The sequence below is a fragment of the Chenopodium album genome, chromosome 10 (genome assembly GCF_948465745.1).
Source record: "Chenopodium album chromosome 10, dcCheAlbu1.1, whole genome shotgun sequence".
NCBI lineage: Eukaryota > Viridiplantae > Streptophyta > Magnoliopsida > Caryophyllales > Amaranthaceae > Chenopodium > Chenopodium album.
Window position 1 is genome coordinate 12,902,869 of NC_137843.1, and position 72,089 is coordinate 12,974,957.

The window sequence follows — 72,089 nt, forward strand, 5'->3', positions numbered from 1 at the left end:
ACGTGTTCTTCAATGGAGGTTCCGCCAATGTTATACATATCATCAAACAAATTATACATATCCTCAAACAAGTTATACATATCCTCCATCAAATAATTTATATCCTCCAATCATTTATACATATCATCTACTAGCTGGGTAATATCCTCTATTGGCTGGTTGATATCCTCTATTGGCTGGTTGATATCCTCTATTGGCTATATGATATTATGGCTGAATGACATTCTCTATTGGCTATATGATATCATTTATGATTGTGTCTATGATATCCTTTATTGGATGGATGATATTCTTTATTGGTTGGATGATATCCTCTACTGGCTGGATGATATACTCTATCGGCTATACGAAATCATGGTTGGATGATATCCTCTATTGGCTATATGATATCATTTATGATTGTGTCTATGATATTCTTTATTGGTTGGATAATATCCTCTATTGGGTATATGATATCATAGCTGGATGATATCCTCTATTGGATATATGATATTATCCAGCCATCATATCATATAGACATAATATCATATAGCCAATAAAGGATATCATCTAACTAATAAAGGATATCATCCTACCAGTTGAAGATATCATCCAGCCAATCAGGGGCGGAGCCAAAAAAATTTTATGAAGGGGGCCAAACTTAATAAACTTCAATTCTCCCGGTTTTTTTTTCGTTGCACGTACCATGAGTGATTTTACGTTTATTATTACATTTTTTGCTATTAATATATTTAATCATACTTTTATAAAAATTATAAAAAGTTAACATTTGAAAATACGTAGTAAAAAAATTAAAAAAATAAAAGTTAAAAAGTGTAGGGAGTAGGTATTGATCTTGGGGGGAGAGTAGATCTTATTACCATAAGACCAGCTGAGCAAAGAACATCAATCATATTGCTTTGCAAAATTTAATAGATATTCTATACCAAGGGGGAGGCCATAGCCCACCCCAACCCCCCTTGGTTCCGCCACTGCAGCCAATAGAGGGTATAATCTAGCCAATATAGGATATCAAAAATCTGCTGGATTGACAAAATATTTCGTTAGTCCGGACTGACGCAATATCTTCTCTTTTTAATTAAATCAATAAAATTTTATCAAAATGTGCTTTATAAATATTGATTTATATATAAAAAAATGTCATATTAAATGGGATATTTTATTAATTTATTTACATAAAACAACTTTTATTTGTCTTGATGATAACATAAGCTTCCTTTATATATAATTTTAAATACAGAGCAAATAATTTAATTGTCATATCTATAATACTCTGATTGTCTCAAAATAAATAACACAATCAAACTTTATACACATATCAAGGTAATAGCTTGACCATATTTTTGTACAATTGAATATTAACGATTAGTATAAATTATAAGTTATATTATGAAATTTTATATTTAATACCTATCTAACAACATATTTATGATAAAATATGTTTATTTTTTAAAATAATTTTAATAAAAAATTATAGTCAAAGTTAATATATAAATAGTGAAAAAAGTCCAAAGTGTGTTATTTTAGGATAAATAGAGTTCAAAGAAACCTTCTAAATGAGATAATTTGTTAATTAAATACCCCCTCCGTATATTAGTTGCTACATTTCTCTAGACATGGGGTTTAGGAGGAATAGTAAACATAAAATATTCCTTTAAGACATATAATAATAATAAAAAAAAGAGGTAATACTCCCTTCGTCCCTTATTTACATGCCTACTTTTTACACCGGAATTAAGGAACTTTGAGATTCCTTAAACCCTTGATTGAGAAGTACAAATATGCATGTGAAGTTAGAGAAAGATGGAGAAAAAAAAAGGTAGTTGGTAAGTATTGAAGAGATGGAGAGAGATTGTGTTGGGATAATGATGTCAAAAGTACAGTAAGAAAAAGGATGTCAACTCATCAAAAAGAGGGAATGTTATAAAAAAAAATACATTCTTTAAATAGAAATAGGCATGTAATTTTGAAATCCCCAAAAAGGAAAGTAGGCATATAAATAAGGGACGGAAGGAGTATTATTTTATGATGGAATTGAGGTTGATTGAAGTATAATAAATCTTAAAATAAAAAGCAAAAATGGTATAAGTGGGGTGGAGAAAGAATATGCTACATACTATTTACAACAAATATTTTCTTTCCTTTTTAAGTTGTCATTTCTTTTTATCTCTCCTTTGTCACCTGTTTTCACATTGTTCTCTTTTCATTTTACACTAACAAATAAATTTTGCATAAAAGACCATGCAACCTTCCAAAATGGCAAAGAATATATAACAGAGATGATTTTAATGTATTCTTATGACTTTTGACTAGCACAATTTATTAATATGGACGGATGAGATTATTTGGCTTTTGATTTATTTTTATTTAGTAATTTAATTAAATTGATTTTTTAATTATTTTAAATATATTTTCATCTTCTATATATATATATAAATGAAAAAACAAACAATTTCAGCCATCCATTTTAAAAAATTGTGGTAGTCAAAATAAGACTACATTAGTTTATCTTGTCGGATTATCCATGTTGCTCCAAAACTACCGTGTTTACTCCACCATGTGGATGTCACATGTAATGAATCAATTTCTTCCACTTCAACAATCGGAGTATATAACCAAGCAACTTACTAACTTAGCTTATTCATGTATCCCAAAAACACAAAGTAACACCCAAAATATAATAAACTTCCTTCCAAATTGATAAATAATGGGTGACAAACCACAAAGGCTTCACGTAGTCCTCTTTCCGCTTTTGGCTGCTGGCCATATGATCCCAACCTTAGACATCGCGAAGTTGTTTGCAACCAACAATGTCAAAACTACCATCATCACAACCCCTCTCAACGCACCAATTTTTACTAAAGCACTTGAATCGACGACCTACAAAACTTCCGTCAATCTTCCAATGATCGATGTTGAAATCGTACCATTTCCATCTAAGGAAAGTGGTATTCCGGAGGGAATTGAAAACAGTGACAAAATATCATGTAATGAATTGTCTATCAAATTTTTCAAGGCGACCCAGTTGCTTATTAAAACACGGACGGAGTATTGATAGAGTATAAAAACCATCAGCTTAAGTTTTTGGTTGAGTTGGTTCTCTAACATGGTATCAAAGCCAATGTGACACAAAGGTCACAGGTTCGTATCCTATCCACCACTCCTTTCAAAGTGGAATATAAGCACATTGTAAGAGGAGGGTCTATTCTGCATCCACACTTAAAGCCCAATGAGCTCTCGCTTGAGAGGACGTTATAGAGTATAAAACATATTATTCCTCGGCTTCAACCATCAGTTTAAGATTTTAGTTAAGTTGGTCTTCTAACAAGTATATCCTTATGAAATATAGTGGTGGAACCAAAAATTTTAATAAGGGGGGCCAAGCGTAATAAATGTAGTTATATGTCTTGTATCAAAATAGTATGGAGTATATAGAAATATTAAAAAAGAATGAGACAAAAAAAAATGTTAGGGAGAAGGTTCGAACTTTGAGCTAGAAAAAAATCTTTATATTTTCACCCAAGAGCAACTCATCTATATTACAACTAACATAAATTAATACACCATTTATTAGAAAAATAAAATCAAGGGGGGGGGGGGGGGGGGGGCCAAGGCCCACCCCAGCCCCCCTGGTCCACCCCTGATGAAATATGCACTCTGTCCTAGATTAATTAACATTATCAAACTTAGGGCCTGTTCGCTTCAGCTTAATTTCAGTTCAGCTCCAATCAGTTCAGTTCAGCTCCAATTAGTTCAGTTTAGTTCAGCTTCTAATTTCCTTCTCTCATAAAATATTCATTTCAGCTCTATTTAGTTCAGTTCACTTCAGTTCAGCTCCAATCAGTTCAGTTTATTTCAGTAAATGTGAACAGACCCTTAGTCTACGTGTCAACGTATTAATATTATATTAAAATACATAATTAAACATTAATAACAAAAATTGATACAATTAAATGTTATATATACCTACTTAATAGCATATTTAAATATTTAATGATAAAATTCTATCACGTTATTGAAAATTATGGTCGAAATTAGTATATGAATACTGATAAAGGGATAATGTGTCATTTTTTTATTTTTATTTTTTTGGGAAAGGATGCTAAGCGAGCCGGATTAGCATAAAATTAATCGAAGTCAAGCTCCACCAAGGCATGTCACTTCTTTTGTGATAAAGAGTGCACATTTTTTTCTGTATATATAGTGTAAAAACTTTTGTATACATTCGATGTATAGTAAGGTAACTTTTGTTGAATTTAGGATAATTTTTATCCATAAATCTTTAATAACATTTATTTATATTAGGATAACTTATATATAATGGGTAACTTTTGATCATTATAATAAATGTTTGTGCATACAGTGTCCATGTAATACTCCGACCCCAAACAAATTAGGGATGGGCCTAATATCACGAAATGCGCATTAAGAGCCAACAACTGTCCTCACAGACCAACACGAGTTCTTATGGCGCATTTCGTCCTTACTCATGCACCCCGGGAAAACTTCCCGGAAGGTCACCTATCCCAAGACTACTCCTAGCCGAGCACGCTTAACTGTGGAGTATTTGACCATATGAGCTCCCTAAAATGAAGATGCATCTTGTTGATATGAGTAGCATATCAAATCTTTTTAAAGCAATTATAAGGGGTATTATAGTCCAATTTTAAAAGCTTATTCAATACACCCATTTTTTGGTGGTGATTAAAGGGCGGGCCAGCCCGGATAGAGGATAATTAGAATAATTATCCCTTTTAATGATACTAGGGTAGCCTACGCGCGCGATGCGCGCGGATGGCTTGTTGTTACATTAGGCTCTTTTGGCTTGCGTTTACACTCCACACATAAGTAATGGATTGGTAATGGAACTTTTCACTATATGTCTTCGGTTATAATGTGAATATATAAAGTGAGACATATCATCTTATTAATGTTATACATTACGAAATGAGTGGAAGAATCCTTTTGGCACATTAGAACAGAAGCATCACTGCTTCACAAGTAAAGCTTAAACTTAGCAGACTTTTTTTTAAAAAACAAACCTAGCAGGCTTTAGATAAACAATTTATAAATAAGAACTTCTTCACTTGAGGAGCATATAATTTGTTTTTTGTGCTCTTGTGTATTAATTGCTTTTGTATCTCATGAGCAATACTATGTTTCTAATTGTAGCATTGTGAAATACGGCAATAGTTATTATGTGTAATGCTACTACAAAAACACTTGAAGATGTGAACTGTAAGTTAAACTAATATCATAACCATAATAGGCTATTTAATTGTATTGACAAAAGAGTAAAAAAGTGATATGAGTCTTTTCAAAAGCAACTATTACAACTGATGGCTCATAAGCAAAGTTTAGTGTTGCTAGTATACGCAATGCATGGGTATCAAAAGCTAATCAAAAAGTACAGTCCGTGCAAATGTTCTTGTAAGAAGCCACATCGTGTAAGTATTCATGTTAGTGCAATAGCATAGCTTGTTAAAAGGAAATGGCTTTCAAAAGAGCCCAGATTCTATTTAGGTTAGTTGTTGGTGCAATCTAGAAAAACATGGGCTTAGTCGCTAACTTGGTTGCTATTGCTTCAAATTCCAATCAATCTCCCTGTCCAGTAATACAGCGAATGTGTTAAGGGAAAAGACAATGGAGTTAATCAAAGAAGCTACTACTATTAGACATTTAGTTCAGGCAACTTTAGCAAGCTTTAGAGTAAATAAGCAAGCGCATATAGTTTAGAATATGACATATATAGAAAATAGATAGTATGTCAAAACTACCTACAACTCTCAAGTATACGTTCATATAGAGATTGTAGTAGGTAACTCTAGATGGGTGTAGAAAATGCTAAATGTGACCACTATTATTTTCAGATTATCTTTATTTTCCTAAGATTAATTATCTAGTTAATGATTTGCATAAGTTTGGGTTAGGTAATTTTATAATAATAAAAAAAAGTTTTCTTATGAAAAGTTATATAAGTGGTTTAGTCAATATATTGTGTAAGGAATAATTATTTTTGTATTATTTCTGCAAAGAAATAACGGAAGTTAGAATACAAATGATGCTAATTCTATTTTCATAGGATAATAAACCAAAAATAAAAATAATACTAATGCATATTGCTTACCTGACTCTTCTTGGTGGGATACTTGTATTTCAGCATTTGGGTACCAAAAAAAAAAATCATACCCATTTCATAAAAATCAAATATTTTAAACTTTATTATTCCATTTAATTTCTCATTAATTGAGTAGATGTTTCAAATTCATCCATCTAATGGTCTAAGGGTGTTTTGTGAAAAACCAAAAATGAAAATCCCTAATAAAATTACAAAATAAGGTAAAGGTAAACAAACATTTTGAAGGTCATAAACGTCCGTGCACTATTCATAAGTGTAATTTTCCACTTTTTATAAGGTAGGGATGTATGGTTGATTGGTTGATCATTATATAGGGAGGTAAATGACCATGGGCCATGTTTAAGATTTCTTGGGATTTGGGCACCGGTCTGGAAGTTATTAAACCCTATACCCAAGTCTAAGGAAATCTACCTACACCCCGCTCCCCCCCCCCCCCTCCCTCATGGGCCTCATCCACACTCTCCCAGACCCAAGTGACCCAAATGCTTCCTACCCGAAACCACATAATTTTTTTAAAAAAAAATACATTCACAATCACCACCATTTTTTCTCTCTTTCATTTTTTCTTTTCCAGGCTAAATTCGTATTAGGAAATAAAATTTTTGATTTCGATCAATTTTTTTTAAAACAAATTTTTTTATCATGTGTAAATAGGAGGCAATTGCAACATATTAATTTTTTTGGTGTGTTATTAGATAAGAATATTGTTGGATAAAAAATTGAAAACAAAGTTCAATTCCTGCAATTTTCTAATGATTTGATCTATTTCGTATGGCTGTAGAAAGATAAATTCAGTTCATAATAGTGAAAGTTCTTTTTTACGAATGTTCATTTTCAATTTGCTAAATGTTCATATATATATTAACTAGTACAAAGTCACATGTTAATCAATGGTTAATATATAAATGTTCATTTGTATATTAGTACATGGGCATTCACATATTAATGTTCATTATATTTTCTTTTTTATAGTTTAGATTGGTATATTATTTTATGAATGTTTATTTTTATATAGGTAAATGTTCAATCACATAATGATATACGACCAGTTACACATTAACATACGATTATTAGAATTTTTATAAAAGTTTATATTTATGTCATTTTCTTCTAATTTATACTATAGATCGATCTAATAGGAAATTTTAGTAAGAGTTTGTGATTACTTATAATTTTCATGGAAGTGATTCTTTTTACAATTACAATTGAATTATACTAATTTATCGTGTTATTATTTTATTAATCTGTTTGCCTAAAAATAAAAAGTTGAGTACAATTGTCTAGATTTTGATAAGTAAATGGTCAATTATTGCTAGATATTCATTCTCTTTCAGAAAACATATTCAGTATTGGTATATGTTTTGATCGCTCATCTACTTATAGATGTACATTCCCATTTAGTTAGATCTTCATTTCAACATCAATATATATTCATTCACATATCATTAAATGATTATTCAATTTAATTTTAATATATTTATATGTTCATTCATACTTTTAAAAAAATGTTAATTCATATATTGAAAGATATTCACTTGGATTATTGTTTATTTTCACATTAAAAAATAATGTTCATTTCAATAAGTTTGAAATTCAATGTATGTTCAATCTCATATGAATATATGGCAATCACTTAATGATAGCTTCACAATTTTACTTACATATATATTTCATGTTCATCAATCATTCCATTATATACTTATATATGTTCATTCACAATTATTGGAATTTTAATAAGTGTTCATATATTTTGTCATCTACTTCAAGAATTTCGTGTTCATTTCAATTTTAATTTTAATGCATGTCTTTTCTCATATATATATGGTCAATCACATATTGATAGCTTCAAGAGTTTACTCACATACATATTTCATGTTCATCGATCGTTATCTTTCATGACCATTTTCAAACTAATATATGTGCATTTATATATTAATAAATGTTCATTTTCTTATTGAATTATGTAAATAAGTTCATTTATGTATTAGTAGTTGTTCATTTTCATAATAATAGATGGTCATTTCCACAATAATACATGTTCATTTATATACTGATAGATATTCATTTCCATATTGATCATATCAATTGTTATACTCATCCATGTTCAAATTCATATGAAAATTGGTTCATTTCAACACTTATTATGATCTTGCTCAAATCTAATACATTACGTAATTTATGTGTTGTTGTCTATTAGTTAAATAAAGGAATCGTAGATATGGTGAGCTACCAGACAATAACAAGGAAAAAAAGAAGACGACAAAAATAAGAAAATCAAGAAGGCATGGAGTCGCCAAGCAACATGAATCAATAACACGAGCTTAAAATTTTTGAATTTGCATTGAGAAGTTTATTGTATTTGATAGTATATGTGTGGAATTGTATTGCATATTTTAATATTCATTTTCATGTTAATAAATATCCATTTTTATCATCATTTCATTTTAATAGATGTACATTGTAATAATATTGATGAAATAAGATATTAATTTATTTTATTGTCAAATTAAAAAGATGTTTGTTTAAGTTTTAATACTTTTAATTGTCATCATATTAAAAAATGTATAATTAAATTTGAATATTTATTCATTTTCATACATAAAGATGTTCATTTTGTAAGACCTATATGTTCACTTTCAAATAATTATATGTTCACTTATAAACGTCCATTTTCATTTTAATAGATATTTATTATGAAGTACGATATTCACACACACACTTTGTGGAGACTAAATCACCTATTATATCATGAATTAGTTATTTTTTAATAAAATTCATTCTATTATGTAATAATAAACTTTTATGTGTATAAAAATGAATGTTAAAATAATACATATTCATACTTATATATGTTCATTTGCAATTTTTTTTTTTTTTTTTTTTTTTTTTGAAATAAGCTCATTAGACTATTATTGAATATTCTATAGCATATATTATTACTTTTATGTTACTAATTTTTAGATACAGGTTCAATAAATTTTTTGAAGTTTCTTTGTTTTGTTGTTCAACTAATTAATTTGCAAATGACACGTTAATCGTAATAGGTGAATTTTAATGCTCTATAATTAGATGTTCAGCTATAAATAATTAGGCAAAAGCTAATGAGCACCCCCGGGGCGTTAGATAAGAGAATTAAAAGTGGAAATATTAGAGTAAAATTAACATTAATTACACCGAATGACGCGTGATTTTGTCATGCATTCCTAACTTAATACCATTTAAACCAATATAATTATTTCTTATCTAACGCCCGGGGCGCTCGTTAGCAAGATCCAAATAATTATATATTTATTTACAACCATTAAAAAAATATGTTCATTTATAAAATAGTATATGTTCTATTATAGTGTATAAAAGTTTTTCAACATTTTCTCTTGTTCAATTTTGAGCCCCATTGCTATCTCAAATTACCCCATTGTTATCTCAAATTAGCTCAAGCCGTCGTGCTTCCTATTATTGATCCATGGTGGTGGTGGTGGTGGTGGTGGTGGAGGAGGAGGAGTAGTATCATCTCCTTTATTTTATGTTGCTTCATATAATGGAAGCCATCCTCCTCTGTCGGCCAATACGTCGTTCACCATTATGATCACAACTATTGCAATAATCACGACTGTCGCAAAAATCAATAATAATCAATTATATTGAACATAATAACAATCATATAAAATACAAAAACAATAACCTACATTGTTAATAACGACACAGATAACAAATTCAGTCGAATAGGAAAAATAAAAGTATAACTAAATTCAAATCAATTGAATAAAAAATTTGCAATCAAATCTAAAAACACACATACAAATATCAACTAGATAGAAGAAATTGCAATTAAACCAGGAATTAAACTAAATAAAATTCATAATAATCAAAATAAAAATAGAACAATAAGAAATTATAAAAATAAATAAATAAATAAAAAAGAAAACAGAGTACTATGTATATATACATAGCTTGAAAAGAAAGCAAACAAAAAAGAATATATTACAAAAAAAAGAAAAAAAAAAACAAATAATTGATAGAATTATAAGGGGGAGTGTGGGGAGAATTGCGTGGATTTGAATATAATGTAACGACATCGTGTAAGGGGGGTGTAGGGAGAGGTGGCTAGTCTTGGGTGTAGGGAAAAATTTGCACCGGTCTGATGGTCTCTAAAGAGCCACATTCGGCACATTGCAGGGTTTTCCACAAATTAAAGGGTATTTTAGTAGTTTTACTATTTACTAGAATTGGCCCATTAAGGGGGGCCTCCTTCCTTTCCTTTCGCATATCTTCTCGACCCGGACGGCCCAAATAATTTGTAACTCGTGACTTTATCCGTCACTACTATTCTATCACGTCTTGTAGCAATCATATAGAGTAATTAGCAATATTTCTTTCGTAAGTTTAATCTTTTTTAGTAGAGCAAACTCGACGTCACAAAACCAGGAATAGATCGGTTGACACATTTTTTTTTGGGATGATTATTCTATCAAAAACCCTTATGACAATGTTTTATTATACATATAAGTTACAAATATTAAATAGCCAAAATAAAATTTGTAAATAGTGTTAACATTTTAAATGTGTAGCTAAAACAGCATGGAGGAAATATATGGTACGTAGTATATACTACGTGTATAATGAATGTACAAAGTGACCATTAAATGAACATATATTCAATTATACAATAATAAAGAACATACAAATAATGACGTGAGGAATGGCCTACAATAATGCACTAGATCAAAAAAATTTCCACTTCAAAGTAATTGTACTTAAGCAGTTAAGCACGCTACTTAAGATTGTACAAAAATATTTTATAAACACATAGTAACACCCATATTAAACCTTTGCTTACTGTATAACGAATTCCCTTGATTAATAATACAATGGATGCCGAACCACAAAGGCTTCAATTTATGCTGTCCTATTTCTGCTTATGACTCCTGGCCATATGATCCCAACCTTAAAATATCATTGATAAATAAAGAGAGAGAGATGGCGTAACAACGAAGCTTAATTTTGCAAAGGAGTCGTGCGAGCTTCTTATAGTGAGGACAGAGTCAAGCCGTTGAAGATGGTGGTCGGGGTAGATCTGACTTGCCAAAGGAGGAAGATGATTAAAGAAAGAAGAGATAATTGAATTGAATGAATGGAGTTTGGGAGGTGAATTAAAAATGGGTAAAAATCATTAGCAAAATTAAGGTCTTGTTCACTTCGCTTTATTTTTGCTAAACTGAAATTATTGTAACTAAATTGAAATTATTTTTATTAAATTGAAATTATTTTTGCAGAACATAAATTAATTTTACGGAAGTCAAATTATTTTTGCTGATTCTCTATTATATTTTTTCTTTAAATTTATTGATTTTTAAGATGAAGTAAACAGGGCCTAACTGAGCTAAAGTGAAATGAACTGAACTGATTGAAGCTGAATTGAACTGAACTGAAGTGAATAGAGCTAAAATGAATATTTTATGAGATAAGGAAATTACAAGCTGAACTGAACTGAACTGATTGGAGCTGAACTGAACTGAACTAATCGAATTAAAATTAAGCTGAAGTGAACAGACCCTAAGTTATGTTAATAATGTAATAACTTTATTATTTTACTTATCATACAAACTTTCCAAGATTATCTAGAATTGCTAGGAAACACCCAACTTCCTACTGTCCTTTGTTAAGGGTTCAATCACGTACTAAATCTAAACCACATATAAAATTAAGTAGAGTGCTATTTTTTTGGAGAGACATGCGTATGTAAGCATATATTTGAATTTGCGTAACATTCTTTGTTCCATTTCGTATATAGCTCTTTAATATAAACTAACTAACCAGCATAATATACACAATCCCAAGTTCAATTTAATAAAAATGTTTCCCAATGAACCCCAAAGTCTTCATGTAGTCTTCTTTCCACTTATGGCCGCAGGGCATATGATCCCAAACTTAGACATGGCCAAAATTTTCGCAACACATCATGTCAAAACTACCATAGTCACAACACCTCTTAATGCACCAACCTTCACTAAACCACTAAAAAGTTACAAGAATGTCGGTCCTCCAATCGACATTGAAATCATTCCATTTTATTCTAAGGAAGCTTGCCTTCCCGAGGGAGTCGAAAACTATGAGCATTGCACTTCTGATGAAATGACAATAAGGTTTTTGAAGGCCACCGAGATGCTACAAGAATCACTAGAGAAACTCATAGAGAAATACAAGCCTAATTGCCTAGTTGCTGATAAGCTCTTGCCTTTCTCTACTGATGTAGCAGCCAAATTTAATATACCAAGGTTTGTATTTCATGGCACTAGCTACATTGCACAATGTGTGATGCATGCCCTTGGTAAGTATGAGCCTTATAAACAAGTTTTGTCTGATGAGGAGGAATTCGTCGTTCCTCACTTTCCTCATGAAATAAAACTTACAAAATCTCAATTACCTACATTTTTGAGAGGGCTTGGAGAAAAGCACGTCAATGATGAATGGATGAAGATATTCGGCCGTGCTACGGAGGCTGAGGAGAAGAGCTATGGAGTCATTATGAATAGTTTTTATGAGCTTGAGCCTGATTATGCAGATTATTATAGAAAGGTTATGGGTAGGAGGGCATGGCATATAGGTCCCGTTTCACTATGTAACCACGAAAAAGAAGCTAAGTTCCAAAGGGGGAAGGATTCTTCAATTGATGAGCATGAGTGTCTCAAATGGCTTGATTCAAAGAAGCCTAAGTCGGTTGTTTATGTTAGCTTTGGTAGCTTAGCTAAAGTCTCAACCTTGCAACTCCAGCAGATCGCGATGGGCCTAGAAGCATCTGAGCAAGATTTTATATGGGTTGTGATGAGGAAAAACAATGTGGATGGTGAGAATGAGAAAAATGAGTGGTTATCATATGAATTTGAAAAGAGGATGGAAGGAAAAGGACTAGTTATTAGGGGATGGGCACCGCAAGTGCTAATTTTGAATCATGAAGCGATAGGAGCATTTGTGACTCATTGTGGGTGGAATTCAATCTTAGAAGGCATATCATGCGGGGTTTCTATGGTAACTTGGCCAGTATTCGCCGAACAATTTATGAATGAAAAATTGGTGACAGAGATACTGAAGACCGGGATTGGTGTGGGAGTTAAGCAATGGAACATAATAGTGGAGGGGAACATGAAATGGGAAGATATAAAGGAAGCTATAAGAAAAGTTATGGTGGGTGAAGAGGCTTTGGAGATGAGAAATAGGGCAAAGCAGTTGAAAGAATTGGCAACAACGGCTGTTGAAGTTGGTGGGTCGTCATATAATAACTTGCAATCCTTGTTACATGAATTGCGCTCTAACAATGCCTAAATATATTCACATGTACGTACTAAGAATTAGGGTTTACAAGATATACATCTTTGCTTCCGTTACCCAATCACAATCCTAATTAACAACTTCCCTTGTTAGATTGGGACGATCCAAAAATGTCCAAATGTTGAACTCAAAACTATCTTTAATATGTTTATGTAAGATGTTTATGTGTGTTGGATATTTAGCGTATTTATCTCTAATTTAAAATTTGGTGCTCTGCCTATGTTGTACTCCATCATTTATTTTATTGGTTTCTAATGCTTCAAAGTGTCGGCATGTTTCTTATTTCTTACTCTAGGACTTTTTTGCTTTCAATAATTTGAAGGTAATGTATGACTCGTAAAGTTGACAATGTGTCAAAAAAAAAAATGAAATAAAAATTGGGTGACAACTTATTGGTTATTGGTATGGCTTTATATAAAGTTTACATCATCAACAGGAGATCTAAAGTAATGTCATACAATAACACCTAAGGCAAAAGCCACCATTAATGTCTGTGATTAATTGTCACATACTCACGACAATAAAAGTATAATCAATCAATATTATCGCCATGTATCACTTTCTTTTTCTTATTTAGTCACGTCATTAAATTGCCACACAAGACATTACTTTGCATGTACATGTTAATATGTGTACAATAAATTGTATGATAAATTAATTGTAGTATAGTATTGATTGTATAATAAATCAATTAAATCAGTTGTTACAAAAAAAAAAAAATTAAATAAATAAATAAAAAATAAAAAAAAAAAATTAATTTTCATCACCCAAATTAAGTTTTGTAACCATTGTATTTATTTTGGGCTCAATTAAAAGACGAATAATTACGATGTTTTTAGATTGCTTTGACGCATTTAATTTGTAGCCAATATTATTTAATATGATTTATGAATTGAAAGTGTTCCTATCGAAGATAAATATTTTTCAAATGCGAAAAAGTATTATACAATTAAAAAAATATATTTATGTGATATCCACAATCTTCCATATCAATAAATAAATAAATATATAATTTATAAAATAAAAAAAAATTAAAATAAAAAAAAAATAAAAAAATAAAAAATAAAAAAAAATGTAACTTTTTATTAAACCCTAAAAAGTATAAAAGACACAAGTTTTTACAAAAAAAATATTTATAGAGAATTTTCAGTTCGTGCACTTGAGTCGAACTTGGTGAGGTTGGGTCTAATTGAGTTTATTTCAAAGTTCAATCAATTAATCTACAATTTTAGATACTTCACTTTAGATATAATTAATTAGCTATAATTATGCAAAAGATATAGTCTTACAATTGTTTAGATGTTTAAAATACTCGTTTGGACAACAACCCTACCAAACAACACTCATATTTCCATCCATTGGATATCCAAGTGGTCTCACTTATTAGGCTTCTTTCGGTCTCCTTACTACTGTAATTTTACTTATTTCAAATCTAATAAATTTATATGTCTGAAGTAGTTTAGGATTATTAATTAATTCATCTAAGATAATTTAAAGCTAAGGGTAACATTACAAGTTCAAGGACTATTCTTCCATCTTAATTTCACTCATTTCTTTTCTAAGAAATTCTAAAGACCTGAAGGATAATAAATTTAAATAGTAGAAATTCAGGTCAAGTTAGTGCAGTACTAATAGATATAAACAATACAAGTCGGAAAATGATTTAGGCAACTGTAATAGAAATTCAAGTCAAGTTAGTGTAGTACTAGTAAGCTCAAATGCCGTAAATAATGTTTAGGATTAATATCTCCATACAAGATAATTTCAAGGACTAATAATAATATAATATAAGTTTAAAGACTAAAAAAATTATCTATCCCGCCTTAGTTTAATTCGTTTCAATTCGAAAGAGTTCAAGGCTAATTTAATAAATTTAAATAAGATATATGCAAGTCAAAATTAGATATTTAGGATTAGTAAATGTTTATAAGTTCATTTAAGATAATACTAAATCTATATACACGTAATGTGTACTTTAAATTTCTAAAATTATATACAACAGTACACAAACTAGCATTTTTAAAAGTAAAAACAATTAAGGGCAGTTTAGGTATTTAGGTTGCTAGGACTCCATTACCCCACTCCATGGATTATATAAATAGGATATGTGAAATTCGGGTGAAAATAACACGAGTCGTTCAATTTCTTTTCCCCTACATATATAAGACTCATTATGACAGTAAGTTTCCAAGATTTTCAAGCTAGGAATTAGTGGGCGGGGCGGCCCGCTAAGCTCGCCCAACCCGGCCCACAAAAATGACGGGCTTGGACAACATTTTTTTAAAATAATGGATATTTGGGCGGGCTAGGCCCGACCCGTTAATATAAATGGACGGGTACGAACAAGAAAATATGAACCATGGGCTAGCCCGCCCGGTCCGTTTATAATAATAATAATACTCCGTAATAATAATTTTAATTTTATTTAGTTAGTTAATTATGACATACTTTGTGTATTTTTAGAAAATAAATAAAAAGAGCTATATTGAACTATAAATTTTTATTAGTTTTAATTATTTATTTTATTTTTATAATTTTATCATTAACACTTATTAAATAAGTTTTTTCTTTCATATATTTATAACATATGTCATAATTTCAACCTTCTATTCAATTTCTATTACTATTTGTGTTCAAAAAATTTTAAGACAACTCTACCAAAATAATTTTAGCACCAGTAAATAATAAAAAGATTAATTAGTGTTATAAAAAATAAAACAAAAATTTAAGACCTGTTAGCCCGCATGCAAGCCTGGCCCGTTTAATAAGCAAGCATGGACAAAGTATCAAGCCCGCATAAAAGGGTTTGGATTTACTACATAAAACCCGTTGGACAAAAAAAAGCATAAGTCCGACCCGCTACCCGCCCAAGCCCGCAAATGATCACCTCTCAATGCAACACCAACTCGTGGTTCAATTTTTATCCTAAAACCATATATTAAAATATGAGCATCCAAATATGAGCATACAAACAAATATGCTGACTTATGGAGTGACATACGCATAAGAATGTATACGTACATGCTTATTGCTTTCTAATTATGACCGTAAGTTTCCAATATTATCAAGAATTGCTAGGAAATACCAACTCGTAGTTCTATCTTTACTCTAAACCATATATTTAAAGCAGAGTATGCATCCAAATATGAGCTTGCAAACAAATATGCTGACTTTTAGTCTGAGTACGTACAAGCTTTCTTCCGTTTTATATATAGCTTTATAACATACTCGTATTGACATAGTCTAAGCATTAACAACTTAATCCCTAGCTTTAAATTAAGTAAAAATGGTTGCTGAAGAATCACAAAGGCTTCATATAGTCCTCTTTCCACTTATGGCCGCTGGCCATATGATCCCAATATTAGACATGGCGAAAATTTTCGCAACGCACCACGTCAAAGCTACCATAGTCACAACTCCTTATAATGCACCAACCTTTACAAAACCACTAGAAAGTTATAAGAATGTTGGTCCTCCAATCGACGTTGAAATCATCACATTTGATTCTAAAGAAGCAGGCCTTTCTGAGGGAGTGGAAAACTTTGAGCAATTCACTTCAGATGAAATGGCTTTGAAGTTTATAAAGTCCACCTATGTGCTACAAGAATCACTAGAGAAAGTAATAGAGAAACACAAGCCTAATTGCCTAGTTGCTGATATGCTCTTGCCTTTCGCTACTGATGTAGCAGCCAAATTTAACATACCAAGGTTAGTATTTCATGGCACTAGTTACTTTTCACAATGTTTGATGCATGCAATATTTAAGTATGAGCCTCACAAACAAGTTTTGTCCGATGAGGAGGAATTCGTCGTCCCCCACTTTCCTCATGAGATAAAATTTACACCATCTCAATTACATCCATCCATGAGAAGGATAGGAGATAAGCAGATCAATGATGAAACGATGAAGATACTAGGTCTTGCTAAGGATGCTGAGGAGAGGAGCTATGGGTTTATTATAAATAGCTTCTATGAGCTAGAGCCTGATTACGCCGAGTATTATAAAAAGGTAATGGGTAGGAGGGCATGGCATATAGGTCCTGTTTCACTATGCAACCACGGAAAAGAAGCTAAGTTCCAAAGGGGGAAGGATTCTTCTATTAGTGAGCATGAGTGCCTCGAGTGGCTCAATACAAAGAAGCCTAGGTCAGTTGTTTATATTAGCTATGGTAGCTTAGTAGAAGCCTCAACCTTGCAACTCGAAGAGATTGCAATGGGCCTAGAAGCTTCTAACCAAGATTTTATCTGGGTGGTGAGGACGAACAATAAGGTGAATGGTGATGAGGAGGAGAAAAATGAGTGTTTACTACATGAATTTGAAGAGAGGATGGAAGGAAAAGGACTAATAATAAGGGGATGGGCACCTCAAATGCTAATTTTGGACCACGAAGCTATAGGAGCATTCGTGACACATTGTGGGTGGAATTCGACTTTAGAAGGCATATCATGTGGAGTACCTATGGTAACTTGGCCGGTATTTGCCGAACAATTTTGTAATGAAAAATACGTCACATCGATATTAAACACCGGGGTTGGTGTGGGTGCTAAGCAACATAACAGAGTGATGGAGGGGAATGTGAAACGTGAAGATATAAAGGAGGCTATAAGAAAAGTTATGCTTGGTGAAGAGGCTTTAGAGATGAGAAATAGGGCAAAGAAGTTGAAAGAATTGGCAAAAATTGCTTTTGAAGTTGGTGGGTCATCATATTATAACATGCAATCCTTAATTCATGAATTGAGCTCCTATAATGCCTAATTATAATCACAAGCACCTAGTATAATTAAATTGCTAAAATCTATACATCTGTGCTTTTGCTATTTACTCACAATATTAATTAACAATTTCGTTGTTTAAACAACTATAAATCTTTGTAAGATGTTAATTTATTACATTGTGGCCTGGGTTGGATATTGTGATATATAGTAAGAATTTGATCTTGGTTGCTTGTCTATGATTTATTGTTTCGAAGTTTTTATTTGGTTTGGTTGGTAAGAATGAAGATCCCTACAGGGCCAAAACCCTCACAGTTCAACTCGGCCCGAGTAAGTGGACTGGACAATTTGGGAGAGTGGGAAAAAGTTAAGAAAATCCCACTACCCCAAATTGTCACTGGTGGGAATTGAACCTCCAAATTCATGATTGGAAGGTACTTTCCTTTTTAGTAGACCAAACTTGGATTAGTACTTTAAAGTGTTGGTATGTAATGTTGTTAAAGTAGTATACTCGTAATATTCTCAAACAACACATGTTTATGAAAGAGCTATACATTTTATAAGTGATTATTACTCTTACAATGGAAGTTCCAAAGAATTTGCAAGATAGATTTTCTCTTTTACTAACGTCTAACGGGTGTAGCCCAAGCCCAAGCCAAAATAAGTATTTTGATCAACATGTTTTGATACAGTAAAAAAAAATATAGCCAAAAATCACATGTTTTTGAATTTGAAGAGAACAGCTAGGTGACATGTATTCTGATTTTTTACAAGGACTTTTTGCTGTCTATATTTTGATAAAGTCAACGCCATGAATCAGTAAGTACGTATAAGATAAACCATAAGTTCTACGAGTGATCACTTGTTCTGAACTTGGTTATGGTATGGTTTTGTACAAGTTAACAAGAAAATGGTGTGTATAAAATCACATTTAATGATTTTAGAGAGTGAAGAATCTTAGAATCGGTTCTCACCTTCGTCCTTGTGGCTCTCTAAAAAAAAAAAAAAACATTTAATGATTTTAATCTTCCTATTCAGTTTAAAGTTCTAAAATGGAACTTGAAATTAATCAATTGAATACCTGCTGCTCTGCTCTGCGGCACATGAAAATGTTACATACTAATACACCGAAAGAAAACCAAGGAAAATAGAAGATTTAACGTAATTTCTTAGACATACCTAAGTTACAAGTTATATATGTTGATCCTAAGTCATAGGGTCTTCATTTTTCCTTGTTTCTTTTCATTTCTATTTATTCATTTAAAATTAACGTTTTTTATAAGAAAATTTTGCAAAAAAAACACCCTTTTTTTTTTTTGCTATGACATACCTTAATCAAAATTCTTTTTGCAATGACACACCTTAATCAATTTTTTTTTTTTTTTTTTTTGTGCAATGACACACCTTTGGCTGGAAAAGAGGGTTTGACCCTAGCTATTTTCCGACGTTGACTGACCGTGCAAGGCACGTGACCTCTTAAAACCACTCTCCAACTACGCCAACCACCAGAACGCCGCCGAAACCTCATTATCCACCCCACCGAAATCGCCTTACCCATCCCACTGCCACCGAAACCACTCTCTTTGGTGGCGTTCTGGTGGGTGGCGTCACATGCCTTGCACGTGGTCAGGTCAACGTCAGAAACAGGGTTAAACCCTTTTTTCCGGTCAAAGGTGTGGCATTGTAAAAAAATTTTGATTAAGGTGTGTTATTGCAAAAAAAAAAAAAAATAAATAAATAAATAAATTTGTAAGGTAGTGTCTTGCAAAAAATCGCTTATAGGTAGAATTTTGTTTTTTTTTTTTTTTTTTTAAACAATATATAGTACTCTGTATGTGAGAAGAGAATTGAAAAGTGAAAACCGTGCTCTCATAATAAGTATGCCAAAATCAATTTTCCAATCAATTATTGGTTTGACAAAAATCAATTTCAAAATAAGCGCATTATAATTTCATTAAAGTTTTCGTATAATATAAGTGTAAATAAGTATAAGGTGAAAAGGACATAATTTTGTTTTTCATTTATTAATATTATGAAGTATTCTACATTTTTACCTAACCTAAACTCATCAATCGTCTACTTTTAGCTACGCAAATTTTACACAATTTCCACGTTGAAATCATTCGAGTGACAATGGTGTTTGGTGCTTGAAGATTTCCCACTACCATAACATTCCTAGATTATGTAGAAGTGCTCAACTTTATACTGTCCTTTTTCCAATAATCTAAACAATAAATTCAAAGCAGAGTGCCGATTTTTGGGGTAACATAATCTTTCTTCCCTTTGATAAATAGCTCTATAAGTATAAGTTAAGTAAACAACAAAATCCGTTGCATAATAAAAATGATAGCCGAAGAACCACAAAGGCTTCATGTTGTCTTATTTCCACTCATGGCCGCAGGGCATATGATCCCAACCTTAGACATGGCCAAAATTTTCGCAACACATCATGTCAAAACTACCATAGTCACAACACCTCTTAATGCACCAACCTTCACTAAACCACTACAGAGTTACAAAAATGTCGGTCCACCAATCGACGTGGAACTCATTCCATTTTATTCTAAGGAAGTTGGTCTTCCTGAGGGAGTCGAAAATTTAGAGCAATTAAAGTCAGAAGAAATGACTATGAGATTTATGGAGACCACCGAGATGCTACAAGAATCACTAGAGAAAGTGATAGAGAAATACAAGCCTAATTGCCTAGTTGCTGATATGTTGTTTCCTTTTGCTACTGATGTTGCATCCAAATTTAACATTCCGAGGTTAGTATTTCATGGCACTAGCTACTTTTCACAGTGTTTGATGCAAGCACTAGGTAAGTATGAGCCTTACAAATCTTGTTCATCCGATGAGGAGGAATTCGCCGTCCCCCACCTTCCTCATGAAATAAAGCTTACACTATCTCAATTACCTACATCCTTGAGAGGGCTAGGAAATAAGCACATCAATGATGAATGGAAGAAGTTATTTGGTCGTGCGATGGAGGCTGAGGCGAGGAGCTATGGTTTTCTTATAAATAGCTTTTATGAGCTAGAGCCTGATTACGCTGAGTATTATAAAAAGGTGATGGGTAGAAGGGCATGGCATATAGGTCCTGTTTCACTATGCAACCATGGAAAAGAAGCTATGTTCCAAAGAGGGAATGATTCTTCTATTGATGAGCATGAGTGCCTCGAGTGGCTTGATTCAAAGAAGCCTAAGTCGGTTGTTTACATTAGCTTTGGTAGCATAGCTGAAGTCTCAACCTTGCAACTCCAAGAGATCGCGATGGGACTTGAAGCATCCGAGCAAGACTTTATATGGGTGGTAAGAAGGAATAGTGTGAATGGTGGGTATGAGAAAAATGAGGAATGGTTACTACATGAATTTGAAAAGAGGATGAAAAAGAAAGGACTAGTTATAAAGGGATGGGCACCTCAAATGCTTATATTGGACCACGAAGCTATAGGAGCATTTGTCACACATTGTGGGTGGAACTCGATTTTAGAAGGCATATCATGTGGGGTTCCTATGGTAACTTGGCCAATATTCGCCGAACAATTTAAGAATGAAAAATTGGTGACGGAAATATTAAAGACCGGGGTCGGTGTAGGAGCTAAGCAATGGAACAAAACGGTGGAGGGGAACGTGAAATGGGAAGATATAAAGGAGGCAATAAGAAAAGTTATGGTGAGTGAAGAGGCTTGGGAGATGAGAAATAGGGCAACAAAAATGAAAGAATTGGCAAAAATGGCTGTTGAAGTTGGTGGGTCGTCATATTGTAAGGTGCAATCCTTAATTCATGAATTGAGCTCCTATAACGCCTAAGTATGTTCACAAACTCTACGATCCAGCAATCACTATATTCATATATCTTTGCTTTTGCTGTTGCTTATTTCGTGTTAGTTATTTTACCATCGCACTAGTTTGAATCCTTGTGCCGTGCCTATGTTTTACTTTATTTTACTGGTTTCTAATAATGCTTTGAATGTGAAACAAGAGTATGATATACTAAGTTTAACTATTATTAAAACAAAATACTGCAAACATAATTAACCCTCAAACTATCTTATGTATCATTCGAATATTAGTTTTTTATTCTTCCAATTCTATATACTTTCTTTGTGTTTGAATAAGTGTAACACTTTGACCCCGTCATATACTTTTAGGCATTTTAATTGACTTATATAAAATACAGAGTAAGAGGTGAATGAAGTAGTTGGAGTTATTAAAAAATAACAGTGGAGTTAATAGTTTATTAAAAAGTAATGAATGTGAGAGAAATGAATTAATAATAAAAAAAAAAATGGGAACCATGAAAAGAGAAAGATATAATATAAAAATGTAGTTTTTTGCAAAAAAAAAAAAAATGTATGGAGTAACACTTATTAAAACATGGCCGCATTTGATCAGTGTAACACTTATTAAAATATGGAGGGAATATGATGTCATCAATTATTTTATTATTTTTATTTTTAATCTACAATTTTGACTTCAATGTATAAGTTTCTACATAAAATTCAATTTTGATTATGGTTTCAATTTTTTTATTTTCCGTTAAATGTAAATTATTTTTATACTCCGTGTCTAATTCTAATTTTTATATACAATTAATGTAATGTAACTAACACGATTACATAAAAGATTAATTCTAAGGACCGTGCATCACACAGGGATAACCTGCATGAGATAAAGCACACTGCACACACATACTTGTAAAAAAAAAATAATAATAACACTCCGAAAAAAAAAAAAAAAAAATCAATTATTGTAGAAAACTAACGAATTAGCTAAATAAATGGGAAACATAATCCCACGTTCCCACATCATAATTCACTGCATAAAATATTAATCCACTAACAAGCACTTTGCTACTTTATTAGAATCCTAAGCTACTGGTAACCAACAAATGTTCCTAAAGACTTTGAATTAGTCATTTAAAATTAAAGTCTTTCCAAGCTTTTGTTATTATTTTATTTTTTATATATTTTATTTTGCTTATTTAATTTATTTTATTTTGCTTATTTAATTTACTTCAATCATTCTGACGTACATGTACTGTGTTTTAGAATGAGTAAATGGTTGCTTTCACATGCAAATTGCCAAATTCAACGAATATAGTCTTTTAGTACATGCTTCAAACTTATATCTATAATCAATAACTATATTAAAACAACAAATGATGACAACATCTCTTTCCCTAATTGTACACGTGTCATTTTCTCCTTCATTTTTTTTCCCGCTTGAACATTTCTTAAGTATATAGTACAGTACCAGTTTTATACAATATATTATCTTAAGTTACATATAGCTAATCTTAAGGATTGCAAATATTAACCATGTATATGTGAATACTTCTAATTATTATTACAAAATCCACTAAATTTTGTTGTAGATATGAATTTTTTTTTTTTTTTTTTGTTTATATTATTTTAATTTTGGTAGTTTGGTTTATGTTAATACAAAGATTTTACATATTTTGAGTGATAATATGACTTGAAAAATTTACACAATTATAAATTCTTTTTATTATATTTGTGCATCACACAAGAGCTAATCTAGTAACTATAACTTGTCAGCCTCTTATAAAAAAAATCTCCCGCCAAAACTAATAATGACATGATTTTTTTTCAACATAAATAAAAATTTGAAAATGGTAAATTAATTATACATTTACTAATAGGTTTTATATATAAATTGACTAATTACACAATTTCCAGTGGTCTTTAACCTATGCCTCATTCAGCTTTTGTTGTAGCTTATTGAAGTCACCTATAAAGTATCTTGAATTAAAGGCAAGTGTAATGGATTGAAACAAATAAAGCAACTACAGTCAACAGAAGTCAAACTAATTAAAAAAAAAAGCATTTTGAATCAAAAACTAGTCAAACGGATTCAAGCAATCATATATACTATATATTAATAGACGTTTCTATAGAACTTCAGGTGCCACGTGGCATCTTCTTCAATCAATCAAGTCTTTCATTATGTGCTTAAAAATATAGTTTGGTATAAGATTCGAACCCACAACCTTAAGTTTTAAAAACATAGTGTTAGCCACTAAGTTATTGTCATATTATTTGTCATTTTATTAAAATTAAATACAAATAAAGATTTCAATAATCATGGAATTAATGTAGTAACTCGGGGCATCGCTTGAGCCTAAAACTAGTTTTGAATGAAAAGGTAATGAAATGTATTCAAACAAAGCTTCTTGATTCCAACAAATTATTATGATTCAAGTAGAAGTAAAATTGATTCTATCAAAACAACTCCAATCAAACGTAAGTGAAACACATTCAAACAACACAATTGAATCAAACGGAAGTGAAAGGAATTCAAACAAAGTATCTTTAATCAAAAGCAAGTGTGATGGATTCAAACAAAGCAATTCACTAGAGTCAAACAGATGTCAAACTTATTCAAACAAAGCATTTTGAATAAAAAAACTAGTCAAATAGATTCTAACAATCATTTTGAGTATAATGGAAGTAAAACGTACTCAAACAAAGCTTCTTTATTCAAATGGAAGTAAAACGGATTCAAACAACTCATTTTGATTACAGTAGAAGTCAAAAGGATTCGAAAAGAGAAAATTATAATGAAATTAAAGTGAAATACATTCAAACAAAGCAATTGTATCAAAAGGAAATGAAACGAATTCAAGCAAAGTATCTTGAGTCAAAAACAAGTGTTATAGATTCAAACAAATTAATTAGAGTCAACCAGATTTCAAAGCATTTCATACTGTTAATTTTGTTGATTGTATGATCGTAACATTATATAACCTTAGAGTTTACAAAATAAGAATGCAAACCAAAGATTAAACTCATTATTACTAGCACATACTATTGTACAATATTTAGAAGATAGAGAAAACTTCGCTAATGAAATTTCACTTTATTATACGTAATTATTGTTCATATTGCACGACACATCTCTATTGTATAAGCCAAAACATAAGGTCATTGTATCCATATAAAAAGACAATTCATCCCTTTTTTGCTTCAAATAATTACAACTACAATTTCTAAAAAAGCCCTACAAACCTTAGATAAATAACATATCAAACAAAATCACATAAAAAAAATATTCCTAATGTTATTTACAAATCAATGCAAATGATAATCGCAAGTCAATCCAAGATCACATTTAACTACAAATACGAAAATTTTCCAAAAAAAAGAATCAACAATATTATACCAAGAGAATTAGCACTGTTCTTGCAATCTTACTGCCTAGCTAAAATTTAAGTTTCAATTATGCATCAAATATATATTATACATTTACATTTCATGCCACCAATGAAAAATTGGCGCTTTGTACATTTAAAAATCGACGTGTGGTTTATCAATTTTCTTCACTTCTTCTATATTTAAAAACACATGCTTTCTTCTACTAATTGTTTTTTCATCGCATATGTAAGACTAGGAGGATAATAAGTCATAATAGACGGAAAAAAACCTGCAATTCTAAAAAGAAAACAATCAAAAAGTAGTAAAATAAAAAAAAAATAAAAAAAAAAAAAGTTTAGATAATTTATTTCTAAATACAAATACAAAAATATAAATCAATCCTGAACAAAATTTAGCAATAAAGAAATTTTATGATTTAAAAAAAAAAAAAAGTCAACACAAAAGTTGTGTAAAACAATAAATATTATTTCGCATCGCATGCATATAAAACTAGTACTTATATTTTACAAAGCATTACACATACCGTCTAACACTATATTGGCTCTAGAGCACAAAAAAAAAATTAAAATAAAATAAAATCTTACACTTTATAAGAAGTCCCAAATAAAAAAAATAAAAAAAAAAAAAAAAGTGCCAAAGTTTTAAACAAAGACTCAAACATTGAGGCGATATTTAGGAATAAGTGCCAAGTTATTTGCCATGGACATGACAAGGCCAAACTTCTCTTGCATGACTAAATTGTTGAAAGAAGTATTATCAGGCATGTGCCAATCAAAGGAATGCACCAATGTAGACAATATTAGCTTAACATTTAGTAGACCAAGCTGCGTACCAGGACATCTCCTTCGACCAAAACCAAAGGGTGCAAGGCGAAAATCTTGTCCACTAATTATATCAACGTCGTTAACCAAAAATCTTTCAGGATGAAATTCTTCATAATTATTTGACCATATTGTTGGATCTCTACCAATCGCCCATGCATTTAAGAAAATCTGTGAGCCTTTGGGAATATAATACCCATCGAATGTAATTTCTTGCATGGCTTCATGTGGAGCAAAAATGATTGGATATAGGCGAAAGATTTCTTTAATAATTAGGTCCAAGTATTTGAAATTTGGAACATCTTTCTCCTCCACCATTTTATTTTTTCCTACAACACTTTCTATCTCTTGTTGCAATTTTCTCATTTTCTCTGGATGCTTTAAAAGAGATGCAAGTGCCCACTTAACTATGTTGGTAGCACTATCAATTGCTGGCACAACTAGGTCTATTAAAATGGCTTTTATACCATCCCTCTGAATGTCATATGATGCTTTGGTATTGTCGTTGTTGTTCATCAATGACAACATTACATCTACCAAATCTCTATGAGTTCGTTGCTCCTTTTTTGCTTCATCTTCATGGTTGCAGATGATTTTCTCCAAGACATCATCCACAATCTTCATAAGTTTTTTGATGCGTCTTTTTAGCCCCTGATAATTCCATAATAGTTAATATAGTTAATGCCCCAAACTGTGCTTGATTTATTTAACTTGTATAGGAAAAAATGCATGGGCATCTACTTATTATAACACTAGTAATAATTAAAATATGATTTGATTAATAATTAGCATTATTTATAAAAAGCTCTACTATTTCTAATGCATTAGTTAATTGTTTCCGAATGAGTAAGATTTCAATATAACAATTCTAGTGTTATCATAGTAGAATTATATTTGATCTTATATTATAGCATTTTTTTTTTTTTTTTTTTTAGTTTTGACTTCTATAGTAGATGTAAGCTTTTGATTAAATAAATTAGTTAACTTTAATTAGTTTAAAAAATATGAGGTGGATAAAATTTAACCATTTTCTTAGTTTAGAGACTACATGTATGTACTTTTAAATTAACCAGTAAAACATTGAATGCATCTATGTTCGACCTCCCGCAAGAACAATTAGGAAGAGACTAGAATCTAACTATCAAGAACTAATCCCTGAATCCAGATTAGCCCAAAGGAAGAACCGGATAAGGAACCAAAAAAAAAAAAAAAAAAAAAAAAAAAAAAGAGACAATGCTTGAAACAAACCTGAGGATCAAATGGTGCAAGGAAAGGCAAAAAGTCAGCAATATTTAGGGTTCCTGACAGTCTCAAAGCCTCAAGGACAGTAGCTCTAAGAGCCAAATCGTTCTTGGGAGCTCCATACAACATTCTATATATCAACTCCTCAAGGACACCACCAACACTAGCGCCAATATCTACGGCTTGATTAGCTTTCGAAGCAGCCATCAATGAAGTCATTAGTTTACCTAATTCCTCCTCCCTCAACCATGCGAATGACTTAATTTTTGAAGCACTCATAAGCTCCATGACACATAATTTTCTCGCATTTTTCCAATACGAACTATATGGTGTGAAAATAATTCCCTTGGAATTATATGAAAGGTCATGAGAAACCTCGGACATAGGCCTCTTTGCACAAAGTACATCGTGATTCCTAAGAAGGCGCTCTGCCATTTGTGGCGAGGAGATCACAATGACGTGCTTGGAGCCAAGCTTTAAGTGCATGATAGGTCCATATTTTTTGGCTAAGTTTTGAAAGCTACGATGTGGGAGGCTCCCTACTAAGTGAAGATGTCCTATGATGGGTAATTTTGGTGGGCTAGGAGGTAATTTTGGCGTATTCAATGATTTTGATGAGGGCATAATCGTAATTTTATGTTTAAGTAGTTGCATAAGTGATCTCCATGAAGCCATTAGGCTAAGGAAGAATACAACGATGGTAATACTAAGGGACAACATTATTATTGCTGTTTATGTTTTACCAACAAGAGTATCTTAATTGTTTGAGAGTGAAGGATAGATCAAATGGTTAGACCTTTTCGGTTTTAGGAGATTCTGAGGTTGATTCTCACACCTGCCCTTTGTGGCTCTCTAAACACCAAAAAACAAAAGTATCTTAATTTTCTGATTCTCTAGGGTTATTATGAATCATATATGTGACACTATGCTGAACTAGGGTACTTATAGTTAAACAAACCAAGTATAACCTGCCAACTGATTATTATAAATTATTAAGTGTTTCCAATAATAGAATTTAAAATGGTGGGTTATAGTATTAAATGTAGTTGTTTTTTCGGAGTAATCCACAATTGCCTTTAAAAATATACTGGAGAAGCATTATTGCGGATGACCATACTTATTCCAACGACTTACCATATATGAGTCATCACCAGCATACTTTGACTAATCCTTACTTGGTTTAATAAATACGAGTATAACTATTTAAGCACGTGCAATGAATTATACGAGTAGAATTAGGCCCCCTTCTTTAGAGCTGTTCTGCTTTACTTCGCCCTGCTCTGCTCTGGTGAGCCCTGCTCAAATCAAATCTGCTCTACTCTACTCTGCCAAATCTGTTCTGCACTGCTCTGCTCTGCACTATTTTCAAATAATAATTAATAATAACAATAATGATAATTAATATTCAATAATAATAATAATTAATATTGTATTGATGATAATAATTTATTATTTTGAATAATTATAATAATTATTAATAAAATAATTATAATAATTATTAATATTAATGATAATTAATATTTATTAATCATAATAATAATTAATAATAATAGTTATTATTATTAATATTTAATAATTCAAACTATTAAGAATTAATATTTAATAATATTATTAATTAATAATTTCTAATAATTATAACAATTCTTTCAAAAAAAATAAATAATAATAATAACAATTAATAACAATTTCTTTTATAAACATTTGATATTCGAATCACAATGTGTAGAAACATTATATGTATGTGGGTATTGATTGTTAGTTCATTGAGTTGAATTATTTTTCAAATCTTTCCATACAATTTAAGAATTAAAAAAAAGAGGTTGTTTTCAAGTAGTACTTTGTATATCATTATTATATTTAGGGTATAAAATATATGATTAAGACAAATTTATTAGTAAAATCATTATTACTCATTAAATTATTTTATTTTAAAATTTTTGTGAAATAAATATAAGTAAACCGTTGTCTTTTATCTTTCTACTATTAACATATGTTAAATATGGTATACATATATTTATGTTTTCACTCACCTAAATCAATGGTATATGCACTTAGTAATAGTAATAGTAATAGTAATAGTAATAGTAATAGTAATAGTAATAGTAACAATAATAATAATAATAATAACAACAACATTAATAATAATAACATTAATAATAGTATTAATAATAATAGTAATAATAATAATAATAACAACATTAATAATAATAACATTAATAATAGTATTAATAATAATAATAATAACAACATTAATAATAATAACATTAATAATAGTATTAATAATAATGTTGAAATCTGCTCTGCTCGGCTCGGCTCGGCTCTGCTCTGCTATCCTGAAACCTACTCAGCTCAGCTCTGCTCTTCTCTGCTGAAATTTAATCTGCTCTGCTCTGCTGACCCCTGCTCTGCTCTGCCTAAAAGCTCAAAAGAACAGGGCCTTAGTAGTGTTTTGGGAGGGCGTAACTTAGGAAGCATCACTAGGGAAATGACATTTGTAGACGTTATTTAGACATAAAATTAATTGCAAGGACTATACTTTTAACATTTAATTTTTTTTCAAAAATAAAAAATACTTTAACATCTAACACGTTTTCTCATCAGTCATCAATTATTAGATAGTTAGTTGTCATTATATTCATTAATTACTCCGTAGTAGAGAATAATAGTTACTCCGTAGTTGTCATGATGTGACATTATTCTTGATATGCATGCAAATCATAGGCTTGATATTTAAAATGACCATTACTACTTTTAAAATCATAGTATCATGACGTGATGTTATTCTCTACATAATTAAGTTATTTAGGAGTAAAAATTCTACTAATGGTCATTTTTAATGACCATTACTATTTTTTAAAATTTTTTTGTTGATTTTTCCTTATTTTAAATACTTGGTCAAACCTTTTTTTTTTTAATTCATTTTCTTTTTTCAAAAATCTTTTTTTTTTCATAACTTTTTTTTATTAAAATCACTTTTAAAAAATCCAAAAATAAGATTAAACCAAAAAAATTAAAATAAAAAAATTTTACATTTTTGTTCTTCAGTGTTCATCAAGCTTCTTCAAGATTCTTATTCCATGGATGAAGTTAACCATTAATTCATGATATTTGTCCCTTAAATTCACTCACGCAGTGACGGAGAAAGAACACGTGCGCCAATCTACACACCATCTACAAAAAAAAAAATTGTTTTCGAAAATCGGGGTTCGCGCGAATTTGGGTTTTTTCTAATCCTAAATATTACATTTTAATTGGACAATTTCAATCAAGGATGTAAAATCTGCAATTAAATGTATTCGTAAATCTTAAATTTTCACTTTTTCGATGATCTGGGTTCGTGGAGCAAACCTTGGAAGAAATCGTAAAATATTTTCTTCAAAACCTTGTTTGATCCAAAAAAAAAAACGAAGACGAAATTTTAAATATTGTTTTTGTAATAGATATTCACTCTATGCTAATAGGACATTACCCATTACAAACAATTTTATTGTTTATTGTTATTCGATATGATTTTAGGGCAATTTTATACCTTGTTTACTTGACAAATTGGTATTTTGGATCACTTTTACTCTATTATCGTGCATTTTGTGTGTATCCTTTACTTCACGGGTTGTTAATGTTTCTATAGAGTAATTGATATTTTCCCGAAACACGTAATCCACAATTGCCTTTAAAAATATACTGGAGAAGCATTATTGCGGATGACCATACTTATTCCAACGACTTACCATAGATGAGTCATCACCATCATACTTTGACTAATCCTTACTTGGTTTAATAAATACGAGTATAACTATTTAAGCACGTGGAATGAATTATACGAGTAGAATTAGTAGTGTTTTGGGAGGGAGTAACTAAGGAAGCATCACTAGGGAAATGACATTTGTAGATGTTATTTAAACATTTAATTAATTGTAAGGACTATACTTTAACATTTAATTTTGTTTCAAAAATAAAAAATACTCCGTACTTTAACATTTAACACATTTTCTCGTCAGTCATCAATTATTAGATAGTTAGTTTTCATTATATTGATTAATTACATAATTAGTAAAGAATAATATCACATCATGATATTATTCTTGATATGCAAAAAGAATATTATCATGATGTGTTATTATTCTCTACGGAGTACATTATTAAGTTGGTTAAAATAGGAGTAAAAATTCTATTAGGGTCATGTTTAAAATGACCATTACTATTTTTAAATCATATTAGTTGATTTTTTCTTTATTTTAAATACTTGGTCAAACTTCTTTTTTAATTTTTTAATTTTTTTCTTTTTTAATTCAATTTTTTAAATTTACTTTTTGATTTTTCAAGAATATTTTTTTTGATTTTCATAATTATTTTATTAAAATCACTTCAAAATAAAATCCAAAAATAAGATTTAATAAAAATAAATCAAAATAAAAAAATATTGTACATCATTGTTCTTCAATGTTCTTCAAGGTTCTTCAATCTTCTTCAATCTTCTTCATCTATTTATGAAATTAACCACTAATTTATGATATTTGTCCCTTAAATTCACTCACGCATTGACAAAGAATGAACTTATGCACCAATTTACACACCATCTTCAAAAAAAAATTGTTTTCGAAAATCAGGGTTCGCGCGAATTTGAGTTGTTTCTTAACCATAAATAATACATTTTAATTAGACAATTTCAATCAATGATGTGAAATCTGCGATTATATATATTAGTAAATCTTAAATTTTTCACTTTTTCGATGATATGGGTTTGCGGAGCAAATCTTGGAAGAAATCGTAAAATATTTTCTTCAAAACCTTGTTTGATGAAAAAAAAAAAGATGAAATTTTAAATCTTGTTTTTATAATAAGTATTCACCAATATGCTAACATAAAATTACTTATTACAAACAATTTTATTGTTTATTCATCTAATACCATAAAAAGTTTTGTAATCATATTGAATGCTATGATTATGACTTTTGTGGTTACATTATTTATGTTATCATCAAACATTTTTATTAGATTATCAATGCAAATTCAATTTAATTATTAATAATGTATCTAAATTACAATGAAGACTTTAACATGTTAATTATCAACAGAATGAAGGTATTATTACTGTATTAGCTAATGGAAGAGGGACACAATACACCCTATTCAGTGCACCCAGGAGGGGATAAGCTATATAAGGACTTGAAAAAGGTGTATTGGTGGCCTAGAATGAAGAATGAAGTTGCGGAATTTGTAGCAAAGTGTCTGACTTGCCAAAAAGTGAAAATAGAGCACAAGAGGCCCCAGGGGAATGTGCAATCATTGGAAATTCTTATATGGAAGTGGGATTGCATTTCAATGGATTTTGTGACTTGCCTTCCAAAATCAAATGGAAATGATACCATTTGGGTAGTGGTGGACATAATTACAAAATCTGCAGTGTTTATACCAATGAAGGAGACTTGGAAGATGGAGCAACTTGCAAAAGCTTACATCAAGAATGTTGTGAGGTTACATGGAGTTCCAAAGGATATTGTGTTTGATAGAGATTCCAGTTTCTTTCAAAATTCTGGAAAAGCGTACCGAAAAACTTTGGTACGACACTTAAGATGAGTACAACGTTTCACCCTGCCACAAATGGACAAACTGAGAGAACCATTCAAACCTTGGAGGACATGTTGAGAGCTTGTGTTATAGATTTCCAAGAAGGATGGGAGGATAGCTTGGATTTGATTGAATTTTCCTATAATAATAGCTATCATGCGAGCATAGGAATGGCTTCATTTGAGGCATTATATGGGAGGAATTGTCGTAGTCCAATTTGTTGGAACGACATAAGTGAAACAATGATTTTAGGGCCTCAAATGATCGAGGATACAGTGAAGCAAGTAAGGGAAATTCAAGCTAAGATTCAAGTAGCTCAAGATCGCCAAAAGAGCTACGCAGATTTAAAGCGTAGAGAAGAAGAGTTTGAAATTGGTGACAAATTGTTGTTAAAGGTATCACCAATGAAAGGAGTGATGAGATTTGGGAAGAAAAGAAAACTTAACCCAAAGTACATTGGTCCATATGAAATACTGCAAAGGATAGGCAAAGTAGCTTATAGGATAGCCTTACCTATGGAGCTAAGCAAAGTGCATGATGTATTTCATGTGTCTCAATTAAGAAAGTATATACCTGATAAATCCCATGTGCTACAACCTGAAACCATTGAGCTAGACCAAAGTTTAACCTATGAAGAGAGACTTGTCAAAATTCTTGACAGTAAAGTGCGTAGTACACGCAATAAGAATGTTAAGATTGTAAAAGTGTTATGGTCTAACCAAGAATATGAGAAAGCCACTTGGGAGGCAGAAGAGGAATGAAAAAGAAATACCCAGAGTTGTTTCAGGTATGTTGAGTTACGGGGACGTAACTCGTTTTCTTTAAGGGGGGTAGAATTTCGCGCTTTTTCCCTATATTTTCAGTTATTTTTGTGCTTTTTGCATATTTTTAACGAGTATTTGGAGTCATTGTGTTCTCAAAGAGACACAAAGAGGTAAAGGTATGACAAAAAGTACAACAATATTATACTAAGTGAGGAAAAAGTTTGAATTTTGTTTCCCAAGTTTCGGGACGAAACTTCTTTTAAGGAGGGTAGACTGTAATACCCCGTATTTTTATACGTATTTTATTTAAAATAAGTATTTAAGGAAGTATTTATATAAATTGAAATGTTTTAATTATAGTATTTTAATTATTCGTTTTAATAAGTTTAGAAATATTTTACAAAAGGAAAGTTTATTTAATTAATTATTTTATTTGAATTGGTAATTAATTTAAGTAAGTTTTATTTTAGTAAAGTTTTATTAGGAAAGGGATTAGGAAAGATTAAAAAGGGAAAGTTTAAGAAGAAGGGTTTCAAGAGAAGGGTATAAATATTCAACACTTGAGGCAAATCAAACTTTGCCCAGGGTGGAGAGAACCCAAGGTAAATTTTCTCTCCCTTTTTCCTTATTTTTCTTTTTCTTTTTCTTTCTTTTTCCCCTTCCTCTTTCTTTCGGCCTCACCACCGCCGACCACCACCACCATCGGTGGGCCGCCGGCCATCAGCAACACCAGCCACCAGCAGCGGCAGCCAGCAACGCTGGCAGCAGCCGGTAGTGGCGTCAACCTGCTGTCGGCTGCCCGGAATTTCGAACAAAAAAAGAATTGTTCTTTTGTTTTTAAAAACCAATTTAATCCTAAATCTAATTATTAATTATGGGTTTTGTGATTAGATTATGATGTTTGATTATGAGTATCATGTAATTTAATTTTTAGATTTTGATTTTAATTAAAAAGCCCCAATTTTGAAACCCTAAATTCATAAATTATTAATTATTGAAGGATTATGGTATATGTAACACCCCCAAATCTCTCTCTACGGAAATACCAATATAATACGTATAATTATTCCGTAGAGATAGACTTGAGTGTGTTACCGCCGCGTGATTACGCAAGGCTACCAAACTTACTAAATAAATCAATACTTTGTAGCGGAAACTTCAATACTCTTTATTAATTAAACCATAATAATAACCATTGTCATGAGTACCCAAAATAAAACATAAAGACCAACATTTCCTAATCTAGGTGAAACCATTCCCGGGACTCCATATGCTCAATTATTGACTCCACCTGAAAATAGTCAACACTGCTTACTATTACGGTAAACAGGACGAACCAAAACAAATAGGAAATACGAATTAGCAATGCTAAGTACGATAAGTGCAAGATAATGTAAACTTAATTTATTTGCAAACATGCTTTTAAAATCAATTCCAATAATTAATCCAATAATTTCAAACTCATTATTCCAAAACCGATTCCAATGATTCATATTCAAAATAATAGTTAATAAAACCAATTCCTTTATGAAGAACCAATTTCTTTTAATCCAATTCTTCACCCAAGTGTGCACACCCCCCAAGCTAGTCTCCTTATATTACAAGGCTATTTTTGAGGAAAGACCCGGTCATACAAAGTCCAAGGCCTTATCAATAAACCAAATCCGCATAGTGGGATTACCAACATGCTTATAAAGCATTAATAATAATAACAATTCAATAGTTCAATAAATCCTTTTAATATCCAATAGTTCCAATATAATTCAAAATCCTTTTTAATAATTTCTCATACTTTCAAAATCAAAACCTTTTAAATAGATACATGAGAATAAAATCTCAAATTAATAACTTTTCAAAATCAATAACTCTTCCTTTAAAAACCTTTTATTTAATTCAACAAACCTTTTAAAATCAATTCCTTTATTTAAACACGATAAGTAATTCAAAACATGATTTAAAAATCAATCATTCAAAATACTTTTATTAAAATAAATTAAATATTAAAATCAATATGTAACACCCCCAAATCTCCCACTAAGGAAATACCAGTATAATATGTATAATTATACCGTAGAGATAGACTTGAGCGTATTACCGCCGCGTGATTACGCAAGGCTACTCAAAATACTTAACTCAATAACAAAACTTGCAGCGGAAACTCAACTTTCTTTTATTAATACTTATAAAAATAGTAACATTGTTATGACTACTCAAAATAAAGACACAAGACCAACACTTCCTAATCTAGGTGAAACCATTCCCGGAACTCCATGTGCTCAATTATTGACTCCACCTGAAAATAGTCAACACTGCTTACTATTACGGTAAACAGGACGAACCAAAACAAATAGGAAATACGGATTAGCAAAATATGTTAAGTACGATAAGTGCAAGATAATGTAAACTCAAATTATTTGCAAAAAACATGCTTTAAAAATCAATTCCAATAATTAATCCAATAAATTCCAAATTCATAATTCCTTTATTAAGAACCAATTTTTTTTAATCCAATTCCTCACCCAAGTGTGCACACCCCCAAGTTAGTCTCCTTATATTACAAGGCTATTCTTAAGGAAAGACCTGGTCATACAAAGTCCAAGGCCTTATCAATAAACCAAATCCGCATAGTGGGATTACTGACATGCTTATAAAGCATTAATAATAATAATAATAATAATAATAATAATAATAATAATAATAATTCAATGGTTCAATAAATCCTTTTAGTATCCAATAAATTTCAATATAATTCAAACTCCTTTTTAATAATTCCTCATACTTTCAAAATCAAAACCTTTTAAGTAGATACTTGAGAATAAAATCTCATATTAATAACTTTTCAAAATCAATAACTCTTTCTTGAAAAAAAACCTTTTATTTGATACAACAAACCTTTTAAAATCAAATCCTAAACACCATAAGTAATTCAAACCATTCAAAACATGATTTAAAAATCAATCATTCAAAATACTTTTATTAAAAATCGATACCTTCAAACATAATTTATTTCAAAATCATAATTCAAATCAATTTAATTCAATCACCAATCAAATCATATAAAACATGTTATTCAAACCAATCACTTTCAAAGGTATGTAGCCACCTAAACGTACCTTGATCCTTGCTAGAAAAACCACACAAAAAGAACCTCAAGAACCTTGATTCCGAATATCAATCAATACTTCGCACTTTCAAAGTTCAATCACGAATACACCTTGCAAATAACATAACCATAAGGTTATCACAATATAAACTCAAATCTAATGTACATGGGCTATAAAACTCTTTTAAAATAATACTTTAATATAAAATTATAGTTTTGAAATAGGTATTTGTAATTTAGAAAACTAACCATGAAGAAGATAAAATAATAGGATTAAAGAGAATTGAATTTTCGTTGGAAAGAATAGGCAGAACTTGCAGAGGTCATAACTCCTTCAATATAACTCCGAATTGGGTGATTCTTGAGCCTAACCTCAAGGATTTTTCGAGAGGAACAATCTTCTTTAAAACAATACCTTAAAAACTGACCAGAAGTGCCCGAAAACTGGCTTCAAAGGTATACGGGATAATATTTGTATGAAAATAGGAGAAGAAAAGTATGATAAGGTTTAGGAAAAAAAAAGAATAAGAGAGAAGAAGAGAATTGAGTTTTGGTGTGAAGAATATGAGAGGTATGAAGGGGTATTTATAGGCTAGCTCATGCAAGAATTATAGCATAAGAATGTGGGAATAATTATGGTAAGTAGGGTTTAAGGGATTACTTGGAGAAGTGAGTAAAAGAATTAAGGAAAGTTTGGATATTAAGGTGATTGTGTATACTTGAATATGGAATGTATGTATGTCATGAAAAATAATAAGGACATTTTAATTACTTAGGGAATAATTAAGAAGAATGAATGGCAAGAAAATATGATGATTAGATATTAAAAAGATGGAGAAATAAAATTAAGGAAAATAAGAGATTTTAAGGAGACAATTAAAAATATAATTTACCGAAATAAGTCACCCAAAAATCCATCATGGTGGCTTTAGATATTTAGGGAATTAATTTTCTAGTTTTAAGAGATACTAATTAAAAAAAAACGTTTCAAAAATACGGAGTATTACACAATACCTCCAAACATAATTCAAATCAATTTAGTTCAATCACCAATAAAATCATATAAAACATGTTATTCAAACCAATCACTTTCAAAGGTATCTAGCCACCTAACCGTATCTTGATCCTTGCTAGAAAATCCACACAAAAATAACCTCAAGAACCTTGATTCCGAATATCAATCAATACTTCGCACTTTCAAAGTTCAATTACGAATACACCTTGCAAATAACATAACCATAAGGTTATCACAACATAAACTCAAATCTAATGTGCATGTACTATAAAACTTTTTTAAAATAATACTTTAATATAAAATTACAGCTTTGAAATAGGTATTTGTATTTTAGAAAACTAACCATGAAGAAGATAAAAGAATAGGATTAAAGAGAATTGAATTTTCGTTGGAAAGAATAGGCAGAACTTGCAGAGGTCATAACTCCTTCAATATAACTCCGAATTGGGTGATTCTTGAGCCTAACCTCAAGTATTTTTCGAGAGGAACAATCTTTTGTGAAACATCAATACCCCAAAAACTGACCAGAAGTGCCGGAAAACTGGCTTCAAAGGTATACGGGATAATATTTGTATGAAAAGAGGAGAAGAAAAGTATGAAAAGGTTTAGGGAAAAGAAGAAGAATAAGAGAGAAGAAGAGAATCGAGTTTTGGTGTGAAGAATACGAGAGGTATGAAGGGGTATTTATAGGCTCGTGAATGAGGGAATTATGGTAGGAGAATGTAGGAAGAATTATGGTAAAAAGTTTTAAGGAAATTACCTAGAGAAGTGAATAAAGAAATATGGAAACTTTTGATATTAAGGTGATTAAGAATAATAGAATTTAGGAAAGTGTGTTTGTCATGAAAATAAAATGGCAAAAGAGATTACTTGGGGAATAATCAAAGATGAAATAAGGTAGGAAAATAAGATATTCAAATCTTTGTGAGATGGAAAAATAAAATTAAGGAAAATAAGATATTTTAAGGAGATAATTAAAAATACAATTAAACAAAATAAATCACCCAAAACCCAACCAAAGTGGCCGAAAATTTTTGAGCTTCCATAGCTCCAAATTTTCGGACCATATTAGTAGTGTTTAGGAAATTATTTGCTAGATTTTAGGCTTAAAAATAATTGTGTAAATAATATATTTTGTATAAGGTAAATAATTAGGAAAATACCAATTATTCACTAATTAATTTAACTAAGAAAAATCAGAATTCCTACTTAAAAAATCCGAATATCTTAGCTAATTAATTGGGGAAATTCGGCCCTTTTAAATTAAATAAAAAAATAATTTTGTTTAATTAAAATATACGAAATATATATAAATAATCCGGTTTTTAAAATAAAATAAATGGATAATAAATCTTATCCAAAATCCAAATTAATAATTAAGTTTTAAAATACTTTAGGCGCTAAAATTCAAATATCATTTTGGCTCCAAAATTCAAATAGTAAAATAAATTACTAAAATACCCTTTTTAAGAGAATACTAATTAGAAAATATGTTTCAAAAATACGGGGTATTACAGTATATAATGGTTTAAACCTTTGATTTAAGTGTTTTAAGGATTAATTACAGCAAGTTTTCATTTGAATATAATGCTGGAATTTTTTATAGTACATTAAAAATTAAGTTTCTTTAAGTAATTTTAATTACCCATTAATTGGGATTAAAGTATGAGGTTTTAAATATAATTTCAGCTTATTTTAATTAAATTATGAGGGGTTTAATAATAGCATATATTGCTGGAAATTTGTGTAGATAGGATTTTAATACTCTTCAATGATTTTAAATTGTAGGAGACTTCGAAGTGTGTGATTTCTATTAGTCGTGACGATTTTAAGATCGTATACAAGGTACGTTCGCGTACTTAGCGTAATTTTATTGATGTAGTAGCATGCTAAATGTGTTTAATTGATTACAAGTAGTATCATGCTAGATTTGGAATGGAAATTATGATTTGGTTGTTATTGGTGATTGAATATTGAAGCATGAATTATTTGTGATGGATTAATAGTTGGAAAATTATAGTTTGGAATATTGTATATGAACCACACTTTTATTAATGGCATGATGGAAAACATGTTTAATTAAACTAAATGTTTAGTTTGGCTTGGAATATTAAAAGAGAATTTTATTATGGTTCATATAATTTTTATTAATGCTTTAAGCATGAGAAAGGAGCTATGTAAGTGTCTATGTACACGAGGAATAAATTGTATGTTGGTGTCTTAGTGCACTTAAGGTGTTTTTAACACCGAAGGATAGGATTTTTGACGCATTAAGCGTTTAAGATGTCTTTGACACCGAGGTAGATTTAAAATGGGTTCTACATTAAATATTATGTGGCCACTAATTATTCAAGAATTAAATTGGTATATTTGATTGTTTGAATAATTATTGTTGATTGAATGATTATGGTTTGAGAGTCATCACCAAGTTTAACAATATGTAAATAACGTAAAGTGAAAGAGATTACGCACCAAAACTCTTGGAACGTATATACCTTGAGTATGAATATATGGGGGGGGGGGGGGGGTTATGGGGTTTTATATTTAACCATAACTTCTACTGGAGTACAGGACGCTGTACATTCCTTTTATTATTATTATGCACAGGAATTCCGCCACTTACGAGTGGTTATTGATGCTGGCACGGTTAGCTCCCGTGTTAGTAACCTCATTTATTGGGGGAGGTTAGTTGGGAAACCCGTTCGATGCGTAATCAAAGCTAACCAAATTATGTAGTTGTCTAGTTGAGAAGTTTTGTTGAATGTTGTATGCTTGAAAAACAAGTGCAACGAGGTAAGTTGTGCGTTGATAGGTAAATGTATGTTAGTGTGTTAAATACGCTTATGTACTCAGCTTTGCTAATTGTGTGTTTTGTGTGTTTGTTGGCCTTGTCTTTACCTTGGCCCTATGATGACCAATTTTTAATGGAGAGTAGTGAAAACAAGTAAAGCGAAGTTTTTCAGGTGATGAAGCATATTCATGATGGGCATGAGTAAAGAGCGAATCATGCTAGTTTCCATAAGTATATGATGTGTTATTGCTTTATTTATATTATGATATTTCTATTGCAAGACTAACATAAAGGTTTTAAGTTGAATTGATCTGGTTAAGGGCCTATAATGGTTCCAAGTTGTAGGTTTGACTTTGTTTTACCTTGGTTTGACTTTACTTTCGTGAATTGACTTTTAAAGTTGAGTCATTTTAAATTATTTTAAAGGAGAATCTTCCGTTGTGTGTCTTTAATAGTTGCCTTAGCCGTTTTCACGGTAGCGGTAATATCTTAGATATTCCTATTTAAAGTTTTAAACAGGGCAAAACAGGTATTTTTTTTTAAAAAAAAGGAATTTCTAGGGTGTTATATCATCCATCCATGAAACTTCTTCTTTTTCTCCTCTTTAATCATTGAAGACTAAGTCCAAGCTAAGGTTGAAGACAAATTGATCGTATACCACTAGACCTGGCAATTCTGACCAGACTCGATGACCCAATCCGAATGACTCGACCCATGACAAAAATCGACCCGAAAACAGTGACCCGAAATTGACCCAAAACCTGAATCAACCCGACCCGAAGTGGAATTGACTCGACCTTAACCCAAAACCCGAAATGACCCGACCTAAAATGACTCGACCCGAGATGACCCGATCTGAAGTTGACCCGAGACCCGGAATAACCCGACTTGAAGTGACCCAAGACCCGAAGTTGTCCCGATACCCAAAGTGACCCGAGACCCGGAGTTGACCTGATACCCAAAGTGACCCGACCTTTAACTTGAATTAATTGACCTAAATAGACTCAAAACCCAAAGTGACCCGAACCAAAATTATCTTTTACCTCAAATGACTAGAATCTATTTAAGCTAAAGACTTGACCTGAGGAAACCAAAATAGAAAAAAACCGCAATCAAACTGACTTAATTTTTTTTATTAATTTGTAAAATGTAACAGTGTAAGTAATATTACATATTTTGAGCATTACTTTTCTCGATTTCTTCGGCCTTTTATCTCTATAAGTTATTAAAAAATCGTAAAAAGATTGAAATTTAACGACTATTCTACGGAGTTTGTCCATAAGATTAAAAAAAATAACTAAAGCTCCCAAAAAAAGTCACAATTCTCACAAGTCTAGAAAAAAAATAGTACAATAATAATGCGTACATAACATAATGTTCAATACCAAATAAAATTACAAAATAATCTAAAGTCAAACAATTATTGTATTCCATGAAAAAATTAGCCTTAATAAATATAGTAAGTTTCACGTCAAAAATATATAAATATATATATATAGAGTTGAATTTAACCCAATGCATTAACCCGAATAAGACCCGACCCGAAGTTGACCCGAAAATTGGACTCAAAGATTGACCCGACCCGAATTGACTCGATCCGAAAATTTACCCAACCCGAACTGACCCGACCCAAACTTGACCCGAACCGAACTCGACCCGAAATGTTGACCCGAAACCCAACCCAACTCGATTATTAGTTGACCCGAAATCAACTTGAAACCCGAAATGACCCGACCCGAACTTGACCCGACCCAAATGACCCATCTGCCATAAATCATCATCCTCTTCATCCATCCATGAAACTTCTTCTTCTTCTCCTCTTTAATCATTGAAGACTAAGTCCAAGCTAAGGTTGAAGACAAATTGATCGTATACCACCATAAAATTCGTATGAAGTGGTGCTGATGAAGACTATAATCATTGAAGACTAAGTCCAAGCCAAGGTTGAAGACAAAACTTTCAACCATTGTTTCCTTTTACTTAGTAAGTTTTCTTTACTTGATTGATTTAGAATATTAATTATAGGAGATGAACACGAAAAAAGACATATTACTCCGTAGGATTTTGTATGATTAATTTTGATTGATTTATGGGGTAAATTTTGGGTTTGGTGTGATTAATTTTGACTGATTGTAAATTGGGATTTTATTTGATTAAGTTTTATTCATTTTTAGGGGTAAATTTGGGGGTTTTGTGAAACCAATATTGAATGATTTAGGGGTAAATTTGGGGTTTTGTTTGTTGAATTATAATTGATGTAAGCAAAAATTCAATTAGGAATTTTGGGGGCTACATGTATGAAAACATGTGAAATTTTGTTTGTGGAAAACAAGTGATATTTGTGTGCTTTAAAATCTAACACTGGTCCTACTCTCTATAATTAATATTAAGATTTGTTTCAAATTATTTTTATATAACATCTTATATTGTTAAAAGATGATATACCCATACGCATAGTAAATTACATAAGTTACATAATGTGACATATTATATAATAACAAGGAAAAAAATCACATGGACAAATCCCAGTTACAAAGATTAAATTAGCCACGTGAGAGGGGGGGTTAATTTTATTATAAAAAAAAACGTGGCCAAAATCCAGTGGAATCTCCGGCACTAGAAATAGTATATGTCATTTTGTGCACCTAACCCTCAAAGTTTGTGCTGTTTATTGCTCTACTTAAAGTTTGTGCTATTGAGAGCACCCAAGCAATAGTTTGTGCTGTTTTAGCTAATTTTGCCTAACTTCAATTATCATTTTCAAAAATAAGTAATGTACACGATACTCCCTCCGTTTTTAAATACTTGCTCCACTTTCCATTTTCGGTCATTTTTAAATACTTGCTCCATTTCCTTCTTTACAAAGACTTTCAATATTTAATTCATTTCTTTCACCTTGTAGACCCTAACATAAATCATATTTTCTTAATCTCATACTCTCTCCTCCAATTTTCTCTACTACTTGTATTTTTTATAATTTTTTATTCTTCCATCTACCCCACTACATCCATATTTTATTTTTTCTCCAATTTCTCCTAAAACTCCACGCATGGAGAAAGGGAGCAAGTATTTAAAAATGAAGGGAGCATTTCATAACTATTAATACCAATAAATTTTCCCTTTTATATTACAACAGATTGTAAGTTGGAAAAAAATTATTCAACAAACCAATAATTTATAAAATTTCTAATCAACGAATAATAAACTAATATCAATTGAAAAAAAAAAAAAACTATGCATAATACCTTCTTCTTATAAAATTAATGTCAGTACTATGTATTAAAAATAATGTGAGAAATATGTGTCAATTAACTTCATGCATTAAAGTTTAATTACGATAGACTTTCAATTAATAAGATAAATAAAAATTATACTACTATTCGTGCATGCACGGGATCTATACTAGTATATATATGTGTGTAAAGCAAGCCTGAACAAAATTTAGTAATAAAGAAATTCTATGATTATTCGAAAAAGAATAAGCACAAAAGTTGTGTAAAACAACCAATATAATTTCAATGCACCCATCACATGGATATAAAACTAGTACTCACTCTGTCCCATAATATAGTTTCTATTTGTGTGTTTTTCACGATATTTAAGAAATATGAGGATAGAATGGATGAAGTACGTTAATAAAAATGAAAAGTACAATTATAGACAAAATTTAGAGAGAGAAAGTGAAGAAAAGTACAAGGCATGTGCAAAATTCAATGGTAATGTAAGAAGTAGAATAAATAAAGTTAAAGAGGTGAGGGTATAATGACCTTTATATATTATCTAAAAATGAAAACAGTAACAATATTTTGGCTCTCTAAAATAGAAAAACAGAAACCATATTAGGGGACAGAGGGAGTACTTATATATTACAAAGCATTACACATTTACACACACATCTAACACTATATTTGGGTTCTTGAGCAAATAAAATAAAATAAAATATATTCTAACGTTATATAAGAAGTACCAAAACTTTTTTCTCAAAAAAAAAAAAGGGTGCCAATAAATCTTTAGAAAAAGACTCAAGTTAAACATTGAGGCGATATTTAGGAATAAGTGCCAAGTTGTTTGCCATGGACATGACAAGGCCAAACTTCTCTTGCATGACTAAATTGTTGAAAGAAGTATTATCAGGCATGTGCCAATCAAAGGAATGCACCAATGTAGACAATATTAGCTTAACATTTAGTAGACCAAGTTGCGTACCAGGACATCTCCTTCGACCAAATCCAAAGGGTGCAAGGCGAAAATCTTGTCCACTAATTATATCAACGTCGTTAACCAAAAATCTTTCAGGATGAAATTCTTCATAATTATTTGACCATATTGTTGGATCTCTACCAATCGCCCATGCATTTAAGAAAATCTGTGAGCCTTTGGGAATATAATACCCATCGAATGTAATTTCTTGCATGGCTTCATGTGGAGCAAAAATGATTGGATATAGGCGAAAGATTTCTTTAATAACTAGGTCCAAGTATTTGAAATTTGGAACATCTTTCTCCTCCACCATTTTATTTTTTCCTACAACACTTTCTATCTCTTGTTGCAATTTTCTCATTTTCTCTGGATGCTTTAAAAGAGATGCAAGTGCCCACTTAACTATGTTGGTAGCACTATCAATTGCTGGCACAACTAGGTCTATTAAAATGGCTTTTATACCATCCCTCTGAATGTCATATGATGCTTTGGTATTGTCGTTGTTGTTCATCAATGACAACATTACATCTACCAAATCTCTATGAGTTCGTTGCTCCTTTTTTGCTTCATCTTCATGGTTGCAGATGATTTTCTCCAAGACATCATCCACAATCTTCATAAGTTTTTTGATGCGTCTTTTTAGCCCCTGATAATTCCATAATAGTTAATATAGTTAATGCCCCAAACTGTGCTTGATTTATTTAACTTGTATAGGAAAAAATGCATGGGCATCTACTTATTATAACACTAGTAATAATTAAAATATGATTTGATTAATAATTAGCATTATTTATAAAAAGCTCTACTATTTCTAATGCATTAGTTAATTGTTTCCGAATGAGTAAGATTTCAATATAACAATTCTAGTGTTATCATAGTAGAATTATATTTGATCTTATATTATAGCATTTTTTTTTTTTTTTTTTTTTTAGTTTTGACTTCTATAGTAGATGTAAGCTTTTGATTAAATAAATTAGTTAACTTTAATTAGTTTAAAAAATATGAGGTGGATAAAATTTAACCATTTTCTTAGTTTAGAGACTACATGTATGTACTTTTAAATTAACCAGTAAAACATTGAATGCATCTATGTTCGACCTCCCGCAAGAACAATTAGGAAGAGACTAGAATCTAACTATCAAGAACTAATCCCTGAATCCAGATTAGCCCAAAGGAAGAACCGGATAAGGAACCAAAAAAAAAAAAAAAAAAAAAAAAAGAGACAATGCTTGAAACAAACCTGAGGATCAAATGGTGCAAGGAAAGGCAAAAAGTCAGCAATATTTAGGGTTCCTGACAGTCTCAAAGCCTCAAGGACAGTAGCTCTAAGAGCCAAATCGTTCTTGGGAGCTCCATACAACATTCTATATATCAACTCCTCAAGGACACCACCAACACTAGCGCCAATATCTACGGCTTGATTAGCTTTCGAAGCAGCCATCAATGAAGTCATTAGTTTACCTAATTCCTCCTCCCTCAACCATGCGAATGACTTAATTTTTGAAGCACTCATAAGCTCCATGACACATAATTTTCTCGCATTTTTCCAATACGAACTATATGGTGTGAAAATAATTCCCTTGGAATTATATGAAAGGTCATGAGAAACCTCGGACATAGGCCTCTTTGCACAAAGTACATCGTGATTCCTAAGAAGGCGCTCTGCCATTTGTGGCGAGGAGATCACAATGACGTGCTTGGAGCCAAGCTTTAAGTGCATGATAGGTCCATATTTTTTGGCTAAGTTTTGAAAGCTACGATGTGGGAGGCTCCCTACTAAGTGAAGATGTCCTATGATGGGTAATTTTGGTGGGCTAGGAGGTAATTTTGGCGTATTCAATGATTTTGATGAGGGCATAATCGTAATTTTATGTTTAAGTAGTTGCATAAGTGATCTCCATGAAGCCATTAGGCTAAGGAAGAATACAACGATGGTAATACTAAGGGACAACATTATTATTGCTGTTTATGTTTTACCAACAAGAGTATCTTAATTGTTTGAGAGTGAGGGATAGATCAAATGGTTAGACATTTCCGGTTTTAGGAGATCCTGAGGTTGATTCTCACACCTGCCCTTTGTGACTCTCTAAAAACACACACACACACACACACACAAAAAAAAAAAAAAAAAAAAAAAAAAAAAAAAAAAAAAAAATTAAAAAATTAATTGTCTGATTGTCATGGGTTATGATGAATCATATATGTGACATTATGCTGAACCAGGACAAACCAAGTATAACCTGCCAACTGATTATTATAAAATGGTGGGTTAGAGTATTAAAGGTAGTTGTTTCTACGGAGTAATTAATACGGAGCAGGAAATTTTGTGAAAAACTACCTATTATAGTGTAGAATTTGCGAGAAACTACCTATTAAAAAAAATGTTGTAATTGACTACCTAATTTTTGAAAAATATTGTAATTTACTACCTTAGGCCGGAATATGAAATTTGACCAAAATTGTCCGGCGTTGACTTGGTCAAGTTGATTTGGGAAAGAAAGAGGTCATTAAGTGTCACGTGATGGTCACATGACCAAGTCAATAACGGAGAATTTTGGTATAACTTCATATTCCGGCCTAAGGTAGTAAATTACAAATTTTTCAAAAATTAGGTAGTCAATTACAACATTTTTTTTAATAGGTAGTTTCTCGCAAATTCTAGACTATAGTAGATAATTTTTCACAAAATTTCCTAATTAATATTTTTCCGTATCACGTAATCCACAATTGTCTTTAAAAATATACTAGTTACGGGTGGAGCTGGAGAAGCATTATTGCGGATGACTTACCATAGATGAGTCATCACCAGCATACTTTGACTAATCCTTACTTGGTTGAATAAATACGAGTATAACTATTTAAGCACGTGGAATGAATTATACGAGTAGAATTAGTAGTGTTTTGGGAGGGAGTAACTAAGGAAGCATCACTAGGGAAATGACATTTGTGGACGTTATTTAGACATTTAACAAACTGTAAGGACTATACTTTAACATATAATTTGTTTCAAAAATAAAAAATACTTTAACATTTAACACATTTTCTCATCAGTCATCAATTATTTGATAGTTAGTTGTCATTATATTTATTAATAAGTAGAGAATAATATCACATCATGATATTATTCTTGATATGGAAAAAGAATATTATCATGATGTGATATTATTCTCTACGGAGTACATTATTAAGTTGGTTAAAATAGGAGTTTAAAATGACCATTACTATTTTTAAATCATATTAGTTGATTTTTCCTTTATTTTAAATATTTGGTCAAACTTCTTTTTTAATTCATTTTTTTTAAATTTATTTTTTGATTTTTCAAAAATATTTTATTTTATTTTCATAATTATTTTATTAAAATCACTTTAAAATAAAGTTTAAAAATAACGTTTAATAAAAATAAATTAAAGTTAAAAAATTGTACATCATTGTTCTTCAATGTTCTTCAAGGTTCTTCAATCTTCTTCAAGATTCTTCATCTATGGATGAAATTAACCACTAACTTATGATATTTGTCCCTTAAATTCACTCACGTATTGACAAAGAATGAACTTATGCACCAATCTACACACCATCTACAAAAAAATTTTGTTTTCGAAAATCGGGGTTCGCGGGAATTTGAGTTGTTTCTTAATCCTAAATAATACATTTTAATTAGACAATTTCAATCAATGATGTGAAATCTGCGATTATATATATTCGTAAATCTTAAGTTTTTCACTTTTTCGATGATATGGGTTCGTGGAGCAAATCTTGGAAATCGTAAAATATTTTCTTCAAAACCTTGTTTGATGAAAAAAAAAAAAAAAGATGAAATTTTAAATCTTGTTTTTGTAATAAGTATTCACCAATATGCTAACATGACATTACTTATTATAAACAATTTTATTGTTTATTCGTCTAATACCATAAAAAGTTTTGTAATCATATTGAATGCTATGATTATGACTTTTGTGGTTACATTATTTATGTTATCATCAAACATTTTTATTAGATTATCAATGCAAATTCAATTTAACTATTAATAATTTATCTAAATTACAATGAAGACTTTAACATGTTAATTATCAACAGAATGAAGGTTATGACTATAACATTATATGTCATTACATTACGAAACGATATATGACTATATGTCAAGCTTATGTCATAAAGTATTTATATAGAAATAATGTGATTCAACTAATTAAATACCAACGAACAATGACCTATGAATTATTCATATAATCTGGCACTAGTGTAATTTTTGAGAATTAATTAAATATACTATAATATGGGTAACTTAACAATTGATGTCTAAATGTCTCTAATACTTGACAAAAGTTTGTTGGGCCTAACTTATGTTACATATAAATCTTACAATATGTCAATTTAAAAAATCACAGCTTAATAAATCGAGTTATTATAATTAATTAATTATCATCATAAATTGTATCCCAAAAAAAAAAAAAAAGCTATAATTAAGCTAAGGCTAAGGAAACAAACTCAACAACCATGACTAAGTCTAACAACATTGTTACTGTATTTATAAAATAACAGGTGGAATAATTATCTAATTAATCCTTTTTTTTTTACAAGAATTATATAATTACTCCTTATTACTAGGGGTGAGCAAAAATTCAGGGTACTCTAACTTGGAACCGGAACCTGCTCTGAACCGCGGGTTCTATAACCGAAACCTATTGCAACAGGTTCCGGTTTCGGGTAATAAAATTTTGGACCCGGAACCTGTGGGGTACCTTGTTAGTATATATTCCCTATAAGGTACATGAAATATGAACCTATCATTTAAGCCAAATTATAACAGCCCTATATCAAATTTGTATAAAAGCCATTACCTACCTCTCTCCCTCCTCTTATTCATTTTTCATCTTACTCTTAAAGGTTTAATTAATGATATTAATATAAGTATTTGTAATTTTGTATTAAATATTCTTGAAAATCAAGTAACTATTAAGCTTACTTTGAAAGACAGGGTACCCTGTTACGGAACCAGAACCTGCAGGTTCCGATTCCGGTTTCCATTTTTTAGGAACATGTTCAACACGTTCCGGTTTTGGTTCCTATTTTCAAGAACCTGTTGCAACAGGTTCTGATTCTGGGTCCTGAGATATTCACAGGGTACCCTGCTACGCTCACCCCTACTTATTACTAAAGTCATTGAATATTGTTGTCTTATTTTAGTTTAAAATTTATCAATGTTTTAGGGTGGTTTATTTGTTAGGAGTTGTTAGAATAAAGTTTGATGAAATGTTTTTAATTTAAAAAAAAAAAAGATTATGACAAATAGTTGTCCCGCATATACTTTTGTATGCCTAAACCAATTTAGAAGATTTATCTCCTAAACAAGACAATAGATTTTATAGTGTAATATTTTAATGAAAATTTTGACATTTGCTACCATTAAAAACACCATACATTGCATTTACTATTGGTTTAATTTTTTTTTTTTTTTTTTTTTTTTACTACCACCCAAATCACACTTTGTTAAAATTAACTACTTTATATAATTCAAAACTATATTTTACAAAACCCTACTGTACAAAACTATGTTTAATCCAAAAAAACAAATATAACATTAAAAATTCCGTCTTTGTTTTTTTGGATTAAACATAGTTTTGAAGTAAAATTTTCATGATTTTTCCCAGATTTTTCTAACAAACCCAGATTATCGAAAAAAATGAAAATTTAAGATTTTCAATTACATATGATCAACGATTTTGCATCCTTTGATTGAGATTGTCTAATTAAAATATATTATTCTAGAATTAAAACAACAATTCAGATTTGCACAAATCTTGATTTATGAAAACAACAAAAAAAAAAAAAAGATTGGAGATGGTGAGTGATTGAGACATATGTTCATTCTCCGCTGATTAGTGAGTGAATTTAAGGTATAAAGATCATGAATTGGTAGTTAATTTCATCCATGGATGAAGAACATTGAAGAACGTTGAAGAACGTTGAAGAACATTGAAGAACAATATTATGATTTTAATTTTCTTAATTTAATTTTTTTCTACTTTATTAAAAAAATTAATTTTAAAATGATGATAATTAACATGTTTTCTTCATTAAGAGTAAAAAGAAGTTGTGCAAGAGATTTGGAAAATAAGGTATTTACTTTTAAAGTAAAATGGTACTTTAATAATATTTTGCTTTACTTTTAGGAAAATTTATAAATTACCACCCAAAAATGTATCCATTTTCAAAATAACCACCCATTTAATTTTTTATTTTATTTTACCACGCCTTAAATTAAAAAACTATTCAAATAACCACCTATTTCAAAATTTTGGTGGAATTATGTTATGTGGACCCACCCAAAAAATGGTAAATTATTAGAAATTTTGTTTCAAATTAAATATATAAAAATTTACCAATAAGAGTTAGCTCAAGTGGTAAGCAACTTGATGTCGCTTAATAGAGGTCTTGGGGTTGAGCCTCACCGTATGCAGAAACTCTTGTTAGGAGACTCACCTACCATAAAGCCAGGTTTGCTACTCGAGTCGGATTCGGATATAGTCGGAGTTAAACTCTGGTGAACCGGGTGGAAAACCTTAAAAAAAAAATCTAACAATTTAAAATTAAATGCGGAATGAATTGGGGGTTGTTAAACATCGCCCTCAAATTTCCAGGTAATGCCCGCAAAATAATACTAAATTTACGAACTTACCCTTATATAAACAAAAAATACCATCTTTAATTCAACCACTTTCACCATCACCAACCACTTCCCTCTACCACTCCAGAAACTTTCACCACCGATCAACCACCATCAGCACCTCCCTGTACTTACAAATCACCACCACCTACACTACAAAAACATCCCAAAAGTGTAGATCTACACATCAAATCGCACGATAATGCTGAGGAAGCGCGTCAAAAGGAATTTTTTTTTTTTTAATTTTCTGAAACAGGCAGAAACGCCTAATTATTTCGATATCTCTGGGAGGAAACGCCCAGAAATTTCGAATCTTCGATGGAGGTTCGTAATTTCTAGGCGTTTCATGTGGAACTGCCCAGAAATTTCGAACCACCATCCAAGATTTGAAATTTCTGGGCGTTTAGCTGCCTGGCTATGCGAAATAAATGGGTGTTTTGCCCATAAAGTACTTTTTTAACCCACAATTGAAGCTATTTTCTAGTTAGTAATTAATGAGTTTTTGTTTTTTTTTTTAAAAAAAAAAAAACAGAGGAAATCTTATTAATTGGGCAAAGCAGCCAGAACAATTACGAGAGCCTCATGACATTCATGAGTATAATCTTCAAGCCACGCATTTCCTCATGATTACTACTCACTAATACTTCCTTCAATTGCTAGTAATAATATTATTATTATTTGTGGAGAGTGAAGGTGGAAAGTTGAGGTAAATTTGGTTAGTTTTATAACAAGGGTAGAAACGTATTTTCTGATATAAATGTGGGCGTTATCTGAAAATTCGAGGACGATGTTTAGCGTTTCACAACGAGGGAGTTTGTGGATTTTCACATTTCTTTTCTCAACCTAGCATTTTCTTTTTTTATACGAGCAAATAGAATATAATTGCTGAACTAACTAGGCATAGCCTAATTACAAATTTTATACAGAGGCGGTTTTTGAAAACTTATCACTATGTAACTTATCCCCAATCCACTCAGTTTCATCTTCACTTATTTTCTTAGACTTTACATCTAACCCTATGTTTTTTTTTATTATTGGTAATATCTCTTTTTTTTAATTTAAACCTACCTTCATTAACAAATCTATCTATCTATTATCTATTATTAAAACAGAGTATGATGACATCATCACTATCCACGTGTCGGTTTCTTAATAAAAAATTTCCCGTCTAAATGCAATAATGATGTCATTTTTTTTTTTTTTTTGGTGTGGAGGCAGAGCTATCCTATTTAATATTTTTGAAATTTAATTATATTAGAAGCCTCCTCATTACAACTATCAATTTATCGTAGGAAATTGAAACAATTTTAAATAGCTAACTTATAAATGACCTCTTATATTCATGTATAATAGCCATTTTTTTAAAAATGTACAAATTACAAATAGGTTTTATATAAACCGTGCATGACACGGTTTCTAACCTAGTCATTAACTATAGTTTAGGTTTGTTTTTTTATTTTACAATTAAATTATTTTATAAATAATTAAAAAAAAAATTAAATCCACCCATCCCTTCCCTATCTGCCATCGATCAACCTCCCTTCCGACATCCCCCTTCCCCCGTTGCCGGAATACGGCAGCCGACACCCCTAGTCCCTTCCCCCCTGCCAGCAGCCCCCTCCCATCTGCCATCAATCATCATCCTCTTCATCCATCCATGAAACTTCTTCTTCTTCTCCTCTCTAATCATTGAAGACTAAGTCCAAGCTAAGGTTGAAGACAAATTGATCGTATACCACCATAAAATTCGTATGAAATTGGTGCTGATGAAGACTATAATCATTGAAGACTAATTCCAAGCTAAGGTTGAAGACAAAACTTTCAACCATTGTTTCCTTTTACTTAGTAAGTTTTCTTTACTTGATTGATTAAGAATATTAATTATAGGAGATGAACACGAAAAAAGACATATTAGGATTTTGTATGATTAGTTTTGATTGATTTATGGGGTAAATTTTGGGTTTGGTGTGATTAATTTTGACCGATTGTAAATTGGGATTTTATTTGATTAAGTTTTATTCATTTTTAGGGGTAAATTTAGTGTTTTTGTGTAACCAATATTGAATGATTTAGGGGTAAATTTGGGGTTTTGTTTGTTGAATTATAATTGCTGTAGTCAAGAATTCAATTGGGAATATTTGGGGCTACATGTATGAAAACATGTGAAATTTTGTTTGCGGAAAACAAGTGATATTTGTGTGGTTTGAAACCTAACACCGGTCCTACTCTCTATAATTAATATTAAGATTTGTTTCAAATTATTTTTATATAACATCTTATATTGTTAAAAGATGATATACTCATACGCATAGTAAATTACATAAGTTACATAATGTAAAATATTAAATTATTATATAATAACAAAAAAAAAAAAAAAATACATGGACAAATCCCACTTACAAAGATTAAATTAAAGTAGCCACGTGAGAGGGGGGTTAATTTTATTATAAAAGAAACGTGGCCAAAATCCGGTGGAATCTCCGGCACTAGAAATAGTATATGTCATTTTGTGCACCTAATCCTCAAAGTTTGTGCTGTTTATTGCTCTACTTAAAGTTTGTTCTATTGAGAGCACCCAAGCAATATTTTGTGCTATTTTAGCCAATTTTGCCTAACTTCAATTATCATTTTCAAAAATAAGTAATGTACACGAAACTCCCTCCGTTTTTAAATACTTGCCCCACTTTCCATTTTCAGCCGTTTTTAAATACTTGCTCCATTTCCTTATTTGGAAAGTTTTTCAATATTTATTTCATTTCTCCTCCAATTTTCTTAATTTCATACTCTCTCCTCCAATTTTCTCTACTACTTGTATTTTTTATAAGTTTTTAATCTTCCACCTACCCCACTACCTCCATATTTTATTTTTTTCTCCAATTTCTCCTAAAACTCCAGGCATGGAGAAATGGAGCAAGTATTTAAAACGGAGGGAGCATTTCATAACTATTAATACCAATAAATTTTTCCTTTTATATTACAACAGATTTTAAGCTGGAAAAAAAAAATTATTCAACAAACCAATAATTTATAAAATTTCTAATCAACGAACAAGGAAAATGTATAAACTAATATCAATTAAAAAAAAATATACATAATAACTTTTTCTTATAAAATTAATGTCAGTACTATATATTTAAAAATAATGTGAGAAATATGTGTCAATTAATTTCATGCATTAAAGTTTAATTATGATAATCTTTCAATTAATAAGTTAAATAAAAATTATACTACTATCCGCGCATGCACGGGATCTATACTAGTATGTGTGTGTGTAAAGCAATAATGAACAAAATTTAGTAATAAAGAAATTCTATGATTATTCGAAAAAGAATAAGCACAAAAGTTGTGTAAAACAACCAATATAATTTCAATGCACCCATCACATGGATATAAAACTAGTACTCCCTCCGTCCCATAATATAGTTTCTGTTTGTGTATTTTTCAGGATATTTAAGAAATATGAGGACAGAGTGGATGAAGTACATTAATAAAAATGAAAAGTACAATTATAGACAAAGTTTAGAGAGAGAAAGTGAAGAAAAGTACAAGGCATGTGCAAAATTCAATGGTAATGTAAGAAGTAGAATAAATAAAGTTAAAGAGGTGAGGGTATAATGGCCTTTATATATTATCTAAAAATGAAAACAGGAACAATATTTTGGCTCTCTAAAATAGGAAAACATTTACATACGCATCTAACACTATATTTGGGTTCTTGAGCAAATAAAATAAAATAAAATATATTCTAACGTTATATAAGAAGTACCAAAACTTTTTTCTCAAAAAAAAAAAAAAAGGGTGCCAATAAATCTTTAGAAAAAGACTCAAGTTAAACATTGAGGCGATATTTAGGAATAAGTGCCAAGTTGTTTGCCATGGACATGACAAGGCCAAACTTCTCTTGCATGACTAAATTGTTGAAAGAAGTATTATCAGGCATGTGCCAATCAAAGGAATGCACCAATGTAGACAATATTAGCTTAACATTTAGTAGACCAAGCTGCGTACCAGGACATCTCCTTCGACCAAATCCAAAGGGTGCAAGGCGAAAATCTTGTCCACTAATTATATCAACATCGTTAACCAAAAATCTTTCAGGATGAAATTCTTCATAATTATCTGACCATATCGTTGGATCTCTACCAATCGCCCATGAATTTAAGAAAATCTGTGAGTCTTTTGGAATACAATACCCATCGAATGTAATTTCTTGCATGGCTTCATGTGGAGCAAAAATGATTGGATATAGGCGAAAGATTTCTTTAATAACTAGGTCCAAGTATTTGAAATTTGGAACATCTTTCTCCTCCACCATTTTATTTTTTCCTACAACACTTTCTATCTCTTGTTGCAATTTTCTCATTTTCTCTGGATGCTTTAAAAGAGATGCAAGTGCCCACTTAACTATGTTGGTAGCACTATCAATTGCTGGCACAACTAGGTCTATTAAAATGGCTTTTATACCATCCCTCTGAATGTCATATGATGCTTTGGTATTGTCGTTGTTGTTCATCAATGACAACATTACATCTACCAAATCTCTATGAGTTCGTTGCTCCTTTTTTGCTTCATCTTCATGGTTGCAGATGATTTTCTCCAAGACATCATCCACAATCTTCATAAGTTTTTTGATGCGTCTTTTTAGCCCCTGATAATTCCATAATAGTTAATATAGTTAATGCCCCAAACTGTGCTTGATTTATTTAACTTGTATAGGAAAAAATGCATGGGCATCTACTTATTATAACACTAGTAATAATTAAAATATGATTTGATTAATAATTAGCATTATTTATAAAAAGCTCTACTATTTCTAATGCATTAGTTAATTGTTTCCGAATGAGTAAGATTTCAATATAACAATTCTAGTGTTATCATAGTAGAATTATATTTGATCTTATATTATAGCATTTTTTTTTTAGTTTTGACTTCTATAGTAGATGTAAGCTTTTGATTAAATAAATTAGTTAACTTTAATTAGTTTAAAAAATATGAGGTGGATAAAATTTAACCATTTTCTTAGTTTAGAGACTACATGTATGTACTTTTAAATTAACCAGTAAAACATTGAATGCATCTATGTTCGACCTCCCGCAAGAACAATTAGGAAGAGACTAGAATCTAACTATCAAGAACTAATCCCTGAATCCAGATTAGCCCAAAGGAAGAACCGGATAAGGAACCAAAAAAAAAAAAAAAAAAAAAAAAGAGACAATGCTTGAAACAAACCTGAGGATCAAATGGTGCAAGGAAAGGCAAAAAGTCAGCAATATTTAGGGTTCCTGACAGTCTCAAAGCCTCAAGGACAGTAGCTCTAAGAGCCAAATCGTTCTTGGGAGCTCCATACAACATTCTATATATCAACTCCTCAAGGACACCACCAACACTAGCGCCAATATCTACGGCTTGATTAGCTTTCGAAGCAGCCATCAATGAAGTCATTAGTTTACCTAATTCCTCCTCCCTCAACCATGCGAATGACTTAATTTTTGAAGCACTCATAAGCTCCATGACACATAATTTTCTCGCATTTTTCCAATACGAACTATATGGTGTGAAAATAATTCCCTTGGAATTATATGAAAGGTCATGAGAAACCTCGGACATAGGCCTCTTTGCACAAAGTACATCGTGATTCCTAAGAAGGCGCTCTGCCATTTGTGGCGAGGAGATCACAATGACGTGCTTGGAGCCAAGCTTTAAGTGCATGATAGGTCCATATTTTTTGGCTAAGTTTTGAAAGCTACGATGTGGGAGGCTCCCTACTAAGTGAAGATGTCCTATGATGGGTAATTTTGGTGGGCTAGGAGGTAATTTTGGCGTATTCAACGATTTTGATGAGGGCATAATCGTAATTTTATGTTTAAGTAGTTGCATAAGTGATCTCCATGAAGCCATTAGGCTAAGGAAGAATACAACGATGGTAATACCAAGGGACAACATTATTAGTGTTGTTATAGTAACAAGAGTGTTTTTTTCACAGTAGATGAAGAAGTGTATATATAATAGAAAAGACCCCTACTAGTGAAGATGTCTTATTTCCTCAAAAAAAAAGTGAAGATGTCTTATGCTGAACCACGGTATTTATAGTCAATGAAATCTAGCACAACGTGTGAACTTTTTTTTGAAGAAGTACAACGTGTGAACTTTTGGTAAATAGATGGTATATAATATAATTTCAACACTAGTTATATAAAACAATGGTCCCAAACACTAGATGCAATCAACGTTTTAAATAATTTAAACACTAGTTATATAATACAATGGTCCCAATATAAACACTAGATACATCAATTTAAACTTTTAACTCAATTTATAAGTGATATAACACTCAAGATAAAGCAAATTAACCAATTTGATAGATAAAAAAGACCCCTTTAAATAAATAATACCCTTCAAATCGTACGGAAAATTAACCCATTGTGTCATTTATGTCTTCTTTGTTAGACTTACCCCAAGTGAAAAAGTAGGGTGTTGAAAAGTCTGCAACTTTGTATAACTATTTAAGCATGTGCAAAGAATTATACGAGTAGAATTTGTAATGGGGGGACCTTACCAGTCATAGACGAACAAGAAAACCTGTCCTTAACGGGCCAGGAGCCCACGATGGCTACATAAAAACCAATTATCAATACAAGAGAGCGGGGGAGGGGCGAAGCATCCCACTTCGGAAATGACATTTGTGGACGTTATTTGGACCTTATCTTTATATTGTACTAGCTAGTATGAACATTTCACACAATTACTCATTAGTCATCAATTAGACCGTTGTCATTATATTCATTTTTTTTTTTTTTTTTGAGGAATGATATTCATTTATTAAGGTTGTGAGGACTAAGGTTTTCCTTAAAAAAAAAAAAAGGACTAAGGAGTGTTCAAGATAGGAATGTGTACATAAATCTAATATTGTATCACTGATATATAAAGTTGATGTCGTAGCCAGGTCATGAGACGGCGACCTTTGGCATTCTAGGATTTCGCCAAGTGTCGTGCCACGTAGGCGACAAATTGGTATTATTGTGACACATATGATGCTAAATAATTGAATTTTGGATAGATTTTTGAAGATAAAAATAAATGTTGTATAAAGTTTCATTATCGACACACTACTAATATTTTATATATACAATATTAATCATAACTTTTAATAAATATCATATAACTCAGTTCTATTTCCATCATAAAATTCGTTTTAAAAATTTCTTTAAAATAACATCCATTTATAATATATTTAATTTATTTAAAAAATAAAAGAAAATTAGTAAAAATAAATTTTAATTAGCAAAAATAATTTTAGTTTGGTAAAAATACTTTCAGTTTAGTAACAATAATTTAAGTTCAATAAAAATAATTTCAAGTTAATAATAGCATATATATCTATGTACAAACAAAACTACAAAAAAGTACAATATTATATAAATATGTCATATGATGTTGTAGGTATAAACATTTTACATTATCAAAAGGGATTGTAAGACCGTATTTAATATTTAAGCCAAAAGTTTATCCTAAAATTTTTATCAACAATCTACGCATTGTCTGGACACAAAACTAGTCATATCACTGATAAATAAAACCGGTCTTGTAGCCAGGTCACAGGATAGCGACACTTAGCATTTTAGTTTTTTCGCCAAGTGTTGTGCCATGTAGGCGACAAGTAGGTTTATTGTGACAACATATAATGCTAAATAATCGAATTTTTGATAGATTTTTTAAAATAAAAATGTTGTATAGATTTTTATTATTGATACACTAGTTATATTTCCTATATACAAAATTAAACATAACTTTTAATAAAAATCTAATGACTCGGTTTTATTTTCAACCTAAAATTTGTTTTAAAAACTTCTTTAAAATAAGATCCATTTATAATATATGTAAAATAATAGAGAATTAGTAAAATAAGTTTTATTTGGTAAAAATACATTTAGTTTAGTAAAAATAATTTAAGTATGATATCACATGTCTAAATATCCTGCATTATCAAAAGTGAATATATATGACTGTATTTAACATTCAAGCCAAAAAGTTTATTCTAAATTCAATAAATAATCGGGGAACAATACTAGGTTATATATAAAGGGGAGTTTTTTTTCGAGTTTTAGAGAGTCATGTAGGATAAAATTTTATTAACGCGCCATATAGGATTACAAATTTTAGTGATAGCCAATCAAATAAGAGATTTTTAATTCATTTAGAATTAAATAATTCAATTGTCACATAAGCAAAATTGACGAATGAGATTTTGAAGTTTAAATTATTATAATCTTTGAAATTAGAAACTTTATCTAATCTTTCAAAAAAAAAAACAATTATCTAAAAATATAACAAATGAGAGGAAATTCACAATTTATTTTAAAATTAAAATATTAAATAATGGTATACTACGTAGAACAAATAAATTAAAAAATTCTATCACATAAATATATTAGATTTGTTGTAAAAAATACAAATAAATTGTACATCACACGGATTTCATCTAGTATGATATTGTGAGAATACTATCATGCAATGAATTAATTATTATGTAATACTAGGAGTCTAGTTTATGAAATAGAATGAAATATAAAGATATTATTGTGATATTCTATTATGATAATATTTTGGAGCATATCTTGTGAAAAGATTAATTGTGAGCTATTGTGATATATTTTGATTGTTAAAATATATAGGAATATTAGGGTTAGATAATCCTATAGTCTATACCTTGCAATGTGGCCAAATATTATGAATGGGGAAAATACAAAGTGAAATATCTTTCCAAAATTTAACATGGTACCAAAAGCCTAGGGTGATGAAAAACATCGAGAGTTTATGTGGGAGAATGAGAGAACCTTAAACACGAAAGTTCATGTGGAAGGAGCAAATGAAAAAGAAAAAAAACCTTAATTATGAGAGTTTATGTGGGAGAATGAGAGAACCTTAGACACGAAAGTTCACGTGGGAGGAGCAAATGAAAAATGAAAAAGAAAACCTTAATTACGAAAGTTCATGCAAGAGGAGATGATAAAAAACACGAGAGTTCGTGTGAGAGAATGTGAAAAACTTTAAACACTGGAGATCGTGTGAGAGAGGATAAGGAAAAAAATATGATGGGTTCAAAAGAAAAGGTGTTCTCATTGTATTGGTATATTTAATTTGCAGGTTCAAAAAGAATTGAAAATTTCATAATACACCCGACTCAGGTAAAATTGATACTTTAGTTTGCTAGATCATCATAATTTAAAAAAAAAGTTTCAAATCAATCTATTCTATAATTCAAGGAATTTTTCTTGATCATTTCCATTTTATTAGCTTCCAAAATCAAAATCCCTACATTCTTCCAGTGTCAATTAATAACTATATACTAAAAGATACACCAGCAATGATACGTGTCACCGGCTGGTGTGTCCTTAAATATATATATATATATATATATATATATATATATATATATATATATATATATATATATATATATATATATATATATATATATATATATATATATATATATTTTAATTTTCTTTTATTTTCTTAGAGTAATATTATTTTAAGTAAAGTTTAATGTGGTAAAAAAAGTTGACTAAAATGTAAATAACCTTAATTGTAAAAAAATAATTATTATTTAGATCTTTAGTTATAGAAAGAATAAAATACAATAACTTCCTTAGAAAAAATATCATTTACGTAGTAGATTATCAACATAAGATTTTTATTACTTATTTTTGTTAAGCAAATTACCTTGATATTTATGTAAGAATATCAATCAATAAATATATAAGATATTGATTGATAATTATTAATTATTATATAAATTACCAAAATATAATTTGAAATATATAATAATAAGAACATGCTAGTTTTGCAGCAAAAAACAAGAACATGCTAGTTAATTGAAAAGAACATGTCGTACAATTGAGAAAAGAACACGCTAATTGAGAAAAGAACACGCTAATTGAGAAAGAGCCTATATTTCAATAAAAAAAACATGCTAGCTAACTGAAAAGAACATGTCATACAGTTGAAAAATAAACACGTTGATAATTGAGAAAGAACCTATTATATCAATCAAACGATCATAATACTTCTTGTTTTCTTCTCGAACCACAATATTGTCTTCTTGAATTTGTTCTTCACGAACCATAGTTGGTTCGTTAATTTGATTTTAAAAAAAAAATAAATAAATAAAAAATTAGACGCTTTAATCCCTACCTTATAAAAAGTTCAAAAGAACTCTTATAAATAGTGTGATGCCTTTTTTACCCCTAAAAATGTTTATTTACTAATATACCCATTTATGTCATATTAACTTATTAAGTGTGTTTATGGCCTTTGTGATTCCCATACTTGTTTCTCTTCTTTAGTCTTCCTTCCCTTCCAACCTTTTCCTCTCTTTTAAACCCCCTTTTTCTCTCTCCTTCCTCCTTTACTTCCCTACTCTCGTTCTCTCCTCCTTTGAAGCAAATGAGTCCTCCATTGAAGCGCCTGCTGATGGATAAAATTCACTTTGTTACTATTTTCTCAAATTAAATAAAAACAAAAAACATTCACACACACGAACCCGTCGAAATCGCTCCCTCTGTGTTTTACTTACCTCATCACCTAATTAGACATTTTTCTTTTGAAATTTTCTCCGTAAACTTTTAGTTGCAACATTTTAATTTTCACGCTTGTCAATGCATAATTTTGATGTTCTGTATCTCTGATTATAGACGTGTAAAAAAATCTAAAGATTAAATATTTAAAACATATATATAGAGATAAATTTAATAAGATCCCACATGACTATTTTGCCCAACAAAAAAAAGTCAATAAAAATAAAGATTAGTCATAAAAAGGTGAATAGTATATATATATTTTCAAGTGTTGCAACTAAAAGTGACGGAGGAAATATATTATACCTCGCAACAAAATCCATATTACAACACAAAAAAGCTTACAACTAAAATATGAATAGTGTATATATATTTTTAAGTGTTACATTTCTGTATCTATGTAAGGCTATGATTGTCAACGATTTATTTCTTAGTATATGCGTTCATAAGTCTAGCCAATAAGTTTTGGGTGTCATGACAAGCTATTACAACTCGATCATTTAAACAAATTATGTCGCGCGCAACGCGCGCGTAGGCTCCCTTAGTTATAAGGAAAATAATAAACATAGCCCTAACGGCTATGTATAAGAAGCTTAAAATGGAAAGATTGAGGAAAGATTAACATTAATTACACCGATTTACGCGTGATTTTGTCATGAATTCCCAACTTAATTCCATTTTGGGAAGTATATTTAATGCTTATATATAGCCCTAAGGGCTACATATATCATTACCCTAATTATAAAAGGAAATTTTGACATTTGCTACCAGGAAAAACACCTCGATTCACATTCACTACCGTTTTAATTTTTTATTTTTTTTTTTATTTTGCTACCACCTAAATTAGAGTTTGTTAGAAATTACATACTACTCAATGCCTTACACTGTAACAATTTTCGTCAGTGGGGCCGAACCACCGTCCAGCCACCTCACTGCCACCCCCTCCCCTCAACTGCCACCTTCCCCCTCCCCTCTTGCCGGCAGCCGGCACCCAAAGCTACGGCCAGCGCCGGCGACCCCACCCCCCTCCTTTCCCCCACCCACGAAGCCAACCCCCCTCCCTTTCCATCACCCACCGAAGCCAATCCCCACCGAATTTAGCCCCCCTCCCCGTTCCCTCCACCAGAATCGACCCCCCTCCCCTTCTCCTACCCTTTTCGGCCACCCTAACCCTAAACCACTACCCCAAAACCACTATGAGCGAAACCCTAAAACCCATTTAGGGTGGTTTCGCGCTGGTGGTTTAGGGTTAGGGGTGTTGGTTTTTGGGTGGGGGAAGGAGAGGGGGGTCGCTTCCGATAGGGGTAACGAGGAGGGGGGTTGATTTCGGTGGGGATTGGCTTTGTGGGTGGTGGGGTTGGCTTCGTGGGTGGGGGAAAAAGGAAGGGGGTGAGGTCGCCATCGCCTTCCGAATCTTTTGGCGTCGGCCGCCGGCAGGGGGGAGGGGGAGGGGTGGCGGTTGAGGGGAGGGGGGTGGCAGTGGGGTGGCTGGCTTTTTTTTTCTTATTTTTTTTATTTTTTAATAAATTTAACGGAATCCGTTAGGATTCCGTTAAGTGGTAGTAATTTCTAACAAACTCTGATTAGGTGGTAACAAAGTAAAAAAAAATTTAAAACGATAGCAAATGTGAATCGAGGTGTTTTTCTTCGTAGCAAATGTCAAAATTTCCATTATAAAATTATGGATTAAAAAAGCTCTGGATGTTAAAATATTTAAATTACCTTTCATTAGAATCAGCCACATACTCAAGACTCAAGGTTGGGTTGAATGAATTTCGAATTATACTAGGGTTCTTGGCTGTTGAATTTTTTTAGAAACATAGAAAATACGAAGTAATTTGAATAACGAGAGAAAATGACATTTTGGGAAATCATATTTACCAATTGAATTTTTTTTAATTACTATGGAGCATGGGGGGTTACTTTCCGAAATTCAGTAATACCAACTCCTTAATACTTACTTTGAGAGCAATTGTGTGGTAAGATTAGATTAATTTTCCTTAGTAAATAAGATTTTTGTTGGTTGTTTAAAATTTAAATGGTAAGACAAAATTAAAGGTGAATAAAAAAAAAAATGAAGGGAATTTTTTTTTACCACAACCTTCTTTTAGGTAGCTCATATACTAAAATATTTCTCAAATAAGCTTGCTTGACTGGCAGTAATCTTAGAATGGACGACCTCTTAAGAAGTTTCCTAGTGTGCGTATGAGTGATATCTAGGTTGTTAAAATATTTAGAAATATTAGGATTAGATATTCCTATTGTCTATATGAGAAAAATTCAATGAAAAAAAGAAAAAATATCCCCAAAATTTAACAGTTCAATTATTCATCGTGCTAGATCTCAGCAAGCTCCAATGTATATCGATGTAATGTACTTCAAATCAACGTTGCTTTACCCAAATAGGCAAATACACCATACACGTAGAGCTACATACAAGTGATACAACCGACCTTCTAAACTTTTTTTTTTTTTTTTTTTTTTTTTTTTTTTTTTTTTGACGAGAGCTTCTAAATTGGGGTGTTGAAAACTCTACAAATTCAAGTATGAAAATAAAATAATACTCTTTCTGTTTTTAAATACTTGCTACATTTTTCAATATGCGGAATTTTAGGAGAAATTGGAGAAAGATTAAAATATGGAGGTAGTGAGGTAGATGAAAGAATAAAAAATTGTAAAAACAAAAGTAGTTGAGAGAATTATAGGACAGAGAATATGAAATTAATAAAATATGATTTGTGTTGGATTCATTATTTGAAAGAAATAAATTAAATAGTATAAAAGTTTTCCAAATAAAAAATTAAAGCAAATATTTAAAAACGACCAAAAATAAAAAATGAATCAAGTATTTAAAAACGGAGGAAGTAGCAAAAAGTGGAAACTTCCCACTTGGAAAATGTCGTTTGTGAACTTTATTTGGATAAGGTACTTAGCATCACATGTTCACATCTATTGTGTTTGCCTCCCTCTAAAGTTACCTTTTTAACATCAACATAGGTTATGGTTGTCTCCAAAGCTATTTTTCACCATCACATTATTCATGGTTGCCTCTAAAACTACCATTTTAGCATCACATGTATTATGGTTACCTCTAAATAAATTTATGATTACCTCTAAAATTACATTTTAACTAGATCTTTTTTTTTTTTTAAGGAAATGCTTAATTAGATTTTAGCTTATTGCTTCTAAAAATGACTTTCAGTGACATATAAATTAGGGTTGCATCTAAAGATTGTTAGTTTCTACAATAAGCAGATGACTATAATTGTATCTGAATGTATCTTTTAGAGTTTTAGCATCACACAAATTCATATTACCTCTTGAGACTAATTAGTTTTAACATAAAATAGATTATGGCTACATCTAAAATACTTTTGAGCAACATCAATCAATGAATGACTTGATAAGCAATCTTACACATTAGGAGTCTTTAATTTGAGTAGCTTTTTCAGAAGATCTATGATTATACTTTTTTTTTTTTTTTTGAAATAATCTATGATTATACTTAAAGTCTTAAACACACCAACTCACTCTAAAAATGGACATGTGTGGCACTAGGTTAAACCATTCTCCCTTCCTACTTTTCAAGAGAGTAAAAAAGATTGCGTAGTCATATAATATACTACTAATATTCTTGCCAAAATGGCATATGTTAAATGTGGAATAGACCTCCCAAGTATCACTACATATAAGTGTCCATCATTGGTTGAAAAAGAAAGAGTTAATTACTTTATAAGGTTAAGGGGCTACTCCTTCTATTGTCATATGGTTTTAAGATGAAACCTCCTTTGAACTTATAAAGTGGACTTTCTCTCTTGATTTGGGAGTAAGGCCTAAATCTGTATTTAACATTAAATATTTTGTTGTTTAAATGTATAATCTCTCCTTGGTAATATAACATGTTTAAAAACTTGATCATTGAATATGTTAAATATAACTTTGCCTTATGATACTTGGGCTTAGTATAAAAATTGCGTTTTTTTTTTTAACTTAATTTTTTTATTACTTCACTTCAATTCAGCTCTAATAAATTCATTTTATTTCAGTTCAATTCAACCCTGTTTAACTATAATTTTAACTTAAATTCAATTCAACTTAGTTCAACTAAAAAAAGAACATAACTTTATAATCTAAAAAGTGAAGTAAAACATGTGAAATTAGGAAAAAAAACATTATATTCAAATGTCAAATAATTCAAAAAATGTCAAATAATTCGTGCCATATGCTTGTTTGTTTCACAAACTTGTATGTCATTGACAAATGTAGGGAGCTAAAGTAAGACCTTTATTTCACATAAATGAGCAAATATGACAAGTTTAAGTACCAGTTAGAACAATAAATAGGGTATTTGGGCAAAATTGGCTTCAACCTTTTTTTTTTTTTTTTTTTTTTTTAATCTAGCATACAAATAAAGGAACAAATAGTTGGTTTACATCATATTCAAGTACATTTGTGAATTTATAGCTAAATATAACAGAGGTGGGATAAGTAGATAAGTTTTAGAACAAGAGATAGTCATAATAAAGGCCAAAAATGTGTTGTTCCTTTCCCATTTTTGTATCAACTAGTGAAACGGATGAACGAACACCATTATCATGTCAAACAACATAAGTGTTGTGTTTTGGAGGCCTTGTTAACTTGAAAGTCCTTAATTGACAATATTTAGGACATTCTAGAACAAAAAAACACCAAAAATGGCCTAAAATGGCTTCTCTCTTTCCCAATTTTGTGTTCTTTAGTGAACTAAATGGAGTAACACCTTACGTGACATCAACTATGATTAAGTTTGTGATTAAGAGACTTTATTTCACAGAAATGAGCAAATAGGACAAGTTTAAGTACAAGTAATAACAATAAATAGGGGTTTTGGGCAAAATTGGCTTTAACCTTTCCTTTTTTTTTTTTTTTTTTTTTTTTTTTTATTTTTATCTAGCTTACAAATAAAGGAAAAAAAACACCTGGTTTACATCATATATATTTGCGAATTTAAGCTAAATATGACATAGATATGATAAGTAGATAAGTTTTAGAATAAGAGAGAGCCAAAAATGTCTTGTTCCATTCCCATTTTTGTATCAAATAGTGACATGGATGCATGGACACTTTTATCATGTCAAACAACATAGTTTTGTGTTTTGGAGGCCTTACATGACTTAAAAGTTCTTAATTGACAACATTTAGGACAATCTAGAACAAAAAAGCACCAAAAATGGCCTAAAATGACTTCTCTCTTTCCCATTTATGTGTTCTTTAGTGAACTAAATGGAGTAACACCTTGCATGACATAAATTATGATTACTTTTGTGATAAGGAGACTTTATTTCACATAAATGAGCAAATATGACAAGCTTAAGTACAAGTTAGAATGTTAAATAGGGTTTTTAGGCAAAATTAACTTTAACCTTTCCTTTTTAAAGCTAGTGTACAAATAAAAGAACAAACACTTGGTTTACATTATATACGAGTATGTTTGTGAATTTATAGCTAAAGATGACATAGATGTTAAAAGCAGACAAGTTTTAGAACAACATTCACAAACACTTAGACACCGAAATGAACAAGATTCACAAACAGTTAGGCATTAAAATTCACAAAAAAATTAGGCACCAAGTTGACCAAAATTCACATACCCTATGTAACCTAAATAGCCTAGGCTATTGGACCTGCCTGGGCTACTGCAGCTTCTTAGGCTACTACCTTGGGTGCTGTACCTACCTGGGCTAATGAAGCTGCATGGGCTGTTGCACTTGCTAAGACTACTGGCTGAGCTGCTGCAGATGCTTGGGGTGCTAGAAATCCTTGTACAGCTGCCGGTGCTACTATAGATGCCTAACAGCTGCCTTGGCTCCTTTCATGTTGCTTGGTGCAAATTTTAACTATGTTATGCTTGTGTTTTGTTTGGTGCAATAATGGAAGCAAGTAATAGAAGGAAGGAAATAAAAGAGTACCTCATCAAGGTGTTGAGCTTCCATGCAACTATTGACTATGCCACAATCAACTATGTTGTCTTGTTGCGCACATTGACATACCACAAAGGTAATCTAATCATGTATAGCCATATGCGAAGCCAAGTTTATTGAACAAATCACTATATTGAGGCATTACCTTTGCATATTTCCAAGTAAGACCCGTAATAGAATGACAATTTAGCTTCTTCATAACACTTTAGGAAAATAAGTTCAAAGTTAGAAACATTACTACTCAATGACTTAAGTGAGGAAATTCAACAATAGGAAGCAATATGTGCTTGTTGAGTAGGTTCTTCACCAACAACAACTTCTATGGTGGATTCTTTCGAGCCGAATCAAATTGGTAGATTGTGTTATTAGAAACACAAATCACCAAAAGGCTCCAATGAGCACTACATATATTTGCAACAGACAATCACTCACTAATATGACATATTTAGATGTACTCCTCAAAACATGGGGCAAATATGAACTTGTCTCCCGCACGCGTTGATTCTTTAATACCCTGCTCAAGGTAATCTTTCACGTCACCAGGGTTGCATAAGAATTTGGTAGCGGAGGTCTGCTCGGGGCAAAACCACCCAATTACAGCCTTAGCATTGCATCCACTTAGGTGTTCCTATAGTGACCTTCATGAGAGTAATATGGGGAATCATTATTAATTGCACTATTTACATTTGAAAATGCAACAACAATATGATTAAGAATGGTGGCATTAAATTACCTCATGAAAGCTTGAATAAGGGAAATATTAAGCATGGAACCAGTTAGAAATTCATACATATCCACTCATGAAATAAATGTGATCGCATCCTCATCATAGTGGAACAATGACTTAGGTAATGTCACTTCAATAGATATTTCCCTAGGAAACTCACTAACACGGTTGTGAAGAAAAGTACAATCTTTAGAGAGCGACTGAAGGACATCGCCTTTTACTAGTGGATCGGTGTAGCACTCAAAGTAAAACTTCTCGAACTCTTCTTCGGCCGTTGTTCACTCTTCGACCCTTGTCTTTGTTCCATGTTCTTCTTTAGAGGTTAGACATCCTTGGATTTTGGCTTCTCCACCTTCTTCCTTATAGAAGATTGACTTTATTTTGTAATCTAGTAACATAAAAAATTCCAGCTTAGGTTATTAAGATAGCACAAGCACATGGTCATATCACAAGATATTTTTGACATATTTTAAAAAGAAGTAATGTATACTTACCCCTCCTATCAAACTCACCCAATCACATGCCCATTACACAAAGCTACTTTTCACATCAAGAAGCATAAAGAAGTCATATTCCTCTCTAGAATCCGGTAGTAGTAAGTCCTCAAACCCAGCTACTATAGAATTGATCTCGACCGAGATATAGTGAGTACTAGTATTGAACCTGAAATGGACCTTGTCAAACGGTTGTGCGCTACCATATGCCACCAACTTCAAGTCTCCATCCATGTTTTCCCTAGGGTGAAGAAGCCCACAAGACCTTTTTTCCTACACATTTGGTTAGGACATGAGTTATGAACTAACCAACGTAAGACAAATAGAAGCATATTTGATTAGCTAATGAAGTTTACCTTTACATCAGGAAAAGGATCGGGTATCGGATTTGCAATCTCCCTCTAGTCAGCATGCCTAATAATAGGAATTTGCAATAGTAAATAAATTATGCTACATTAGACCTCATTTAACCAACTTCAAATCTTGCATTTTAATTTTATTGAAATTACCTCGTTCTCAATAAGTGGATCTACCCTAGCGCCTTTTGGGTGACTACATGAGTCCACAGGGGTAATCGTGTGCAACAACAAGCTCGACAAGTTCATGTGCTTCAAAATGGTAATGAATTGACTTTGCAATTGTTCTTGCACCTCTTTGCGTATCTCTGCCTTAATTGATTCCACCTTGGCATCCATGCGTTGTGGCGAATTAACACTTGATCCTAATCTAGTGTATTCTGAATCCATCACCTTTTCCCATCCTAATTAGGGTTTCCTTCCCGAACCAATAACTCGTCCAAGGTGGTATAGCTTTCCTTAAGCTAAGGTGAAAGGATCTTTGTCTATGCTTGGAGTGAGCTTGCCTTTAACCACTTCTAACGTATGCTCAAGATGTAACAACACAAAAAATTACAAGTTCTTCTAAGTTAGATGTAGTTTATAAGAAATTTTTTAATAATAAGGGTGTTAATTTGGAGGTGGGGTATAGACCCTCTTTGATCCACTTTAGTCTACTTATCCTCAAATATCTTACAACACATATGATGGTTACACATTTTCTTCTCAGCGTTGCTTGAAGCTTGTTCACTTTTTTTCCTACACATTAAGAATTGTTAACATCATTATTTGTTGTGAACCAAATTTATTAAAAAACTCTAATTGATATATAAACTACTTACAAGTGTAGTAGAAGTAACTGATTTCGCCACAAACTTCTCCCAGTCCTTTACCGTTATTTGAGGATATAAATCACACGGTTTCTTTTCAGGTTCCTCATGTACATTCAAATCTTCATTTTCCTCTCCTCCGGTAGCTTTCACTTTCTTTTATGGTTTTCTCCCTTTTTTTTTCTTATGAATCCATCTTATTCTCAAGGAACTTTTGAAGTTTTTTAATCTTTCTTGTACAGAAGCTTCAAACAAATTTCTTTTGGTTTGCTCATCAGGAATATTAAACACACTATGTAAGAATGGAAAACGTCCACGTTAGGCAAGGGCAAAAAAAAAGGACTAAAACATATAGCAGTAGCCCAAGCAACTGCCCAAGTAGAACCCTAGCCAACTACAGTAGCCAAGGCAGTATCCCAGGCATCTGTAGTAGCTTAGGCAGCTGTAGTAACTTAGACAGCAGCCCAGGCATCTACACTAGCCTAGGCCTGCAGCAGCCTAGGCAATTGTAGTAGCCTAGGCAACATCCCAGGTTTGGGTGTTTGCTCCTTTCAAGAACAACCTAAGTGTTGGGATGCAATAATTTTGATGTTTTCTCCTTTTAAATACAATGTTGGAAGCCGTAAATGCAAATAAAAACCACTTACCATTGTATCATCCCAAAACGTTTAAAGCAACCTTTTTAGTATCTTAGGACAATCAAGGGTAATTATTATTTTACGAGTAAGTATGCCGGTGTGAGTGAAATATTTGATGCGCCATTGGCCCCAAGGTTGATCTAATTCTTTATACTCAAGAACCATGGGAACCTTGGGTTGCTTAAAATCTTTTTTTGCACCCCTAGCCTTTCTCTTCACCGGTGACTTTAACCCTTCTCCACCACCGGTGGTTTTCACTTGACTTAGCGTGTAACTTTGTCCTTGTGAATCTTTACAATATCAGAAACAACATTATCCTTAATAAGGGGTGCATATTCAGCTGACATCTCATATTTGTCAAGCTTACGTTGCAACTCATCATGAGCTTGGTCTTCTGGTTCACCCAAATCTGTCTCCTTATTGATATCATACAACTCGCCATCGAAGTGAGAACTACCACCGTCATCATCATCCATATCCTCATCACAATGAAGGTACTCATAACTACCCATGATATATACACACCTACCATCACAAGCAAAATAAATAATTAGTCATCACTAAAGACAATCAAAGGTGATGCACCAAAATAGCATAATAAAACTTACCTAACTTCTTTATTTTCATCACAAATTCACATATAATCCTCCTAACAACTCATATTTAATGCATTTAAGATGTTTATAAGTTGAAAATGCTTAAAAGTAATTGATTTCATACATATACAAGGTTATATATAGGAGCAAAAGAACTTCAAAATGCCTTAAATGATGAGCTTCTAACTTACCACTACAACAATTCCCTTGCTTTTTCGACGCTTTTGGGTTGACGCTGTGCCTAAGGCGTCAATGGATAAATTTATACCCGTGTCTTTTTGACGCTGTTTGGAGTCTTCATAATGTCTTGACATTGAAAAGCGTCTAGAAAGTCATATGCCTTGCACGTGGCTTCAATTTGAAGCTACTGGGATGAAAATAATTCGCCCACTGTACATTACTCACTCA

General features: G+C 31.2%; 4 protein-coding genes and 2 pseudogenes across 4 annotated transcripts; 3 read left to right on the forward strand and 3 right to left on the reverse strand.

The window, feature by feature from the left end:
• Positions 1-2,552: 2,552 nt before the first annotated feature.
• On the forward strand, positions 2,553-13,459 carry LOC145564836 (scopoletin glucosyltransferase-like). Its single transcript, XM_081625019.1, has 2 exons — positions 2,553-2,945; positions 12,222-13,459. Exons 1-2 carry the CDS (start codon positions 2,708-2,710, stop codon positions 13,457-13,459), a joined length of 1,476 nt encoding a protein of 491 aa, XP_081481145.1. The 5' UTR covers positions 2,553-2,707.
• Positions 13,460-16,629: 3,170 nt separating this feature from the next.
• On the forward strand, positions 16,630-18,400 carry LOC145563602 (scopoletin glucosyltransferase-like). Its single transcript, XM_081624049.1, has one exon. It carries the CDS (start codon positions 16,752-16,754, stop codon positions 18,219-18,221), a length of 1,470 nt encoding a protein of 489 aa, XP_081480175.1. The 5' UTR covers positions 16,630-16,751; the 3' UTR covers positions 18,222-18,400.
• Positions 18,401-20,521: 2,121 nt separating this feature from the next.
• On the forward strand, positions 20,522-21,988 carry LOC145564837 (scopoletin glucosyltransferase-like). The gene has a single exon (XM_081625020.1). The coding sequence runs from the start codon at positions 20,522-20,524 to the stop codon at positions 21,986-21,988; it is 1,467 nt and encodes a 488-aa protein (XP_081481146.1).
• A 4,021-nt stretch (positions 21,989-26,009) lies between these two features.
• Positions 26,010-28,094, reverse strand: LOC145564838 (cytochrome P450 CYP736A12 pseudogene; annotated as a pseudogene).
• Positions 28,095-44,687: 16,593 nt separating this feature from the next.
• Positions 44,688-46,769, reverse strand: LOC145564839 (cytochrome P450 CYP736A12 pseudogene; annotated as a pseudogene).
• An 8,363-nt stretch (positions 46,770-55,132) lies between these two features.
• LOC145563603 (cytochrome P450 CYP736A12-like) lies at positions 55,133-57,555 on the reverse strand. The gene is made up of 2 exons (XM_081624050.1): positions 56,754-57,555; positions 55,133-56,172 (listed from the first exon to the last, which is right to left on the reverse strand). The coding sequence occupies exons 1-2, from the start codon at positions 57,465-57,467 to the stop codon at positions 55,354-55,356; spliced, it is 1,533 nt and encodes a 510-aa protein (XP_081480176.1). The 5' UTR covers positions 57,468-57,555; the 3' UTR covers positions 55,133-55,353.
• Between the last annotated feature and the right edge of the window lie 14,534 nt (positions 57,556-72,089).

What these genes read in the sequence shown, in the direction of transcription:
- LOC145563602 (XM_081624049.1), top strand. Translation starts at nt 16,752, where the DNA reads ATGGTTGCTGAAGAATCACAAAGGCTTCATATAGTCCTCTTTCCACTT.
- LOC145564837 (XM_081625020.1), top strand. Translation starts at nt 20,522, where the DNA reads ATGATAGCCGAAGAACCACAAAGGCTTCATGTTGTCTTATTTCCACTC.
- LOC145564836 (XM_081625019.1), top strand. Translation starts at nt 2,708, where the DNA reads ATGGGTGACAAACCACAAAGGCTTCACGTAGTCCTCTTTCCGCTTTTG. An exon ending in ACCATTTCCATCTAAGGAAA is followed by an intron (nt 2,946 to 12,221) that starts GTGGTATTCCGG and finishes ATTCTAAGGAAG; the next exon opens with CTTGCCTTCCCGAGGGAGTC.
- LOC145563603 (XM_081624050.1), bottom strand. Translation starts at nt 57,467, where the DNA reads ATGTTGTCCCTTGGTATTACCATCGTTGTATTCTTCCTTAGCCTAATG. An exon ending in TTGCACCATTTGATCCTCAG is followed by an intron (nt 56,173 to 56,753) that starts GTTTGTTTCAAG and finishes TGGAATTATCAG; the next exon opens with GGGCTAAAAAGACGCATCAA.